Raw genomic sequence first — 72,089 nt, forward strand, 5'->3', positions numbered from 1 at the left:
TAAGGATCTCCACATCAAAGCAGATACACTCAAACTAATAGAAGTAAAAGTGGGGAAGAATCTTGAACACATGGGCACTGGAGAAAATTTCCTGAACAAAACACCAATGGCTTATGCTCTAAGATCAAGAATTGACAAATGTGACCTCATAAAGCTACAAAGTTTCTGTAAGGCAAAGGACACTGATGTTAGGGCAAAATGGCAACCAACAGATTCGGAAAAGATCTTGACCAATCTTTCAAATGATAAAGGGCTTATATCCAAAATATACAAAGAATTCACGAAGTTAGACTCTAGGGAGACAAATAACCATATTAAAAAATGGGGTTCAGAGGTAAACAAAGAATTCACAGCTGAGGAATAGCAAATGCTGAGAAGTACCTAAAGAAATGTCCAACATCTTTAGTTATAATGGAAATTCAAATAAAAACAACCCCGAGATTCCACCTCACGCCAGTCAGAATGACTAAGATAAAAATCTCTGACAACAGCAGATGCTGGTGTGGATGTGGAGAAAGAGGAACACTGCTCCATTGCTGGTGGGATTGCAGACTGGTACAACCACTTTTAAAATCAGTCTGCAGGTTCCTCAGAGAATTGGACATTACACTACCTGAGGATGCAGCTATACCTCTCTTAAGCATATGCCCAAAAAATGCTCCAACATACAACAAAGACACATGCTCCACTATATTCATAACACCCTTATTTATAATCGCCAGAAGCTGGTAAGACCCCATCTGCCCTTCAACAGAGGAATGGATACTGAATATGTGGTACATCTACACAATGGAATAGTACACAGCTATCAAAAACAATGACTTCATGAAATTCATAGCCAAATGGACAGAACTGAAAAATATAATCCTGAGTGAGGTAACCCAAACACATAAAACCACATATGGTATGCACTCATTGCTAAATGGATATTAGCCCAAATGCTCAAATTACTGAGGATTCACAGAACACATGAAGCTCAAGTAGGATGACCAAAATGTGGATGCTTCACTCCCCCTTTAAAAGGGGAACAAAATACTCTTAGCATAGGATACGGAGGCAAATTTTAGTACAGAGACTGAAGGTACGCCCATTCAGAGCTTGCCCCATATGTGGTCCTACATATACAACCACCAAACTAGATCAGATGGATAAAGCAAAGAGGTGCAGGCTGACAGGAACTGAATGTATATCTCTCCTGAGAGACACAGCCAGAATATAGCAAATACATAGGTGAATGCCAGCCGCAAACCATTGAACTGAGAACGGCCATCCTGTTCAAGGAATCAGAAAAAGGACTGAAAGAGCTTAATGGGCTCGAGACCCCATATGAACAACAATGCCAACCAACCAGATCTTCCAGGGATTAAGCCACTACCCAAAGACTATACATGGACTGACTCTGGGCTCTGAATTCATAGGTATCAAGGAATAGCCTAGTAGGGGCACCAGTGGAAGGGGAATTCCTTGGCCCTGACATGGCCAGACCCTCAGTGAAAGGGATTGTTGTGGGGATGGCGGTAGTGGGAGGATGATGGGGAGGGGAATGGTCACCTATACGGGGAGGGAAGGAGTGAGGGGAATGTTTGCTCATAAACAGGGAAAAGTAATATCTTTTGAAATGTAATTAAGAAATATCCAATTTAATGAAGATGTTGGAAAAACTTAAATTTCAATATTGTTTCATTTTATTAATCCCACACGAGAGATCTTTTTCCAGCACATTAATACATGAGTCATTTGGAGATGGAAATTTCTTCTTATCATGTGTCCCATCCCTAATTTGTGACAAATAAAGGAAACCTAATCCTCATAGGAATAAACAGTGGGGGACTTATTGACCACTATATACTTCCATTGATCTGAATCATGGAACCCAAATAGTCAGTATACTAGTATGGTATTTCATACTGATCCTGGAATTATAAAGGAACTTGAGTCAAGTATCTTTATATCAGAAAACATAATTGTGTTAGCACAAAGCATTTAGATAATGCATAACATACCTTTGAAAATATTTCTGGCCGTTGAATCATCTGTTCAGATAAAGAAAACTGTTGACCCTTGTGAGCATTTGCAAAAACGATCCCATTTTCACGTCTAGTCCAAGACCCTTTGGTAAATCCAAAGGTTAAGAATATCATATTCTGCATCTATTGTCTGTCTCCAATCTAAACTCCTATTGTCTCTTACCTTAAGGTCCTTAGGAAATAGTTAAGCTGAAGATAAACATAATTTTATGTTACATTGTGCCCAAGGGGCATCACAAGATGTGGGTTTTAGAATGTGCCTTACTGTTTTGAACTTCTGATGTGACCATCAACAATAATGAAGCTTCAAGTATTGTTGAGTAAGTGACAAGCTGAGTGTATAGAATATCACTTTGCTTCTTGATTATTGATCTTTAAGTGAAAATTTTGAACCAAGCTCAAGTAAGCAATTGGTGACAAATGACCCATGAAAAGCTCAAATTTCTTGAAACCTACCCTCAAACATTTGCTTTCAGAATACCTTCAGAGGTTCAGTGTCTAAAATGAGAGTGGTGATATTTAGAAATTAATTAAGGGCATCATTTAAGTATAAATCAACAATCAGTGTTTCACATAAATGTTTCTGTTTCTATTTTACTTGTAAGAAATATATAAAGTGTTATTTTTATTGTAACTATTATCATGATTAGATTATAGAGCTATAAATTGATGAAATGAACTTAAGGTTGAATAAGGAGATTTGCTTCTAGTAAATACACATCTTTTCACAGCAATGTATTATTGAATCTGCATTGATGTCTAAATAAGTTAGAAACACAAAATTTTCTGTAAGTGTGGACAACATAAACTGATTTTTTAAGACATAAGTTAGTGTCATTGAAAATCTCATATGTTAGTGTGGTGTCAATAAAATACATAGCAGTTATTACCTGCCATAGGGGAAAAACATCCCTTCTCCATTTTCATATAGTTGTATTTGAACTTGATGAAGTCTCATATAATGGAGGCTGTGCACTACAGCATACACACCATTGTAAATACTAATGCTCTCTTCACTCATGGTTACATCAAATATATGACCAGGTAACACACCCAAAGAAGTGTTGATTTGACAATTGTCCAAGAGATGAAAATTAATATCAGAAAATGAGCACTTGAAGAACAAATTCCACAACTTCAGAAGATAAATTTCTTCTGGGTATCTATTAAGATTAACTGTTTGAATGAATTTGGTAAACTCAAAATTTTCTCTATAATTGTGCTTAAAAATTAGGTTTCCATGGAATGAGTCAAACATGCAATAATCAGTAACTTCAGCAGCATGGTGATCAATGCTCATGTCCCAGACTTTCCATGTCAATAATTTTTGCCCAATATTTCTCATTAGACCTTCTAGAAAATCAATGTCACCATAAACAATTATTACATTTGTCTCATCCATATTTACCAGAATCTTGGAAAATATGAAGCCCATGTGGCTGTGATCATTTTTACAAAAGCAAAGCAGACTCTTTGTCTCTCTATCTCCTCTCTAAAATCTAATAGAATTTTATTTCCTTTGTGGTCATCAAGGAGGATGAGACCTACCCACGACCACCTAAAATGAACCATCAAAGAAACAATGGCAAGGGAAAGAGATGTGTCCTTGGGGGCCATTTGGTAGAGAGAAGAATATAGACCATGGTCATTCAAGGCAGGATCACAAAGTCCAAAAGTAATCTGAACCAAATTGGTGAAAAGAGGAAGAAGAATATTAATGTCAAATAAAAATTCATTCCTGAAGCAATAGACGAAAACAGGAGAAGATTTTAAAGTAACATTCCATTTACTAGATTTTACAGAAATTTCTGTTAAGTCTGTAATTTTTAAGGACTTACCTGGTTTCATTTACTACACCAACCTTTCTTTTACAAGCAAAATATATCTGGATTGAACTCTGGGTATGTTTTGATGTTTGGATAATTGATAAATTGCTCTTTCAGTTTAAAGACACCTATAATACGAACTAAGAAAATTGACTCTCAGTGTGCACATCCAAATTTTCTCACCTGGGGACATTTCAAGAGCTGAAGCAATGTCCCAATTTGGGCAGATGTTATCCATAATGTTCCTGTGAGTGCAGCAGAACATTTTTTCTTTTTACAATTGGAATTAGGCAAATCCTTTCTCTGCCTATGAGCAGTGAGCCCAACAAACAGTATTCATAAGTGTTTCCTTCTCAGTGAATCTGACATTGTAGAAATCAAATGCAAGAGATATGTTGGGTAAAAGATTGGGGTTCCCATTGACCTCCTCAATGGCAAGTAGCAGAGCAAGAATATACTGGTAGTTCTTAAAGTTATACCTCTGTAAGTGACATAAAAACATAATAATATAATCATATATACCATATATACCACACATTCACATATTTAGTACACTAAATGTTCTAGTTCAACTTTGATTCTATAAAACATGTAATTTAATGTCTTCATTATGAATTGATGAACTAAGTTAGGTAAATGTGTTAGGATTAGGTAATATCTCATTAGTTATAGATCCTCAAATCACATATTATTTATATTTTATAAGTTGATTCCTTACACATTCTATTTACAAATCAGGAATCGTATTTCTCCCAATAGCAGATTTGTTGATATCTAGACTTCTCAGGTTCCTTATAAAAATCCACTATTCTATTATCAACCCAACAACTTTTGAAAAACAATATCTTAATTAAATTGTATTTCAAAGATAATTTTATTTCATATGTAGCCATTGTGGTTATTTATCTGATATAATTTGTTTATTATGGCAGCATGGAATTACTAGTGTCATAAAACAATCATAGAAAATCCTGCTTCTGTATATGAATAAATAAGGTTAAAAAGAATGCAGCACCATACCCTTTATATTTTTATCATTATGAGTATTATGTTGTTTTTGTGTGTAACTGTGCGCATGTTCATCTCTTAATATATACTGTTCTATGGATTTCAGGATGTATGAATTCAAGATAAAACATACGCAGGTTGATTCAAAGCTATTCGCCTTATTTATAAAGAGTTCAATTTATTTATGTGTGTATACATATATTTAATTATGCATTCATGAATCTATGCATTTCATTCATTTAGTGCTCAGTTGCATGTTTGGTTTATTTAATAACACAGAGACACAACTTTACTGTATGTTGTTATGTACATCATATTGGTCTTGAACTCAGAAATACCCACCTGTCTCTTTCTGTAGACTATTGGGAATAAAGTCTTGCACCAGCATATCTGCCTGATGGGTTACTTTATTGTCTAATCACCTATACCTAGATTGCTATAGAGCAAACTTAGAGAGATTCTCTTTTTCTCTCTGGCTTTCCACATAATCACTAGATTACAAGTATATACTCATATTCTTTTGGGAGGTATGAAATCAGTTCCTCACAGTTATATTTCATTCTCAGCTTCTTACTTTTCATATATGTATTCATATGCATAAGCACTAATAACTGCAGACAATGGTCAATAAGAGGCTATGTTGACATTTCCTCCACAAAGGGAATAAATCTATAGCTCTACACTTTAGCTTCAGACACATATTTTAAACTACGTCAAAAATACAGCATCATTATTTTCCAAGATATCTAAGCAGCAATCTCTATGTAACATACTAATTGTAATTGCCTCTGTGTCCACTTGAGCCAGGAACTCAAAGATCAAATCATACTCAGCAACATTTTGTTTCATATCCTTCCTTGGATGGCTCATTAAGCAACATTTAAAAGATTTCACTGTTGTCCTAAAACAAAGTTCCAAAGTCAATATTCCTCCAAACATTTAAAAAGAACAAGCCTATCTTCCTTGGGTTTATTGAATGTGAAGACGCACAATGACAAGTAAGATTCTGGGATGGCCCCACTCTCAAAGTTATTAGAGCAAAACAATATGAACTTCATTGAGAACTGTATTAAATTTTGTTAGGAGCAATTTCCCTGAGTGGAGAGGTGATTTGATGATGTTGCAAGATTTTGCTAAGTTATTTTCCTAGCAAAAGCAACAATTTGTTGTGAATGAATTAAATTTTTCATTATCTTCATCCAAAGGATGAGAAACCAGAATAAACTCAAATATGTCCAATAGACAAAGGTAATTTCTAAACTGAACCAAGAATTGTAATTCTGAATATTGGGGCTAAACTTGTAAAATAGGTATAAAACAATGACATAGTTTTTTTTTAAAAAAAACAATGGGCTTGTCTGTACTATTTAAAAGACAATAAATATTGTCACTACATTTGTTTGTTATGCAAAGGTTTCTTGTGTGAGAAAAAAAATTTTTAGATGCTAATAATCGAAGTAAGCTGTTTGAGGAGGTCATGAGTAAATATTGTTGTTGAGGTTCAGTCCTGTACTGCCAGGTTTTGCCTGCAGGAGCTGTTAGATAGTTCTCCAAGGACAAACGGATTGGTTGCCTGAGGCTCTTGAATTGCTTCTATTGTTTGAGGGGCCTGAGGTAGGACCCTCACAAAGTTTTTCTGATTTAATAAGATAACTGTATTATTGGGGCTTACAGCACCAGATAGGGGAGTGCCTTTTTTTTTCAATCTCTTTTTTTATTGGATATTTCGAGTGTCATTTTTACGATAGATAGTGTGGAACTTTTTAAGCCAGTGGTACCCTTTCAGACAAGGAGGGTAACTAATTTGAGTTTCTGCTCTGATTAGAGCAAGAAGCATTAAAATTTATATTACCTCCTGACTTACTGGGATGATATGCCCAGTTTGGTTAATTGAATAATTTTTTGAGCAAACCCTAAATTAATAAATATTTTCTGCCCTTGATTAGTAAGATTTTATATGGTGTTCTAGCATTGTGTGGTTGTTGTTAGGGATACACACTAAAATTATGGAGTAACAACCTCAGCATATGTTTTAAATAAATTAACAGATTTTTAAATTGTCTTTAGGAGAGAGTAACAAGTGGGTATAGGCAAGATGTTTTAAAATAATATCTTCGGCTTTAAAACCTCTATCATCTGGGCAAAAGAGTTCTCAATTTTTTTTTCTGGTTTCTATATCATATTAACAAGCCTTTTGGTATTTGTATCTCTGTTAGGCAAGCATCTCCATGCTCTTAGAGCTGCAGCTACTATTTTTACTATAACTTCCTTTGTCATTTTTGGGGGAGTTGTTTCTTCAAACTTTTTCCCCATACCCATAAACATTTCATATGTTTATATTTTTCTTTTTTAATTTATTTTTCGTGAATAATTTATGGATTTATATTTCAAATTTTATCCCCTTTCTCCTCCTTTCCGATACTTCCCTGCTTTTATGAGGAGGCTCCCATTCCCATCCACCCATGCCCAGCTCAATGCCCTGGCTTTCCCCTTCATTGGGGAAATGTGCCTTCATGGGACCAAGGGCTTTTCCTCCTATTGAAGCTGGACAATGCCATCCTGTGTTACATATGTGGCTGGAGTCATGGGTCCTTCCATGTGTACTCATTGGTTGGTGATTTAAACCCTGGGAATTCAGGTTGGGTTCTTTTTGGTTGATGTTGTTCATCCTATGGTGTTGCAAACCCCTCCAGATCCTTCACTCTTTAGTCTAACTCCTCACTTGGTGTACCCTTGTTCAGTCCAATGATTAGCTGCAATCATCCTCGTCTGTATCAGTAGGCCTCTGGAAGAGCTTCTCAGGAGACACCTATATCTGGCTCCGGTTAGCAAGCACGTCTTGGCATCAGCAATAGTGACTGGCTTTGGTGGCTGTATATGGGATGAATCTCCAGGTGGGACATTCTTTGAATGACCTTTTTTTCAGTTCCTGCTCCACACATTGTCCCTGTATTTCCTCTCGTGAATATAGTGTTCCCACCAAAGAAGGAATGAAGCCTCCACATTTTGGTCTTCCTTAATCTTGGGCTTCATATGATCTGCGATTTTTTTAAGTATTCCAAGCTTTTGCGCTAATATCCACTTATCAGTGAGTGTATTCCATGTGTGTTCTGTGACTGGGTTACCTCACTCAAGATGATATTTTCTAGTTCTATCCATTGATGTGGAGAAATAGGAGCACTCCTCCATTGATGGTGGGATTGCAAGCTGGTAGAACCACTCTGGACATTGGTCTGGTAGTTGCTCAGAAAATTGGACATAGAACTACCTAAGGACCCAGCTATACCACTGCTTGGCATACACTCAAAATATCCTCCAACATATAACAAGGACACATACTCCACTATGTTCATAGCAGATTTATTTATAATAGCGAGAAGCTGGAAAGTACCCAGATGTCCTTCAACTGAAGAATGGATGCAGAAAATTTGGTACTCTTACAACATTGAGTACTACTCAGATATTAAAAACAAAGACTACATAAAATTCCTAGGCAAATGTTAACTCTTTCTTTCTCATCCTTATTTATCAAAGATCTTAGATGACTCTTTTTCAGCCAATTACACACACACACACACACACACACACACACACACACACACACATATATATATATATATATATATATATATATATATATATATATATATATATATGGTAAAAATTTATCTTTAGTTTGGTGGGCTCTGGCTACTTTAAATTGATCAAGAGGAGTTGTAGGGAATTTAAATGGCAATAATTCCCAAAAGGAATTTTTAACCTTTTTTATTCTCCATAATAACTGAACAACAGCCTAACAATTTCCCTGTTGTGGAGCAGAGAGTACACCAGCAGCTGATCACAACCTCTTTGGACTCTTTTTATATTTATCAGGGAGTCTTATAGAATGACTTATTTTTAAATGCTGCATGGTAGACCAGCTATGTTTATGATATTTTGTTAATTTCTTTTTTGAGTTAGCTTGCTTCTCAGCGGTTGATGTTTTCTTTTTTGACTTATCACTACCTTCTTCTGAGCTACTTTTCTTAGACTTTTCTGTTGAAGAATAAACATAGTACTTAGATCCTAAGTGACACAGTAGGAAAGGAGTTTCCTCACAAGGAGGTGAATCTATAGTCTCCTGAACATATGTGGCTATTTTTTTTTTCTTTGCTTATCAGCCAATGCCTTCCTAAGCACATTCCAAATAGCAAATGCTATAGGGGACACACCTAATCCTCTGTTCTCTTTAAACCAGTTTTCAGTCCCTAACCGTGTTTTCTCCCATGTACCCATATCTAAATTTCTCCTTCCTGGAAACTGAGGACTGACCATTTATACAAACTGAAGAAAGTCAATCAGCTGGCTAGAGCTAACCCTAATCCCTTTTTTCTTTAAGGGTATGCTTAATAACATCTGTAAAGAACTCTATGTCAAGGGTTCACGTTGTTCCATCCTGAGAGATAAAAGAAATGCACATAAACTGAAACTGATGGTTCCAGACCTAATATTAGTGCTGATAGCTCCCAAAAGAAATGCTTTGAGAACTGCCTGGTATAGCAGGCAATGAAAACCAAAGCTGATGATTCCTGATGTACCCTTGGCATTGATGGTACTCAACCAACCCAACCTGGTTGTGATGGCACCTACAATCCTGTCTCTGCAGATGGCAGCAGCCAATTTACAGCAAGAGATGATGGCTCCTGGCACAACCCTTATGGTACCTAATTTCAAACTTTGCTGACGGCAGTTGGCAATATCAACTCCTATTTCTCACCCTCTATAAACAGGTCTGAAAGGTCCAATTGAGAGTCCAATCTGTGTAGACTTACCTTCGTCAAATTCCCTGCCTCATTCAAGGTGCCAATTTAGATGACAGGAGCCTCCTGGCATGGAGAAGTTAGAGACAGGGCACAGAATAAGACTCTAGTGTGGCTTTGAAGTCTGAGGGTTTCCAGACCTTCTAGTTCTCTAATTATACTGAAATGCTGACAATAACTTTGAAAAAGTCTTAAAAGTTTCTTGTACTTTCTCTTGCAAAAAGGTGATGCTGTAGGAGATTGGCATCTGTAGCCTGGCAGCAAGGAATTTAGTAATGTGGCCTTTGATCTATCTCACCAGGAACTGCATAGCTCTAACTTTTAGTCTGCTTGTTGGAAGTCACAGGAAGAAAAAAAAGGAAGAAATGGATACAGAAAATGTGGTACTTGTACACAATGGAGTACTACCCAGCTTTTAAAGCCAATGACTTCATGAAACTCTTAGGGAAATAGATGGAACTAGAAAATATCAACCTGAGTCAAATAATCCAATCACAAAAGAACATACATGATATGCACTCACTGATGACTGGATATTAGACCAAAAGCTCAGAATACCCAAGGTTTACCTTTTGTGAATTGTAATTCACAAACTACATGAAGTTCAAGAAGAAGGAAGACCAAAGCGTGGATATTTCAGTCCTTCTTAGAAGGGGGAGCAAAACACTCACAAGAGAAATACACAAAATATAGAGCAGAGACAGAAGAAAAGGCCATCCAGAGACTGCCCCACCTGCAAATCCATCCCACATCCAAACACCAAACCCATACAACATTGATGATGCCAAGAAGTGAAGGCTTACAGGGGCCTGATATAACTGTCTCCTGAGAGGCTCTGCCAGAGCACAAGAAAAACAAAGGTGGATGCTCATAGCAAACTATTTGACTGAGCACTGGGACCCAAATGGAGTAGTTAGAGAAAGGACTGAAGAAGCTGAAGGAATATACAAACCTATAGGAAGAAAAGCAATATCATCTAACCAGACTCATCAGAGATCTCAGGGTTTAAACAGCAACCAAAGAGTACACATGGAGGGATCTATATCTGCAGCTGCATATGCATCAGTGGATGGCCTTATCTGGAATTAACAGGAAAAGAGGCCCTTGGTTCTGTGAAGGCTCAATGCTCCACTGTAGGCAAATGCCTGGGAATGGGGGAGGGAGGTAGGGAGTGGTTGAGTGGATAAACACACTCAGAGAAGCAAGGCATGGGAGGAAGGGACACAAGGTTGTAGAAGCTGAAACCAGTAGCAAGAATAACATTTGAAATGTAAGTAAAGAAAATATCCAATAAAGTAAAATAAAAAAGATAATTGTAAACTTTATTTCTAAGTTGTAAAAAGTTTCAAATGATATCTATCTAAGAAAGCAGCAAAAGCAGAACGATCCAAAGCGAGTCAAGGACATTTTTTCTGACTTTTTCTCCTTGTCTAAGCCCTCTTTCTCTTTGTCCTTAGTACTTACACATTTTTCAGAATACATGATCATATGTTAAAACGTTTCTCATATGTTCACACATATAATCAAATCATAAATTGAAATAGAAGTTTAAAACAAAAAATGTTTACATGCATATTCATTAGGAGTAATTATATGGCAAAACATTCTTCATCAGTCACAGTTTCACAGGTTCCTTGAAAGATGAAACCTATAGCTAAGTTATTTATGAAGTTTTGTATGAACTCAGTCTTCTGTCTTATCATCTGTAGTAAATTGTAGTTCCCTTTTTATGACCTTTGCTTAATTGTTTTACAACCTCTTGGAATGTTCTCTGAGTGCTAGAAAGTCTGGCTAGTATCTAGAAACAATTAACAGGTAAAACATGGAAGACTGCCAGATTTCTCAATGCTGGGTTTTTTTGTTTTGTTTTGTTTTGTTTTGTTTTGTTTTGTTTTGTTTTGTTTTTGTGAGTTTGGATTATATGCTTTCAGTTATACTAGTAAAAACAAAAACAGAACAAAAAAATTAAAAAACCTAAAAGCATGGTAAGTATAATTTATATACTTTTCTTTTTTATTGAATATCTTTATTTCAAATATTAATCCCTTTCCTGGTTTCCCAAACATAAGCCTCCTCTCCCATACCCCTCCCCTTCTATAATGTTGTTCCTTTGCCCAACCAGCACAACTGTGGACATTCCCCTACACTGGGGGGGTCCAGCCTTGGCAGTACAAAGATCTCATTGCAGTTTTAGTTATAAGAAAAGGCCCTAAAAGGAGTCTCACCATTGTTGTAAATAAATAAATAAATAAATAAATAAATAAATAAATAAATAAATAAATTTAACTTAAAAAAACTTAATAAACACCAACATAATTTTAGGGATTCTTATAGACTCAACATTAAGAATTAAGAAGTCATCTATTTATTTATATAGAATCCCTACAAGACAGTACATATTCCTGTGTTTTCAGAGCTCTGCTTAAAGAGGTGAGGAAATAGCTAATGATTGTTACATATGTTTAATAATTACAGAAAAATCATATTAAGAGCAGAAATCTTTCCTAAAATGATTTATTACTAGGCCTTGCTAATCAGAGTTTCATCACAGATAGTATCTAAAGCAAAGTCATTTGAGGAAGTCACACGCTAGATACTAGCTTGTCTAATGATGGCTCATAGCTAAATTTAAAGTTGGGAATGAGAGATATGGACAAAGAGGATAGGCACTGTACTACATAGGGGTTTTGGAGAATATTATCAATGCACTGAACTGCTTATAAGTATAAATATATTATTATTAAGATTTCCAATGACAATTTTTATGGTGGGGAGGAGGACTTGCTCAGCAATTCAGGGTGTCATTATTCCAGAGAATCCAAGTTTGATTCCCAAAAATCATACCCAAATCTTGATGCTCCAATACAAGTACTGGACTTAATTGGTACAAATACTAAAGGCTCATATATTCACGCAAAACACAGATACAAACACACACAGAAAGAAAAGAAAAGGTAATCGTAATAATAGCAATATGATAACAAGCAGTACAGGTATAAAAACATCAAAGGCAAGACCAACCACCTAGCAGCCTATAGGAAAATCTGTTAGTCTATCTACTTGAACTTATGTTTGAAATCAATTATAATGCTCTTTTTGTGGATGCATGCATGTGTTATGAAATTAACTTTATTTTTATTTGAATGATTAATATAGTTCTTTGAGATCACAAACAGAAATAATAAAAAATAGCAAATATTAATTTTATATTAAAGCAGACAGATAAAAATATAAATGAAGTAATATAGTCCAAAGTAAAAGAATTGATAAGTAAGATGTTGAATTTGAGAAATAATATCAATGACATTTTCTCATGTGTAAAAATTATATATTCAAATAATATATATATATATAATTTAAAGATATGTATGAATTTTGAGAAGTCCATGATTAATTAAGTAATAAAAACTACTACTAGATCAGAGGAACTAAAAATCTATAGTCAAAGAACAATGATCAGAGGCAACTTTAATAAAACAGATTTGATAACTTTTTGCACACCTAATTTTAAATTACATGCTTTATAATACATGTTTTGCAAATGAAAACCATTTTTATCATTTCTGTTCTTGAGATTATACAATGATTGCATCATTTCTCCCATCCATTCTCTTTACAAAAATTCTCTTATTATTTTAAGTTTATGGACTTTACTTTCATTAATCGTCCAGGAGGACTTAAACTGACACAACACACACACACACACACACACACACACACACACACACACACACACACACACACAATTACAAGTAACTAAAGAATGCTTGAAAATAGTTTACCTGAGTTGTAATATTCTTCCACAGGAAAGATTATAATTTTCCCCAGGAAAAATTTTACATAACATCAGTCTATATTTGTTTTATTAGTTATGGAATATGAATGTTTCAGTTGGATGCCCACATCTACCCGTATAAGATAGATGGTAAAATAACCCTTACATTGCTGATAGAAAGGGCCATCAATTCTTACCACAGTGAGAACTTGCCAAAGCCTGCACTATATACTCTGAGCTGCTTTTTTTTTTGTACATTTAAATTTGATCAAATATAACTCTGCAGATTATATCTTTCTTAGAATACAAACAGAGAATAGGAGAGCTCACAAACAAGATCTCACTGCCAATGAAAAGTGCAAATGGAACAAGTAACGGTCAGTGGTTACAACGGGGTAGATACCAAGGAAGAACTTTTGTAGTTATTATTAATACATGTAAAAATAAGGTCATGTTAGGCTGGTATTTACATCCAAGATCCAGTCATTGTTTTTTTTACTGAAAAACTGCATTGCTGAAATTCCAAGAAAGAATGAGGTCAATTTTAAAGCCAACTCAGAATAACAATATATTTAGGAATGGAACCATATTCACTATTAATATAAATGAGGGAAGACATGCTACAAAGAATCCAAAATGGCATTATGTACATGAAAAATGCTCTAGAAAATTGGCTTCTCTTTTAATATAGAAAATTGCACACATGGTGCATAATTCTAGTAAAATAATAGTCTATTAAAAACAAAATTGACTAGAATTGAAATATTGTGATACATCAATTTTATCAAACTATGAAGAGTAAAAGTGAATATGTATTTGATGAAATTAAATTTGATAAATATGCTCAATCCCATATTTTACTTGATGTGAAGGAAAATAATTCACTTTCAGAAACCAATAAAGAAAATTCTCAGTTTGACTTGGGAAAAATCAAGATATGACAATCAAAGGATTGAACAATAGGTCAACAATATAATTTATATATGGTAGGGTCATAGTGCTTGCCCTGAAGACCAGAGCTCGATCTTAACTCATACATTGTAGGATGACAACCTTCGTTCAAACAGTTTTGCCTTCACCTAAAAATATGGGCTATATCAGAAGAATATAATACATACAAATAAAGAATATGATAACAAGTTTGAAAAGATTGTACTGTTAATATGACCTGGAAACCGGGAAAGGGCAAAACATTCAAAATGTAAATAAGAAATACTCAAGTTAATAAAAAATTAAAAAAAAACATTCATTCTAGGATTTAACAACGTTTTCCCCAATTTACTTCAGTACATAATCTCTATTCTTTTCCTTTTAATTTTTACACTTATGTCTACATATTGGACATAGTTGTCTCCTGATAGTAATTCCAACATTCAGTACTTTTACCCATGGACCATTTTTCTTGCTATATTGATAATAGAGTGTATATAAAACTGAATAGATTAGGTGTACATTAAATGAAAAAATATGACAATAAAAGAAGCCACTTTTCTTTTACTCATATGTAACATTATATCCAAAAATATTGTTAATACATTATAGTAAAAGTGACTGAATTTTGTCATATATTTAGCTTATTTTCTTCTGATTTTATGCAAGTTTAATGTTCTTTACAAAAATAAATCCTTTTATTCATAATGACTAAACCAGACATTAATTGCTCACATATCTGTAAATAGAGTCTTTGAAGTGAAGAGCTTACTCCTGCACATAATAAGTAGAAACACATACTCATACATATTGGTACCTCAACTGCTGAGAGGACAGGGAACCAGAAAAGAGGATTTGTAAGGAATATTGATAATAATGAAATAGAAGAGTCTCCACAAAAAAAAAAAAACAAATTTACCACATCTATTATCATATGACAAATTATTATGATCTACTTTGGGTCAAAATATGATTCCCAAAAAAATGGAATACCATAAAATATTTTATTCAAATAAATTTTATATACCCATATTTGATGTTTTAAAAATTCAAAATAAAGTTGCCAAATAAATATTACATTTTCATTTATATCTAAACATATTTCTCCTCCACTGTCATGATTTAATGCCTTAATACTTCAAAAGATTTTACCAAGCACAGAATATTATCTCATAGAGCATAATTCACCATCATACCTTCTTTGCTTTTTTTTAAAAATTATTATTTTGATAAATTCACTCTCAGAGGTTCTAAAATCTTTCATGTATTTGTTTTGGTCATTTTCAACTTGCTGGTTTCCAACACATCTCTTCATGTATTCACAGGAATCTAGAAGTGGTGGTCTGTTTAGGATAAAAGCATCTTATTTACTTTATCAAGAAATATACATGAATATTTCTGTACAACTCAGCAATACCTGTCTGAGACTATCAATTAATCTGGAAATTTAACATACGCTAAGATACAGCACCATGATGAAACTCTCATAGTCAATATGTTTTGGTCTATATGTATATAAAAACAAGAATAAATACTGCAAACAAATGAAGTAAACAGGAAAACACAGGAGAGTTGTCTGAGAATAAAAATTAAATTATCAAACAAACACTTATAATAAAACATGAGATATGTGAAATATTGCTGAAGCACAGAAGTATTCACAACTTCTTCTTCTTCTTCTTCTTCTTCTTCTTCTTCTTCTTCTTCTTCTTCTTCTTCTTCTTCTTCTTCTTCTTCTTCTTCTTCTTCTTCCTCTTCTTCTTCTGCTTCTGCTTCTTTGAAAGAACAAGGATGGCAAACTGGTACAATCATTCTGGAAATCAGTCTAAAGTTTCCTCAGAAAATTGGACATTCCATTACCTGAGGACTCAGCTATACCTCTCCTGCTCAAATACCCACAAGATGCTCCAACATACAACAAAGACATATCCTCCACTATATTCAGGGCAGTCTTATTTATAAAAGCCAGAAGCTGGAAAGAATTCAGATGCCCTTCAAAAGAGAAATGCATGCAGAAATGTGGTACATCTACACCATGGAGTATTACTCAACTATCAAAAACAATGACTTCATGAAATTAATAGGCAAATGGAATGAACTAGAAAGTATCATCATGAAAAACACACACACACACACACGCAAAACAAACATACTTGGGATGCACTCATTGATAAGTGGCTATTAGCTCTAAAGCTCGAATTACCCAAAATAAAATCCACAGACCACATGACGCTCAAGAAGAAGGCCAACAAAGGGGGCAAATGCTTCACTCTTTCTTAAAACAGGGAACAAAAATATTCATGAGAGGGGATAAGCAGACAAAGTTTGTAGCAAAGACTGAAGGACCAGCTGCTCAGAGCCTGCCCCACATGGGTATACAGCCATAGATAGATAGATAGATAGATAGATAGATAGATAGATAGATAGATAGATAGATAGAGATACAGATGCAGATACAGATACAGATATAGATAGATATAGATGAAGATTAATGAGGCTAAGAAGTGCTGACAGGAGCCTGATATAGTTATCTCTTGAAGTCACAGCCAGAGAATGTCAAATACAGAGGCAAACGCTAGCAGCAAACCATTGCAGTGAGAATGGGATCTGTGTTGGAGTAATTAAAGAACAGATTGAAAGAGCTGAAAGGGGTTGCAACCCAGAAGAACAAAAATGCCAACCAACCAGAGCTTCCAAGGACTAAACTAATACCCAAATACTATATACATGTACTTACGCATGTCTCCAGCTGCATAGGTAGCACAGGAAAGACTTGTTGGGCAAAAATGGAAGGAGAATCCTTTGGAATCCCCAGTGTAGAGGTATGTGGGAAAGGGGGTTGATTGAAAAGGGGAAAACCCTTATAGAAAAAGGGGAGAGGGTGGGAAAACTGGGAAAGGGAATAACATTTGAAATGAAAATTTTAAAAATCCAATAAGAGAAATAAGAAAGAAAGAACAGGGAAACGAGTGGTTTATTCAACAGATATGTTTTGTAGGTGTTTTTTTAGTCATATGTAACCATTGAACACACAGCTCAGTTTGCCATCTTATAACTCTTTGTCAATAAAATATGTTGAAATGTATTACTTCAAGTTCAAAGACAAACTGCAGCCTCACTGGTAGCATTTTTTCCCTAATGACCACATGTTCTTCACATCAGCTTAGACCCTCCCTATCGTCGTCATATGGGAAGCTTTTTATTCAACCTGTTCTATCTTCAGCTTCCAGCAGTTGAATGTTCAAATGGCTATACTTTATTGGTTTTGTTATAGTTGTACATAGTTTATTCATTTTTTTACTTTTTCTTTTATTGGATATTTTTATTTGCATTTCAAATGTTATCCCTTTCTGGGTATCCCTTCAATAAATCAGCTATCTCCCCCTGCTTCTATGTGGGTGCTCCCTCACCTATCCACCCACTCTTTCCCACCTCCCCACCCTTACATTCCCAAACACTGTGGCATCTAGCCTTCATAGGACCAAGGGCCTCTCCTCCCATTGATGCTTGAAAAGGCCTTCCTCTGCTACATATACTGCTGGAGCTATAGGTCCATCCCTGTGTACTCTGGGAATGGTGATTTACTCCCTGAGAGACCTGAGGGGTCTTGTTGGTTGATATTGTTGTTATTCTTTTGAGGTTACAAACCACTTCAGCTCCTTCAGTCCATTCTCTCTCTCACCTCTATATTCACAACTTCTGATTGTGACATTCTTAACTCTAGAGTCAGTTACAAATAACATATATATTCCCTTTGCTCAAGCATCACAACACTCAGCACTTATTACATTTAATAACATTATCTAATATCACAGGTAAAATCATGACTAAATGCTATGAAGAACATGGTCAGGTTTAGAATAAACCTTTAAATCATAACATGGAAACCTATTCAATCATTGTACCATAGCAAGAATGGTAAATAAGAGGTTATGGTTATCAATAAAATGGGAAACTAACATGAATACAGTCAAAGTTACCATTTAATTCCACCCTGATGAGGAAAATAATCCAAAAGAAAATATAGTTAGCAAAAAGATTTTAGAATCTCTAAGAATGAATTTGTAAAATTTGAAAGATAAACAATAAATAAAATTTAATGGTTATACCCAATAAATAATAAGAATTCTGAACTTGAAAAATACATAATTGTACTTACTGTATTTACTTGTCCCAATATTGATATGGTACTGCTGAATATGGCATTTTCTTCCCAGTGTAGAAAGTATGAAGAGGAAAAAAATGCAACAATGACAACATCATTTCATAGTGAAATTCTTCAGTGATTATGTAATAACATCTACTGATATTAAAAACAAAAGCAGAGACAAATTTGAGAATCTGCAAGATCCAGAAGATAAAAATCCAGGTGAAAATCCTATTATTACATGAGTCTGCTTGATGCAGAACACACAGTATGCAGTACATATTTGCTTGGTTCATATTTTTGTGACCATGTATGTTTTGAATTTGTTGATGATTCAATCTGTCACAATAAACATTCCAAAGAATTGGGAATCCCATTTTGAATTTTGAAACTCTCCCTTCCCTTGAACTCTGCTGCTGAAGCCCTCTATTCACATGAAAAACAAGTTGACAAATATGTTTGTTCATATTCTTCACTAGCCAAATGCAATATGACTTCAGCAAAGATTACAAACAACAAGAACTCAGGGTTGTTTTCTCCTGGGATGAATTGGCTAAACATATGAAGCAAGAAACTTTTAATATGAAAAACAATTTAATCAGTTCCCTACAGTTTAAATTAGAGGAGAGCAACTCAGTGAAAAAGGAAAAGGCTAAAAAGAAATCATTGGAGGTACAAACTCTCAAATTAATGTTTTCGAGAGCTTTTGGTGGCAACTAACAAGTGTTAACTATGGGAAAAACTTTCAAGACATTTAGAGAATATGGATTTGTATAGTTTATCCCAACATTATCTTCTTATAGTCTAATAAAGGGGCTTTATCTCTAATATCTGTAAATTTTACACAATAAAAATTATGACTTGGTCCTTCAAAGACTGAACCCCCAGTGAACGTGATTGTTGGGGGGAGGGCAGCAATGGGGGGAGGATGGGGAGGGGAACACCCATTAAGAAGGGGAGGGGGAGGGATTAGGGGGATGTTTGCCTGGAAACTGGGAAAGGGAATAACATTTGAAATGTAAATAAGGAATACTCAAGTTAATAAAAAAATAAAAAATAAATAAAAAAAACCCTCCCATTTGCCTGGTTCTTCAGATGATATGGGTATGGGAGCTCAAGAAGAACATTTTTAGCAAGTTCCCATATTGTGTTTTATAATGTCAATTAATATTTGATTACCTGAGCTAACGATATACATCATGACACAAGTTAGCATATGATACAGGAATTATAATCACTTAAACTGACAATAAAAAATGAAATAGAAATGTTATTTTCAAAATTCTGCTTCTTGTTCAAAAAGTCCTTATTGCTTCCTAAGAGAGTAACTATTTCACTGATGTGAAACACTGGTGAATAGTCTATAAAAACAAACTATGAGAACTCTCAAGGTAATAATCATTATTACAATGTCCAGTTCCTTTGAATTTAACAACTTTAAACAAAGTATTTCGGTACTCTTCCCTATCTTGTTGAGTCCAAAGTTCTGTAGGGGGTTTGTGTCAAATGAACATGATGAAAAGTGGATTTAAAGTTTATACTTACAAGGAAACCAAAGAAAATTTATTTGTGGGGTTTGAGACTATGATTTTATTATCAGAACTTCACTGATTAATATTAAGCTCTGGACTTATGAAGTTTACTGTTAATCTAGATTTCAAACCCATCAAAGACCTGAGAGGTATACATTTAACCTGAGTAAGCATGGTGTGCAGACCAAGGAGCTTCTGTGTTAAATAAAATGACAGAGATTTATTGGCTTCTTAGAAGAGTCAACCAAAGTTTATCCATAAAAGTGGGGACATCCATCTTTAACACCCAAGCCCAGAAGTTCTGAGAGACCTAACCTTGAAGCAGAAAGTTTGGAAGTACATCCTATATTGTCTAGGAAACACCAGGCAATGACTATCCAGTATGGGACATAGTGCATAAGAAGAGAGGCCACTTAACTGACAATGAGAATAGACACAATGAAGAAACCAATACCATCACTCTATAGGTTAAAGGAAAAAGACTCATTCAAATTTGATAAAGCTCTCTTCTAGAAAGTAGTTAAGAAGTTCTAGTAGTCAGTATTAACCTTCACATGACAATACATACCAGTCTTATATTACTGGAAGGCACACAAGTTTCTCTTCCCAGAGATGAGGAAAATTACTCCCTATTTAGCAAGCAGGTACCTTATTCAAACTTCCGATGGATTGGGGCTTTTGTCTAAATCACTGTCCTTGTGAAAGGAATGTCTTGGGAACCAAAAAACTTATGTTGTTACCTATCTCAATTATTTAACAGCTTGGTAATATGCACTTAGCAAATCCATAAGTAGTTAGACATATATCTTAAGTTAATTATTGTTAATCAAATTAGATCTTTATAACATTAAATTTTCAATTTTCTTCAAAAAAATCCTTACCAATCTAAGATATTCCAGACTTTTCTCACTTTTTTTATTCTAAAAGGAGATACAATATTCTTCACTGCTTTTCCTTTTCCCAAATCCCCAGTCTTGTGACCTAACACTAGGCAGAAGAGAAAGAAGAGAGGATACAGAGAAAGAGATCCCTGAATATATTTTTTCTTTCATCCCTAAGCATTAACAACCTGCAATTAACCTTCCTATATGACCAAAAACTGACAACAGCAACCTTCCACCCCACCTCTCAAAGGAAAGAGAGAATTGTTCTCTATAGAAAGTTTCATTTGTGTGGCAGCAACAACATGTTTGGAGATTGTACTGGCTTGTTTAGTGTGTCAACTTGACACAAGCTGGAGTTATCGCAGAGAAAGGAGCTTCAATTGAGAAAATGGTTCCATAAGTCCCAGCATTAATGCATTTTCTCAACTAGTATTCTTGGGGGGAGGACCCATCCCATTGTGGGTGGTGCAGTCCCTGGGTTCATAGTCTATAAGAGAGCAAGCTGAGCAAGCCAGGGAAAGCAACCCAGCAACTAGCATCTCTCCATGGCCTCTGCAAAACCTCCTGCCTCCTACCCTATGTGACTTCTAGTCCTGACTTCATATGTTAATTAACAGCAATGTGGAAGTGTGAGCAGAATAAACCCAATCCGCCCCAACTTGCTTCTTGCTTGTGATGTTTGTGCAGGAATAGAAACCTGGATTAAGAGAAATTGGTCCAGAAATGGGGTTTTCCTGTGACTGGAAGGACTTTGGAATGTTGAGCTAACGAGCCACTGGGATGTTCTGTAGGAGCTTGAAAGAATGTGAATTTTGGAAGTTTTGGAAAGAAATGGAATGCTTTAAATGGGGTTTAATGGGCTATCCTAGTAGGATTACAGAAGTCTATGTTACTGAGAGGTTTGAACTGTACAGACCTGGCCCAGGAGGTTTCAGTGAAAAAGAATTTAAATATGAGGCCTACAAACAGTTTTATGGTATTTTGGGGGAAAATGTGGCTGCTTTACACCATTGTCCAAACAGTGTGCCTAGGTTAAGGTGAAGAGATTTAGATTAATTGCTTTGAAAAGAGAAGTCTCAAAACAGCCTGGTGCAAATTCTGATGTGTGGTTACTAAAATTCACTCTTTTTCTTGAGTTAGAAAGGGTTCTTATTTCGAATTATTGAATTTATGTACTGATATAATTAAATGTATATAATTTTTATGAGTAGATTTGATAGAAATTTATTTGATGGGATATTCATTATAGGCCTTTTGGCTTTTTTATTTTTCTATTTTTATTTTTTATTAGATATATTTCTTTACTTACAATTCTAAATTTATCAACTTTCCCAGTTTCCATTCCATTATTCCCCATTCAGTCCCCCTAACCCATACAGGTATTCTACCTGTCCACCACCTTAATGCACCCACCCCCAAATTCCACTACCCTGGGTGTACAACCTTGGCAGGACCAAGGGCTTCCCTATCAACTGGTGCCCCAACAAGGCTATTCTCTGCAACATATGAAATTGGAGCCCTGAGTCAGTCCATGTATAACCTTCAGTAGGGGTTTAGTCCCTTAAGCCCTGGTTGGTTGACATTAATGTACTTTTTTTTCTTTTATCGTTATTGAATTGACTATTTCTTATTTACATTTCGATTGTTATTCCTTTTCCCAGTTTCCAGACCAACATCACCCTAACCCCTGCCTCTCCCCTTCTATGTAGGTGTTCCCCTCCCCATCCTCACACCATTATGCCCTTGCCCCAACAATCACGTTCACTGTGGGTACAGTCTTGGAAGGACCAAGGGCTTCCCCTTCCACTGGTGCTCTTACTAGGCTATTCATTGCTACCCAGGGGGTTGGAGCCCAGGGTCAGTCCATGAACAGTCTTTGGGTAGTGGATTAGTCCCTGGAAGATCTGGTTGGTTGGCATTGTTGTTCATATGGTGTCTCGAGCCCCTTCAAGCTCGTCCAGTCCTTTCTCTGATTCCTTCAACAGGGGTCCCATTCTCAGTTCAGTGGGTTGCTGCTGGCGTTTGCCTCTGTATTTGCTATATTCTGGCTGTGTCTCTCAGGAGAGACCTACATCCAGTTCCTGTCAGCCTGCACTTCTTTGCTACATCCATCTTACCTAATTGGGTGGCTGAATATATATGGGCCACATGTGGGGCAGGCTCTGAATGGGTGTTCCTTCTACCTCTGTTCTAAACTTTGCCTTCCCTATTCCTATCCCTTCCCTTCCTTCCTATTGTTCCCCTTTTAAAGAAGGAGTGAAGCATTCACATTTTGGTCATCCCTCTTGAGTTTCATGAGTTCTGTGTATCTAGGGCAATTCAAGCATTTGGGCTAATAGCCACTTATCAATGAGTGCATACCATGTGTGTTTTTCTGTGATTGGGTTACCTCACTCATGATGCTATTTTCCAGTTCCATCCATTTGCCTATGAATTTCATAAATTCATTGTTTTTGATAGCTGAGTAATATTCCATTGTGTAGATGTACCACATTTTATGTATCCATTACTTTGTTGAAGGGCATCTGGGTTCTTTCCAGGTTCTGGCTATTATAAATAAGGATATTATGAACATAGTGGACCATGTGTCTTTTTTATATGTTGGGGCATCCTTTGGGTACATGCCCAAGAAAGGTATACCTGGGTCCTCAGGTAGTTCAAAGTCCAACTTTCTGAAGAACCTCCGGACTGATATCCAAAATGGTTATACCAGTCTGTAATCCCACCAACAATGGAGGAGAATTCCTCTTTCTCCACATCCTCACCAGCATCTGCTATCCCTTGAGTTTTTTTTTTTTTATTATTAACTTGAGTATTTCTTTTTTTTTTTTTTATTAACTTGAGTATTTCTTATATACATTTCGAGTGTTATTCCCTTTCCCGGTTTCCGGGCAAACATCCCCCTCCCCCCTCCTCTTCCTTATGGGTGTTCCCCTCCCAACCCTCCCCCCATTGCCGCCCTCCCCCCATAGACTAGTTCACTGTGGGTTCAGTCTTAGCAGGACCCAGGGCTTCCCCTTCCACTGGTGCTCTTACTAGGATATTCATTGCTACCTATGGGGTCAGAGTCCAGGGTCAGTCCATGTATAGTCTTTAGGTAGTGGCTTAGTCCCTGGAAGCTCTGGTTGCTTGGCATTGTTGTACTTTTGGGGTCTCGAGCCCCTTCAAGCTCTTCCAGTTCTTTCTCTGATTCCTTCAATAGGGGACCTATTCTCAGTTCAGTGGTTTGCTGCTGGCATTCGCCTCTATATTTGCTGTATTCTGGCTGTGTCTCTCAGGAGCGATCTACATCCGGCTCCTGTCGGTCTGCACTTCTTTGCTTCATCCATCTTGTCTAATTGGGTGGCTGTATATGTATGGGCCACATGTGGGGCAGGCTCTGAATGGGTGTTCCTTCAGTCTCTGTTTTAATCTTTGCCTCTCCCTTCCCTGCCAAGGGTATTCTTTTTCCTCATTTAAAGAAGGAGTGAAGCATTTCTTATATACATTTCGAGTGTTATTCCCTTTCCCGGTTTCCGGGCAAACATCCCCCTCCCCCCTCCCTTTCCTTATGGGTGTTCCCTTCCCAACCCTCCCCGCATTGCCGCCCTCCCCCCATAGACTAGTTCACTGGGGGTTCAGTCTTAGCAGGACCCAGGGCTTCCACTTCCACTGGTGCTCTTACTAGGATATTCATTGCTACCTATGGGGTCAGAGTCCAGGGTCAGTCCATGTATAGTATTTAGGTAGTGGCTTAGTCCCTGGAAGCTCTGGTTGCTTGGCATTGTTGTACTTTTGGGGTCTCGAGCCCCTTCAAGCTCTTCCAGTTCTTTCTCTGATTCCTTCAACGGGGGACCTATTCTCAGTTCAGTGGTTTGCTGCTGGCATTCGCCTCTGTATTTGCTGTATTCTGGCTGTGTCTCTCAGGAGCGATCTACATCCGGCTCCTGTCGGTCTGCACTTCTTTGCTTCATCCATCTTGTCTAATTGGGTGGCTGTATATGTATGGGCCACATGTGGGGCAGGCTCTGAATGGGTGTTCCTTCAGTCTCTGTTTTAATCTTTGCCTCTCCCTTCCCTGCCAAGGGTAGTCTTTTTCCTCATTTAAAGAAGGAGTGAAGCATTCAGATTTTGATCATCCGTCTTGAGTTTCGTTTGTTCTAGGGATCTAGGGTAATTCAAGCTTTTGGGATAATAGCCACTTATCAATGAGTGCATACCATGTATGTCTTTCTGTGATTGGGTTAGCTCACTCAGGATGATACTTTCCAGTTCCAACCATTTGCCTACAAATTTCATAAAGTCGTTGTTTTTGATAGCTGAGTAATATTCCATTGTGTAGATGTACCACATTTTCTGTATCCATTCCTCTGTTGAAGGGCATCTGGGTTCTTTCCAGCTTCTGGCTATTATAAATAAGGCTGCGATGAACATAGTGGAGCACGTGTCTTTTTTATATGTTGGGGCATCTTTTGGGTATATGCCCAAGAGAGGTATAGCTGGATCCTCAGGCAGTTCAATGTCCAATTTTCTGAGGAACCTCCAGACTGATTTCCAAAATGGTTATACCAGTCTGCAATCCCACCAACAATGGAGGAGTGTTCCTCTTTCTCCACATCCTCGCCAGCATCTGCTGTCACCTGAGTTTTTGATCTTAGCCATTCTCACTGGTGTGACGTGAAATCTCATGGTTGTTTTGATTTGCATTTCCCTTATGACTAAAGATGTTGAACATTTCTTTAGGTGTTTCTCAGCCATTCGGCATTCCTCAGCTGTGAATTGTTTGTTTAGCTCTGAACCCCATTTTTTAATAGGGTTATTTGTTTCCCTGCGGTCTAACTTCTTGAGTTCTTTGTATATTTTGGATATAAGGCCTCTATCTGTTGTAGGATTGGTAAAGATCTTTTCCCAATCTGTTGGTTGCTGTTTTGTCCTAACCACAGTGTCCTTTGCCTTACAGAAGCTTTGCAGTTTTATGAGATCCCATTTGTCGATTCTTGATCTTAGAGCATAAGCCATTGGTGTTTTGTTCAGGAAATTTTTTCCAGTGCCTATGTGTTCCAGATGTTTCCCTAGTTTTTCTTCTATTAGTTTGAGTGTGTCTGGTTTGATGTGGAGGTCCTTGATCCACTTGGACTTAAGCTTTGTACAGGGTGATAAGCATGGATCGATCTGCATTCTTCTACATGTTGCCCTCCAGTTGAACCAGCACCATTTGCTGAAAATGCTATCTTTTTTCCATTGGATGGTTTTGGCTCCTTTGTCAAAAATCAAGTGACCATAGGTGTGTGGGTTCATTTCTGGGTTCAATTCTATTCCATTGGTCTATCTGTCTGTCTCTGTACCAATACCATGCAGTTTTTATCACTATTGCTCTGTAATACTGCTTGAGTTCAGGGATAGTGATTCCCCCTGAAGTCCTTTTATTGTTGAGGATAGCTTTAGCTATCCTGGGTTTTTTGTTATTCCAGATGAATTTGCAAATTGTTCTGTCTAACTCTTTGAAGAATTGGATTGGTATTTTGATGGGGATTGCATTGAATCTGTAGATTGCTTTTGGTAAAATGGCCATTTTTACTATATTAATCCTGCCAATCCATGAGCATGGGAGATCTTTCCATCTTCTGAGGTCTTCTTCAATTTCTTTCCTCAGTGTCTTGAAGTTCTTATTGTACAGATCTTTTACTTGCTTGGTTAATGTCACACCGAGGTACTTTATATTATTTGGGTCTATTATGAAGGGTGTCGTTTCCCTAATTTCATTCTCGGCTTGTTTCTCTTTTGTGTAGAGGAAGGCAACTGATTTATTTGAGTTAATTTTATACCCAGCCACTTTGCTGAAGTTGTTTATCAGCTTTAGTAGTTCTCTGGTGGAACTTTTGGGATCACTTAAATATACTATCATGTCATCTGCAAATAGTGATATTTTGACCTCTTCTTTTCCGATCTGTATCCTTTGATCTCCTTTTGTTGTCTGATTGCTCTGGCTAGAACTTCAAGAACTATATTGAATAAGTAGGGAGAGAGTGGGCAGCCTTGTCTACTCCCTGATTTTAGTGGGATTGCTTCAAGTTTCTCTCCATTTAGTTTAATGTTAGCAACTGGTTTGCTGTATATGGCTTTTACTATGTTTAGGTATGGGCCTTGAATTCCTATTCTTTCCAGGACTTTTATCATGAAGGGGTGTTGAATTTTGTCAAATGCTTTCTCAGCATCTAATGAAATGATCATGTGGTTCTGTTCTTTCAGTTTGTTTATATAATGGATCACGTTGATGGTTTTCCGTATATTAAACCATCCCTGCATGCCTGGGATGAAGCCTACTTGATCATGGTGGATGATTGTTTTGATGTGCTCTTGGATACTTTTTGCCAGAATTTTATTGAGTATTTTTGCGTCGATATTCATAAGGGAAATTGGTCTGAAGTTCTCTTTCTTTGTTGGGTCTTTCTGTGGTTTATGTATAAGAGTAATTGTGGCTTCGTAGAAGGAATTCGGTAGTGCTCCATCTGTTTCAATTTTGTGGAATAGTTTGAATAATATTGGTATGAGGTCTTCTATGAAGGTTTGATAGAATTCTGCACTAAACCCGACTGGACCTGGGCTCTTTTTGGTTGGGAGACCTTTAATGACTGCTTCTATTTCCTTAGGAGTTATGGGGTTGTTTAACTGGTTTATCTGTTCCTGATTTAACTTCGATACCTGGTATCTGTCTAGGAAATTGTCCATTTCCTGAAGATTTTCAAATTTTGTTGAATATAGGTTTTTATAGTAAGATCTGATGATTTTTTGAATTTCCTCTGAATCTGTAGTTATGTCTCCCTTTTCATTTCTGATTTCGTTAATTTGGACACACTCTCTGTGTCCTCTCATTAGTCTGGCTAAGGGTTTATCTATCTTGTTGATTTTCTCAAAGAACCAACTTTTGGTTCTGTTGATTCTTACTATGGTCCTTTTTGTTTCTACTTGGTTGATTTCAGCTCTGAGTTTGATTATTTCCTGCCTTCTACTCCTCCTGGGTGTATTTGCTTCCTTTTGTTCTAGAGCTTTTAGGTGTGCTGTCAAGCTGCTGACATATGCTCTTTCCTGTTTCTATCTGCAGGCACTCAGCGCTATGAATTTTCCTCTTAGCACAGCTTTCATTGTGTCCCATAATTTTGGGTATGTTGTATCTTCATTTTCATTAAATTCTAAAAAGTTTTTAATTTCTTTCTTTATTTCTTCCTTGACCAGGTTATCATTGAGTAGAGCATTGTTCAATTTTCACGTATATGTGGGCATTCTTCCCTTATTGTTATTGAAGACCAGTTTTAGTCCGTGATGGTCCGATAGCACGCATGGGATTATTTCTATCTTTCTGTACCTGTTGAGGCCCCTTTTTTGACCAATTATATGGTCAATTTTGGAGAAAGTACCATGAGGAGCTGAGAAGAAGGTATATCCTTTTGCTTTAGGATAGAATGTTCTATAAATATCCGTTAAGTCCATTTGGCTCATGACTTCTCTTAGTCTGTCGACATCACTGTTTAATTTCTGTTTCCATGATCTGTCCATTGATGAGAGTGGGGTGTTGAAATCTCCCACTATTATTGTGTGAGGTGCAATGTGTGTTTTGAGCTTTAGTAAGGTTTCTTTTACGTATGTAGGTGCCCTTGTATTTGGGGCATAGATATTTAGGATTGAGAGTTCATCTTGGTGGATTTTTCCTTTGATGAATATGAAGTGTCCTTCCTTATCTTTTTTGATGACTTTTAGTTGGAAATTGATTTTATTTGATATTAGAATGGCTACTCCAGCTTGCTTCTTCTGACCATTTGCTTGGAAAGTTGTTTTCCAGCCTTTCACTCTGAGGTAGTGTCTGTCTTTGTCTCTGAGGTGTGTTTCCTGTAGGCAGCAGAATGCAGGGTCCTCGTTGCGTATCCAGTTTGTTAATCTATGTCTTTTTATTGGGGAGTTGAGGCCATTGATATTGAGAGATATTAAGGAATAGTGATTATTGTTTCCCTTTATATTCATATTTGGATGTGAGGTTATGTTTGTGTGCTTTCATTCTCTTTGTTTTGTTGCCAAGAAGATTAGTTTCTTGTTTCTTCTAGGGTATAGCTTGCCTCCTTATGTTTGGCTTTACCATTTATTATCCTTTGTAGTGCTGGATTTGTAGAAAGATATTGTGTAAATTTGGTTTTGTCATGGAATATCTTGGTTTCTCCATCAATGTTAATTGAGAGTTTTGCTGGATACAGTAACCTGGGCTGGCATTTGTGTTCTCTTAGGGTCTGTATGACATCAGTCCAGGATCTTCTGGCCTTCATAGTTTCTGGCGAGAAGTCTGGTGTGATTCTGATAGGTCTCCCTTTATATGTTACTTGACCTTTTTCCCTTACTGCTTTTAATATTCTTTCTTTATATTGTTCATTTGGTGTTTTGACTATTATGTGACGGGAGGTGTTTCTTTTCTGGTCCAATCTATTTGGAGTTCTGTAGGCTTCTTGTATGTCTATGGGTATCTCTTTTTTTAGGTTAGGGAAGTTTTCTTCTATGATTTTGTTGAAGATATTTACTGGTCCTTTGAGCTGGGAGTCTTCACTGTCTTCTATACCTATTATCCTTAGGTTTGATCTTCTCATTGAGTCCTGGATTTCCTGTATATTTTGGACCAGTAGCTTTTTCCGCTTTACATTATCTTTGACAGTTGAGTCAATGAATTCTATGGAATCTTCTGCTCCTGAGATTCTCTCTTCCATCTCTTGTATTCTGTTGGTGAAGCTTGTATCTACAGCTCCTTGTCTCTTCTTTTTGTTTTCTATATCCAGGGTTTTTTCCATGTGTTCTTTCTTGATTGCTTCTATTTCCATTTTTAATTCCTTCAACTGTTTGATTGTGTTTTCCTGGAATTCTTTCAGTGATTTTTGTGTCTCCTCTCTATGGGCTTCTACTTGTTTATTTATGTTTTCCTGGAATTCTTTCAGGGATTTTTGCGATTCTTTCAGGCATTTTTGCGATTCCTGTCTGTAGGCTTCTACTTGTTCTCTAAGGGAGTTCTTCATGTCTTTCTTGAAGTCCTCCAGCATCATGATCAAAAATGATTTTGGAACTAGATCTTGCTTTTCTGGTGTGTTTGGATATTCCATGTTTGTTTTGATGGGAGAATTGTGCTCCGATGGTGCCATGTAGTCTTGGTTTCTGTTGCTTGGGTTCCTGCGCTTGCATCTCGCCATCAGATTATCTCTAGTGTTACTTTGTTCTGCTATTTCTGACAGTGGCTAGACTGTCCTATAAGCCTGTGTGTCAGGAGTGCTGTAGACCTGTTTTCCTCTCTTTCAGTCAGTTATGGGGACAGAGTGTTCTGCTTTCGGGCTTGTAGTTTTTCCTCTCTACAGGTCTTCAGCTGTTCCTGTGGGCCTGTGTCTTGAGTTCACCATGCAGCTTTCTTGCAGCAGAAAATTTGGTCTTACCTGTGGTCCTGAGGCTCAAGTTCGCTGGTGGGGTGCTGCCCACGGGCTCTCTGCTGCGGCAGCAACCAGGAAGACCTGTGCTGCCCCTTCCGGGAGCTTCAGTGCACCAGGGTTCCAGATGGTCTTTGGCTTTTTCCTCTGGCATCCGAGATGTGTCTGCAGGGAGCAGTCTCTTCTGGTTTCCCAGGCTTGTCTGCCTCTCTGAAGGTTTAGCTCTCCCTCCCACGGGATTTGGGTGCAGAGAACTGTTTATCTGGTCTGTTTCTTTCAGGTTCTGGCGGTGTCTCAGACAGGGGTCCTGCCGCTCCTGGGCCCTCCCCCACGGGAGCCCAGAGGCCTTATACAGTTTCCTCTTGGGCCAGGGATGTGGGCAGGGGTGAGCAGTGTTGGTGGTCTCTTCCGCTCTGCAGCCTCAGGAGTGCCCACCTGACCAGGCGGTTGGGTCTCTCTCTCACCGGGTCTGGGAGCAGAGAGCTGCTGCGTGCCGGGATCCGCGGGTGTGGGACTTCCGGTAAACACAGAACGTGCCCGGTCCTACAGAAATTCTGCTTCCTTGTGTCCCAAGCTCACCAGGCAGCTTTCTTGCAGCAGAAAATTTGGTCTTACCTGTGGTCCCGAGGCTCAGGTTCGCTCGTGGGGTGCTGCCCAGGGGCTCTCTGCAGCGGCAGCAACCAGGAAGACCTGTCCCCCCTGAGTTTTTTATCTTAGCCATCCTCACAGGTGTGAGGTGAAAGTTTAGCGTTGTTTTGATTTGCATTTCCCTTATGACTAAAGATGTTGAACATTTCTTTAGGTGTTTCTCAGCCATTCGGCATTCCTCAGCTATGAATTCTTTGTTTAGTTCTGAAACCAATTTTTTAAAAGGGTTATTTGTCCCCCTGTGGTCTAACTTCTTGTGTTCTTTGTATATTTTGGATATAACCCCTCTCTATGTTGTAGGATTGGTACAGATCCTTTCCCAATCTGTTGGTTGCCATTTTGTACTAATAAGAGTGTGCTTTGCCTTAAAGAAGCTTTGCAGTTTTATGAGATCCCATTTGTGATTCTTGATCTTAGAGCATAAGCCATTAAGGTTTTGTTCAGAAAATTTTCCAGTGCCCATGTGTTTAAGATTCTTCCCTACTTTTTTTTTCTATTAGATTGAGTATGTGTCGTTTAATGTGGAGGTCCTTGATCCACTTGGACTTAAGCGTTGTACAGAGTGATCAGCATGGATCAATCTGCATTCTTCTACAGATTGACCTCCAGTTGAAGCAAGACCTTTTGCTGAAAATGTTATCTTTTTTCCATTGGATGGTTTTGGCACCTTTATCAAAAATCAAGTGACTGTAGGTATGTGGGTTCATTTCTGGTTCTTCAATTCTATTCCACTGGTCTATCTGTCTGTCTCTGCACGAATACCATGCAGTTTTTATCACTATTGCTCTGTAAAACTGCTTGAGTTCAGGGATCGTGATTCCCCCAGAAGTCTTTTATTGTTGAGGAGAGTTTTAGCTATCCTGGGTTTTCTGTTATCCCAGATGAATTTGCAAATTGTTCTGTCTAGCTCGCTGAAGAATTGGATTCATATTTTGATGGGGATTGCATTGAATCTCTGGATCGCTTTTGGTAAAATGGCCATTTTTACTATATTAATCCTGCCAATCCATGAGCATGGGAGATCTTTCCATCTTCTGAGGTCTTCTTCAATTTCTTTCTTCAGAGGCTTCAATTTCTTATTGTACAGATCTTTTACTTGCTTGGTTAAAGTCACACCGAGGTATTTTATATTATTTGGGACTTTTATGAAGGGTGTCGTTTCCCTAGTTTCTTTTTCAGATTGTTCTCTTCTGTGTAGAGGAAGGCTACTGATTTATTTGAGTAAATTTTATACCCAACTACTTTGCTGAAGTTGTTTATCAGGTTCAGTAGTTCTCTAGTGGAACTTTTGGGATCACGTAAATATACTATAATATCTTCTGCAAATAGTGATATTTTGACTTCTTCTTTTCCAATTTGTATCCCCTTGATCTCCTTTTGTTTTTCTCTGGCTAGAAATTCAAGAACTATATTGAATAAGTAGGGAGAGAGTGGACAGTCTTGTATATTCCTTGATTTTAGTGCTTCAAGTTTCTCTCCATTTAGTTGAATGTTAGCAACTAGTTTGTTGTATGTGGCTTTTACTATGTTTAGGCATGAGCCTTGAATTCCTGTTTTCTCCAGGACTTTTATCATGAAGTAGTGTCGAATTTTCTCAAATGTTTCTCAGCATCTAATGAAATGATCATGTTGTTTTGTTCTTTCAGTTTGTTTATATACTGGATCACGTTGATAGTTTTCTGTATATTAAACCATCCCGGCATGCCTGGAAGGAAGCCTACTTGATCATGATGGATAATTGTCTTGATGTGCTCTTGGATACTTTTTGCCAGAATTTTATTGAGTATTTTTGTGTCGATATTCATAATGGAAATTGATCTGAAGTTCTCTTTCTTTGTTGGGTCTCTGTTTGATTTAGGTATAAGAGTAACTGTGGCTTAACAGAAGGAATTCGGCAGTGCTCCACCTGTTTCAATTTTGTGGAATAGTTTGGATAGTATTGGTATGAGATCTTCTATAAAGGTCTAATAGAATTGTGCACTAAACCCGTCTGGACCTGGGCTCCTTTTGGTTGGGAGACCTTTAATGACTACTGCTATTTTGTTAGGAGTTATGGGACTGTTTAAATGGTTTATCTGTTCCTGATTTAACTTTGGTACCTGGTATCAGTCTAGGAAATTCTGTTTCCTGAAGATCTTAAAGTTTTGATGTATGTTGTTTTTTGTAGTACTATCTGAAGATTTTTTGAATTTCCTCTGATTCTGTAGTTATGTCTCCCTTTTCATTTCTGATTTTGTTAATTTGTACACACTCTCTGTGTCTTCTCGTTAGTCTGGCTAAGGACTTATCTATATTGTTAATTTTGTGAAAGAACCAACTTTTGGTTTTGTTTCTTCTTTGTATGCTCCTTTTTGTTTCGGCTTGGTTGATTTCAGCTCTGAGTTTCATTATATCCTGCCTTCTACTCCTCCTGGGTGTATTTGTTTCTTTTTGTTCCAGAGCATCTATGTGTGCTATCAAAATGCTGACATATGCTCTCTCCTGTTTCTTTCTGCAGGCACTCAGACCTATGAGTTTTCCTCTTAGCACATCTTTCATTGTGTCCCATAAGTTTGGGTGTATTGTACCTTCATTTCATTAAATTCTAAGAAGTCTTTAATTTCTTTCTTTATTTCTTCCTTGACCAGGTTATCATTGAGTGGAGCATTGTTCAACTTCCATGTATATGTGGACATTCTTTCCTTATTGTTATTGAAGACCAGCTTTATACCGTGGTGGTTTGATAAGACACATGGGATTATTGTTATCTTTCTGTATCTGTTGAGGCCAGATTTAAGACCAATTACATGGTCAATTTTGCAGAAAGTACCATGAGGTGGTGAGAAGAAAGTATATCCTTTTGCTATAGGCTAGAATGTTGTATAAATATCTGTTAAGTCCATTTGGTTCATGACTTCTCTTAGTCTGTCTATGTCTCTGTTTAATTTCTGTTTCCATGATCTGTCCATTGATAAGAGTGGGGTTTTGAAATCTCCTACTACTTGTGTGAGTTGCAATATGTGTTTTGAGCTTTAGTAAGTTTTCTTTCATGTATGTAGGTGCCCTTGTATTTGGAGCATAGATATTTAGGATTGAGAGTTCATCTTGGTGGATTTTTCCTTTGTTGAATATGAAGTGTCCTTCCTTATCTTTTTTGATGACTTTTAGTTGAAAATCGATTTTATTCGATATTAAAAGGACTAATACAGCTTGCTTCTTCTGACCATTTGCTTGGAAAGTTGTTTTCCAGCCTTTCACTCTGAGGTATTGTTTGTCTTTGTCTCTGACATGTGTTTCCTGTAGGCAGCAGAATGAAGGGTCCTCATTGTGTATCCAATTTGTTAATCTATGTCTTTTTATTGGGGAGTTGAGGTAATTGATGTTGAGAGATATTAAGGAATAGTGATTATTGCTTCCTGTTATATTCATATTTGGATGTGAGATTATGAGTGTTTGCTTTTCTTCTCTTTGTTTTGTTGCCAAGACGATTAGTTTCTTGCTTTTTCTAGGGTGTAGCTTGCCTCATTATGTTGCGCTCTACCATTTATTATCCTTTGTAGTGCTGGATTTGTAGAAAGATATTGTGTAACTTTGGTTTTGTCATGGAATATCTTGGTTTCTCCATCTATGTTAATTGAGAGTTTTGCAGGATACAGTAACCTGGGCTGGCATTTGTGTTCTCTTATTGTCTGTATGACACCTTTCCAGGATCTTCTGGCTTTCATAGTTTCTGGTGAAAAGTCTGGTGTGATTCTGATAGGTCTGCCTTTATATGTTACTTGACTTTTTCCTTACTTCTTTTAATATTCTTCCTTTATTTTGTGTGTTTGGTGTTTTACTATTATGTGACAGGAGGTGTTTCTTTTCTGATCCAATCTATTTGGAGTTCTGTAGGCTTCTTGTATGTTTATGGTCATCTCTTGCTTTAGATTAGGGAAGTTTTCTTCTATGATTTTGTTGAAGATATTTACAGGTCCTTTGAGCTGGCCGTCTTCACTCTCTTCCAAAGCTTTTATCCTTAGGTTTGATCTTCTCATTGAGTCCTGAATTTCCTTTATGTTTTGGACCAGTAGCTTTTTCCGATTTACATTATCTTTGACAGTTGTGTCGATGATTTCTATGGAATCTTCTGCTCCTGAGATTCTCTCTACCACCTCTTGTATTCTGATGGTGAAGCTTGTATCTACAGCTCCTTGTCTCTTCTTTTGGTTTTCTATATCCAGGGTTGTTTCCATGTGTTCTTTCTTGATTGCTTCTATTTCCATTTTTAATTCCTTCAACTGTTGATTGTGTTTTCCTGGAATTCTCTCAGTGATTTTTGTGATTCCTCTCTGTAGGCTTCTACCTGTTTATTTATGTTTTCCTGTGTTTCTCTAAGGGAGTTCTTCACGTCTTTCTTGAAGTCCTCCAGCATCCTTATCAAATGTGATTTTAAATCTAGATCTTGCTTTTCTGGTGTGTTCGGATATTCAGTGTTTGCTTTGGTGGGAGAATTGGGCTCAGATGATGCCAGGTAGTCTTGGTTTCTCTTGCTTGGGGTCCTGCGCTTTTCTCTCGCTGTCAGATTTTCTCTGGTGTTACTTTGTTCTGCTATTTCTGACAGTGGCTAGACCTCCTAAAAGTCTGTGTGTCAGGAGTGCTGAAGACCTTCGTTCCTGTTTTCTTTCAGTCAGTTATTTGAACAGTGTTCTGCTTTCGGGCGTGTAGTCTTTCCTGTCTACTTGTCTTCAGCTGTTCCTGTGGGCCTGTGCCCTGATTCCACGAGGCATGTTCCTTGGAACAAAAAAGTTGGTCTTACCTGTGGGCCGACTGCTCAAGTTGCTCATGGGGGGCTGCTTTTTATCTCACCGTGAGGGCAGCAACCAGCAGGGCCTGCACCACCTTTTCCGGGAGCCCCTGTGCACTGAGGTCCCAGATGGTGTTAGGTGTTTTCCTCTGGAGTCAGAAATGTGGTCAGAGTATAGTCTCTTCTGGCTTCCCAGGCGTGTCTGCCCTTCTGAAGATTTAGCTCTCCCTCCCATGGGATTTGGGTGCAGAGAACTGTAGATCCAGTCCCTTCAGGTCTGGGTGGTTTCTGTATCATGGGGGACTTTCAGCTCCAAATGACATTATTGTTCTTATAGTGTTGCAAGCTCCTTCAATTCTTTCAATACTTCCTCTAATTCCTCCCAACAGGAGTTGAACTCAGTTCAATGGTTTGCTGCTAGCATTGACCTCTGTATTAGACATGCTCTGTGTGTGTCTTTGAGGAGAGATCTATATTCGGTCCCTTTCAGCACTTATTTTTTAGCTTTATCGATCTTATCTAATTTTGGTATATATGGGCCACATGAGGGTCAGGCTCTGAAAAGCAACTCCTTCAGTCACTCCTCTACGCCTTGCTTCTATATCCCCTCCTATGGATATTTTCCCCTTTTAAGGAGTGGGAGCATCCACATTTTGGTCATCCTTCTTCATCTTCCTGTGGTCTGTGGATTGCGTCTTGGGAAGTTTCAGCTTTTGGGCTACTATCCACATATCAATGACTGCATACCAAGTGTATTTACCTGTGATTGGGTGACCTCACTCCGGATGATATTTTCTAGTTCATTCCACTTGCCTTTGAGTTTCAAAATGTCATTGTTTTTGATAGCTGAGCAGCACTCCATTGTGTAGATGTACCACATTTTTTAATCCATTCCTCTGTTGAAGGGCATAGGGTTCTTTCCAGCTTCTGTCTATTATAAATAAGGCTACTATGAACATAGAATAGCATGTATCTTTGTTGTATGTTGGAGCATCTTTTGGGTATATGCTGGGTCCTAAGGTAGTGCAATGTCCAATTTTCTGAGGAACCTCCAGACTGATTTCCAGAATGGTTGTACTAACGTGCAATCCCACCAACAATGGAGAAGTGTTCCTCTTTTCCACATCTTTGTCAGCATCTGCAGTCACTGGAGTTTTTCATCTTAGCCATTCTGACTTGTGTGAGGTGGAATCTCAAGGTTGTTTTGATTTGCATTTCCCTTATGACTAAAGATGTTGAACATTTCTTTAGGTGCTTCTCAGCCATTCAGTATTCTTCAGCTGTGAATTCTTTGTTTAGCTCTGAACCCCATTTTAACAAGGTTATTTTAAGTTTGAATCATTTGATTTTGATATATTTGTGTTTTAATCAGTACACACACACACACACACACACACACACACACACACAGTTCAAGGTTTTTGGCATAGTAGAAAGACACCCCTAGCTGTTTTGAGACAGGGTGTCTCAATGCTATGACAAGACACCTGACAACTGGAGTTTAAGGAAGGAAGGAAGGGTTATTCTAAGAATTTTGCAACTCAGGTTTAAGTTCAGTTTACATACCTCAACTAATCCTAGCTAGAAATTACAACATAGTGTGCCAAGGTATTTGCTTACAAGGTGATTATAGATCCCATCATATTAATGGTCATATTAAAAATCACACAGTGTCTCACTTTGGAGTCATTGCAGAATAATCTAGAGCTATCATCTGTCTATGCGACTTAATTTTTAATAATGTCCAAGCATATCAACAGGCTTACAAATTCTGGCTGCCCTCAAATGCTTTATGTAAACTAGATTGCCTAGAACTCAAGAATACTATTTTGTCTCTGCTTTCTAAGTGCTGAGACTAAAGGTTTACACCACCCCATCCAGTGCTGAAATTTTTCTAGCCAGCTGTAAAGAGAGTACTTGAGGACACTGTAAAAAACATCATGGAGCTGAGCTGAACTGGCAATCATTTTATTGTACCCATTATCAGCATTTTGTCCTCCAATCTGAGCAAACTTGAAGAACAAAAATAGCATAGGCCCTACTCACCCTTAGTCATTCTCTCAGGGGCATTGCCTGAGGTCCTCATGTCTATTGCTTATATTACAGATGTCCACAAAATTCTTCTGAGAGCTGCTGTATTAAACAATAACATGGGAGAAACAGCATAATGCTTAAGAGTATGTACTAATCTTGCTGAGGACCTGAGGTCTGTTCCTAACACCTGTGTCAGATGTTTCATAACTACCTTTGATTCCTATTCCAGGGGACTCTGACACCTTAGGCCTCCACAAGCTCCTAGCATACATGTATACATACATATATACATGAATATATACATGAATACATACATACATACACGCATACATACATACATACATACAGATAATTTTAATAAGGCTTTTTAAAAAAGGTTATTTAAATAGAGCAAATAAATCTAGGCATTTAGAGCTGGAAAATGGTTTAAACAAAAAAAGTGTTGCATGGCACAAATGCATGAGGTCATAATGGTTACCTATACTCAAACTCCAAAACATCCAAGATATTGGAAAACATGGTGAGATGAGCTTATTATCAGCACTGGAGAAGTGAAAACAAGACCATCCATAAGGTTTTCTGACCAATTAACCTATCTTAAACAATTTACATCCAAATAAAAGTGAGACCTTATCTCAAAACTCAAGGTAGACCCAGAAGGAATGACTGTGACTGTCCTCTGTCTTACACATGCATGATTATATGCCAACACGGACATGCTCAGTTATGCATGCACACACATTTAAAGGGCTAGAAACTGCAACTTCAACACCATGCAAATAAGTAACCTAACAGAAATATAGCCCACATGTGTTACGGCATCACTGGTGATGATGTCAAAGCCTTAAGCTCTGTACTTCCCCTTTCAAGAAATAGGTCTTGAAGGCTTCAGTTGTAGATCAATGGTGCAGCAGTGGTTTGGCATGCCTAAGGTTCTTGGTTCAGCACTGTTAAAAAATTGTAAGACGAGAAGTAAGAGAAGTCACGGATAAATAAAGCAGAAAAGTGGAAAACTGAGGAGGAGAAAGAGAAGAAGGAAAAGGAGATAGGGAGAAAAAGATGACCTTGAACTGAAAATGAGTAGGGAAGTACTTGCCTTCCACAGACTGTTTCTAAATCTCTGAGTTTCATCCCATACATTAAAGATTATGCCCTTGAGAACATATCTTAAGGTTGTATTTCTGTGTAAAGACACCATGACCATGGCACCTTTTATAAAGAGAAACATTTAACTGGGATGGCTTATAGTTTAAGAGATTAGTCCATTATTATTACAGCAGGTCACATGTGAGAGCTCCAGGATAACATGAGAGTTTTATATCTTGATCCTCAGGCAGCAGAAAGAGACTGTGAGCTTAGGAATCCTCAAAGCCTGCTCTCAGAGTGACAGTCTCCCTCCAAAGGGAGGGCCAAACACACTCCAAGAAGGCTGCATCTCCTAAAAGTGCTACTCAGTATGCATCAAACACCCAAATACATGAGTCTATGTGTGCCATAGGTATTTAAACAACCAAAGAGCATTTCCTTTTAAAACAGATCCTCCATTGCATTGAAAACTGATCTACACTACATCTGCTTTACCCAACTTTTTTTTTTAATTTGATGGAAGTTGCCTTCTTTTTTTCTTCAGTTTATAACTAGAGTAGAGCAGTTGATATGTGGAGAGTATGCTCCTGAAGCTATCAAATATTCTCAATACTGTGAGAAAACACACAAGCGCAACACAATGTGACCCATCTCTACCACTCCTGAGGATACCTGAAGGAAAGTTTGTTAGTAGATACTTGTATACCCACAAACATTTCTGTAGTTTTCAAAATTGCCATGTACAGAATCCATCTGTACAATTCCTCATTGATGAGCAAATCATCAAATCCTCAAACTGAACCTACACTACTTTTCTTTGCATTGCTTGAAAATTAGTGACCAAAGGTAGCTTAAGAAGTTATGGGCTTATTTCAGCTAACAGCTTATAGTTTATTTTTGAGTGAAGTCAGGGCAAGAAATCAAAGCATAAACCTCAAGGCATAAAGGGGAGTTGTGAACATAGAGATATGTTGCTTACTGACTGGTTGCCATGACCTTCTCAGTTTGATTTTTATACAGCCAAGAACCACTTTTTAAGAGGTGGCATCACTCACAGTGGACTGGACCATCTTACAAAAATAATTACCACATAGCCTTTCCTACAGGTCACTCTGATAGTCATCCTCTATTTGTCATTGCTTTTTGTTGTTGTTGTTTTTAAGACAGTGTCTCATTATATTGTTTTGGCTCTCCTAGAACTCACTATGTCGGCCAGCATGGACTGAAGATCACAAAGATCCTCATGCCATTGCCTCCCAAGTGCTAGATTAAAGGCTTGTGCCAACACAACCAGTTAGATGAATCCTCTTAAAATTGAGACCCCTTCTTCCCAGATGACTCTTGTTTTTATTAAGTTGATAAAATCTATCAAACATGGATCACTTTTCCTCCTAAAGATTTTAATGTCAAACTCTTTCCTCTTCATCATGGTAGATAACTATTTTCCAGGCATAGCTCCTACCCTGTTCATCAGATCAGCTTTGCCTGCCTTCTTAGAAATCATCAGAGCCTGTGGATTGTTGACATTCTCGTGAGGAGAGTGAGAGAATCATTCCTGTCAGAGTCTAGGCTGTAAAGCAAAATTACTGTGGAAGGTTGTTCATGAGAAATCAATCTATTACTTTGGGTGAGCCACTGTGAAGACATTCCAAAGCAGCTGGTTTCTCATTCCCTCACACTCTTACCAGTAATTCTTTACCCATGTTCTATAAACTCAGTGATTGCCGTGCCCAACCTCGACCAGCAAGTAAGACACGACCAGAGGAAATCTTCTTCAAGCAGTTTACTCAGGAACATTGATACAACCTTCTGACCCGGTGGAACCACTGCGCTGGTCAATCCTAGCAAGCCACATGGGTCATGCACATAGGCTGTCACTATGGGGAAGCTAGCAGTCCAGGCAGGCATAGCCAAATAAGGACTTCTTTACTACAAGGAGTGCTCACCATTGGGAGAATGGAAGGCAGAAAGCAGCACCATCTTTAAGGCACGGCACGGCATGTCGCAGCTCCCTACAAGTGATCTCACTGGTTCCTCAGTAAGGACTCTATTGGATTCACATCATGCTTTTTCATTAGGACTTTAAAGGGAAGTCATCTGCCCCAAGGTAATAAATTCATACATTAGTCCGAATGTATGTTCTTCCCCTTCAATCTATGCCTGGAATGAGCATTGGCTGAGATCAGGGTCTAGAGAAGGGTAAATACAAGAGCAGTTAAGGGCAAAAAGGATCACAAGTAGGATATCATTTGTTACATAGGAGAAAAGACAGAGAGGAAGCACATTTTGATATGGCTTTTCTTACTCTGACAACTTCTGTTTCTTTTAAGATTTATTTACACATATAACTTTCTCAGAAATGTTATGCATTGATTACACAGCTTTTCAAAATACATTTTCTTGTTAAGTCTTCCTTGATTACCTAAGAATATTGAAAGAACAACAAGTCAAGCAAATAGCAATTTTAAGAAGTAAAAATTAACATTACTATAAAATCAATTTTCTTCCAACTCAATATCTTCTTCTTTACGGGGGTATGATACAGCCTTGCAGCTTCAAATGGATTAACGAGGATGACTCTATTTGAATTTTATTGTGTTTCAATTGGACATAAAGTGAATAGACTAAATGTTACTTCCTATTAACTATTATACCGATCCTGACTATCTACAGAATTTGAAACATTAATCCTTATTTATTTCTCCCTTTTCTTCCTCTATAGTTATTTTATGTCTGACATAAGACCACTGTCCTTTTCTGTTGATTCTTAAAATATGTTCAGACCCTTTGCTTAAGCAAGGGTCATGTACAAGTAAAGTTTTGAATTGACAAATTTATTCAGAAATATAGGAAGTTTACTGAGCCAGGATGTTCCTCTGTGTCTCTGTTTCGAACACATTTTTCAAAATAATTCCTTTCTTCACTACAATTCTGTAAAGAATAGAAGAACATCAGGGTTTCTAAAACTGCTGACTTTGGCTTTTAGGAAGGTACTAAGACTTGTCATAAACTTCATGATCCAAATCTCTTCCTATACATACAAGTACCTTATTTATAAAGTTGTATGTTAAAAACCTAGGATTTCAGTTATAACTTGTCAGCTTCTAAATTTCCACTAAGTTTTGATCCTTTAATAACTCTTCTAAAGTTTTCGTTATCATGATTACTAACAGCACTCATTAGTGTTTTGAATGCTAATTTAAGTAATAAGTTCTTAGGATAGACTGAAATTTGTGCATAATTCATTTTTCCATGGAATTGTCATTAATTACATTCTTTTTTAGCAGGTAGAGAGAGGACTTTAACAGGAAGAAGCATAAGGTGTGCAGCAAATATCCATCAAGGGCAATGAAGTGTCAGTCCAGATTGTCCAAGCACCAAAACTTGTTAAACAGTGCCTTCAGGAAACTTGGAATCACCACAACAGCTTCAAGACTCAACTCTAAGAAAGAAACATCTGGAGAAGGAGTGAAGGGATTAAAGTAGCAAAAAAATATTCCTTTTTGTTTTTCAGTTAACTTTCCCTCAGAGACGCATTACCCTGACTGTTGGGTTTTGTTAAAGAAGCAAAATGTGCTGGCAATTGGATAATAGACACAGCTGCATCTAGTCGATAATAACAGGGTAGTCTAAGAAAACATGTCATTCCCAGGTCAAGATATTTCTTTTAAACATATGAACCCTCTCTGTGGTTTGACCAGATGTGGTTGAACATTCCTTTACCCTTTTTAGCAATCATGTAATGCCAAGGTTTGAAAATTCCTTTGTGACAATTTTCCCTTTATAAACCACTTTCCCCTGGACCTTGGGGTTATTCATCTATCCTGCTAACTTGGGGCAGTTTGCCGGCTGAGCTGGAACTTAAATAAAGACTTTGGTATGCTTGCATTGGAGTGATGGTTCCTCATGGTCTCTGGGGCTTTCGTTATCAGGGCATAACATTTGGTACATTTTCTGGGAAACTCCAAAACACAAGACTCAGGCCAAGAGAGTATGGCACTGGCAGGTAGTAAATGTCTAATATCTTTGGGTATTGTCTGTGTCTGTTCTTACTCTTGTTTTTGAAAAAAAAAAGCCTTGAATTTTTGATATGCACAGCTTGGCACCAAGTGACAAAGAGTGAAAACACTGGAGGGTCACAGTTCCAGGGGTCAGTGAAATGATCCTGAACCCATGACCACCTTTCAACTGGAGGAATTTTAGGTGGAAGTTTTAGATTCCCAGGATGAGTTGCTTTCCTCTCCATGCTGCTTTTGCTTTCCAAAGAGGGAATCTGTGAGTGCAAGTCTTAGGATTCATTTTTTTATTTCGATCTTGGAGTTGTTATGTGGTGCTATGTCTATGCCGGTATTTTTGTTCTTGTTATTGGGTTTTGTTGTCATTTTTTCGGTCTATGGACTGGAATCTAAAATGAAGTAGTCTTTACATAGAAAGGCCCAACCCTTATTAAGCAAGACTTCTTTTAGGGATGAACATTTTTCATGAGGAATGTATCCCTGCATCTGCTTGGCATAAAGATAGAAGTATGTTTAGAATAAAAGAGGTGGAACAATATTTACCAAGAGAGAGCTACATAGAGGAGAGTGAGAAAATATCTCTCACAGGCATCTCAGTGTCTTGCCTTTTTGTGATTCTATATCACCTCAAGTTGACAATTGATATTAGCCTGTACGCTCATAATCATAAGTATTATGAATAAACAGAGACTTCTCCCTCTACAGTTCACATATCTGAAATGAAACACTACAGTATAGCATAATATACAACAGTAACCACCCCAGTTGTCAAACAGAGTACAGCAGACATCACACGAGCAGGGCTGTCAACAGAGATGCTGGTACTATCTTGTATATTCTATTAACTGGTTCCCATTAGCTCAGAGTTCCCTCCTTGACCAATCTTCAGTCAAGATCCTCTAAGTATTCTCCTGTACTGCTGGATCTAATTTTAGATTTTTCTGAACAAATTTATGAAGAATTTTCCACATAAGACGTGAATATAAACTCCTCATTCTCCATGCTACATAAGCATACCTGTCTCAGCCATTTTTCCACTTATTTCCTGATGTCCCGCATTTGCCAAGGCAACCCTATGACTGTTTAGAATTTCAAACCACCCATAAAACTTTTGGCCAAAAATTAGTGCTGTCTACCAAAAATGCAGGGGCAAAGATGTAGCAGAGACTACTGGAATGGCCAACCAATACCCAGCCCAACTTGAAATTCATTCAATGTGCAAGGATCAGGCCCTGAAACAAATACTTATACTCTCTTATGCTTAGAGACAGGAGCCTAGCATAACCATCCATTGACAGGCTCTATTAAGCACCTCATTGAAACAGACGCAACAATACATGGCTGTTTATCCATTCAATGTTTATTGAATAGAGCACAGGGACTCTTATCAAAGAGTTAAGGCAAGGATTCTGGGAACAAAGGGGATAGAAACGCCATGAGTGTACAGAGTCAAATAACATGAGGTGTTGGGGGTCGTCAGAGACGAAGACACGACACAAATAGCATACAGGAACTGGACTTAGGCTCCACACATATATGTAACAGATATGCAGATTGATCTTCATGTGAGTTCCTTAACAAATAGAGCAGGGTTTATCCCTAAACTTGTTGCCTGTATGTGGAACTCAGTCCCCTAACTGACCTGCCTCTTCTGTCCTCTGTAGGACAGGAGGTACCAAGCCCAAAAGCCACTTGATGTGCCTGTATAGGGGAATACCCACATGAGGCCTCCACCATCTCAAAGGGGAACATGAGAGGTATTGGGCGAATGAGCTATATGATGGGAGTATCAGTGGGGACCATGATAAGGGACCATCATAGGGGATGTTGAGTCAAAAATACATTATTAGAAAGACTATGAATGCTGTCAGCATCAATAATGGATCAGAGAGGGATTCATGGGGTCTTATACTTCCTGCTGAACTATTGACATCCAATAGATTCTAGAGTAGACATTTAGTGAGCTGAACAGTGACCCTTGCAGGCACTATGGGATAATTCCAAACTTGCAGCTATAAGTACAATCCTGGTTAAAATCTGTAGGTCAAAGACAAAAACAGAATGAAACAAACAGAAAGAAAAACAATCTATTAGCCACAGGGAGATTCCTAAGGTCTGTTCTGCAGAGAAGAGTAGACAGTGTGAACATCTTCTTTCTTTCCCCAAAGTTGTCAATAAATGTTTAATAAAGGGAAAGTAGGAGAATGTATGAATGCCATGACTGAGGAAGATGAGGTTGGGTGGGATAAAAAAAATCCCACATACTTGACACATGTATTAAGTCATCAAAGGACAGATAAGATACAGAAATTGAAAGAATTTTCTTGTAGAAATACCAGGTAATCTAAGAAAAATAGATAGTATACCAAGAAAAGAACATGATCTGTCTGTATAGCTCCATCATTATTCTTTATAAACATCAGGTACCTACATGTAAGAATGCCTGGGAATTTTGCTGAGTTTACAATTAAAAAAAATGGAGGCAGAGGCAGATGGCTCTATGAGTTAAAGGCCAGGTTTTATAGATAAGATTTCCAAGCCATACAGGGATGCAAATTATGACCTTGTTTGAAAGAAAATAAGGAATGTAGGAAAGAAGGAAGAAAGAAAAGAATAATGGAAAGAAGGAAGAAAGGAAGGAAGGAAGGAAGGAAGGAAGGAAGGAAGGAAGGAAGGAAGGAGAGTAGGTACAGGGAAGGCAATCAACTTGCAACTATCACTCCAGGCGATTCAATATACTCTTCCGGGCCCATGTACACATGGGCATATGCACTTGCCTGCATACATGTAGACATATAACACACATGTACACACAAATATAAATAAATAAATACAAATAAATATTTTAAAAGAGAATACCAAGAAATTCTAGATATCTACAGGGCACACTCTTCAATTATGATGTTCTACAGAAGTGAATGGTACCTCCTAAATCTTAGAAAACTCACACTTTTATTGTAACAACTTGGACAAGATGATGGGGAATTGGTAAGCCCTATGAGAATTGGGGCTTGAGACTTTCACAGAGTTAAATCTAAACTAAAATTTATGTACTTGGAAAGAAAAATCTCTCACTAAATAGTAGATTATTTTTTTTTAAAAAAAAGCGAAATTCACTTTATATAAGAAATACACAACAGTACAACTCATAAATATGCAAACACATTCCTGGGAATTCAAAACCACAAACCTACCTTCATACCGATTTTTGTCTCAACTTTATATAAGTTGGTCTGGAAATCCCCAAACTAAAAATAAACATGCAAATTGATTCTCAACTAATGATGACTTAGGTGATATGACCAAAGCTGACACTCTAAAGCTGGCTACATTATAGAAAGTCATAATATTACAGACATATTTTTTTTCTCTATAGATTTATTGAGTCAACAAAACCATCAAAATCCTAAAACACGTTTTTATGGAAATTCAGGCCTAAAGACCTGAAACCCTTGTCCCAATTCCACAAGATTATAGGAGAGAAGTGACTCCCCAGAGTGATATTGTAACCTACACACATACATGTGCCATACATTAGTATAAAAAATAATATAAATGCAAAAAAGTGGCTAAAGGTATGGTTCAGTGATAAAATGCATTCAGTTCTTTTACAAAGCACCAAGATCCAATTCCCAGAACACACATGGTGGCACAGGACTGTAAGTAACTCTTATTTCAAAAGATACAACATCTTCTTCTGTCCTCCTTGGCCACCAGTCACACAGGTGCTATACATATATACATAAGCACCTATACACATAAAATAGAATACATATATGTATAAATAAAAATATTTTAATACAAATGTAAGAGTCAGAAGCAATCAAACCCTAAATACAAAATGCAAGCATAATTAATAAGAAGTTCCCAGGTAAAGAAAAGCAAGTATACTCCTATACTTCCAGGGTGACCAAGGAATAACAAAGTAACCTAAACAGAGCACAGAAGTGTAGGCTGACAGCACAGACGGAACACAGCCCACTGGCAACTGTGACTCTGCTAGTCTGTCATTTGTTCCAGAGAAAAATTAAACAGGAGAGTCCTAGAGGAATTGATCACTACAAACAATAGCATTGCTCAATCACCACAGGGTAAGAAAGCAGTTCTAGCAACAGCCTTGAGCTCAAAAAATAGTTTCTTTTCAGAAAATGAGGAGTGAATGTCACTTATTTTTCCCCTAGACTACAGGCTGGTATAGCACAGTGATGTCCTGATAAAGAATCTACTATTGGAAATAGCACTGTCCCAGAGGACAACAGCTTCTATATATCCTGTCTCTTGGACACAGGTATCTCACTATACTATGAACCTTTTTCCCAGTTAGGTACCCGGGAGATGGAATAGTTTATATAGTACTTGCCATTCTCTGATGGTCCAAATTCATATTCTTAACACCCAAGAAAACCTAAAAAAAGTAAATAAATGAATAAAACTTGAACTGACAGATACTGGGGATCCTAGTAGCTCATGGATCACCCAGTCTAGACAACCAGATCCTCATGAAATATAGCCATATTGAAAATTAAATAAATATGGAAAAGTAGAAGGGAAAATTTGCAGAGGAAGGAAGAAGTTCAAAGAGGGTGGAGAGTAATAAAAGGTAGTAAAGAGGATTAGGATTTTCTTGCTGAGAAAAGAAAAAATGACTAAGGCAACTCTCATCAAAGAAAATATTTAATTGCGGCTGGCTGCAGTTTCTCAGGTTCCATCCATTATCGCAGCAGGAAACATGGCATCATACAGGGCTGACATGGTGATGAAGAAACAGCTGAGGGTTCTATATCTTGATGATAAGACAACATGAAAGATTGTTGTCAACAGGAACCAAGGAGTTGTAGGTCGCCCTCCAGTGGTGAACAACGGTACTGCACATGTGCGGTTTTTGCACCTGGTGTCAGTTGGCTGTTAATATGCTAATGAGGAGCTGTACCATGCTAGTGAGGTGATTCATTCTCCGACAATCCCTGGAGGACAAGTAGTGGGGTGATAGTGGGATGACAGTGGGGTGATAGTGGGGTGACCCGTGCCCCGCCAATCCTTGAAGGATTATTAGCATACTGTTGTTTATATAAGGTGAGCGCTCTTGCTGTTTGTGGTCCCCTGTCCCTGTTCAAGAGAGCTGTACAGTAAAGGCTTGTTCGCAGAAGAATCCTGTTGCCGCGTGTCGTTCTTACTGGCGAGACATTGGGTGAGCGATATGTGGTGCCGAAACCCGGGAACCAACATCGCCAGTGCCGAGGGGACCCTTCAGTCAGAACTGCGAGAAGGTAAATTAAAAGGTAAGCTTCGAGAGGCATGCCACTTTTTGGAAGAGAGCATGTCAGAAACGGAGCAGAGTGAGAAATTAGGCTTCGAGAGGCATGCCCCTTTTTCGATTTAAGAGAGCATGTCAGAAACAGAGCGGAGTGAGAAATTAGGAGCGCGCAAAAAGAAAAAGGATACTAAAACAAAAGTGAAAGAGATACAAAAGGCGGAAGAAATGCCGCCGGAGGAAAAAATAGGTGTGCCCCGGAGGACAAAGTACAAGTCATCTGGAGAGGATACTTTGTATTCATTAAAAGAATTAGAAGCCTTAGAACTGGCTGGCATTGACTCTGAGCAAGAGTTGTCAGAGTCGGAGGAGGAGGAATTAGAGGAAGAGGCAGCCATATATGAGGAAAAAAGATATGGGCCTAGGTGGAGAGCCACTGTGAAGAAACTGAAAGTTATGGATCCTTTGTGGGCAAGGCTGGTAATTTTTTTTTCTTTGTGTGGGATAGAGAAGCCACAGACAGCAAGCTTAAGCCCGGACCAAAACCACTTTGGCTAATGGTCCCTGCCTGCTTAGAGGATAAACGATGTGAGGAAGCTGTTAGAGCCATTAGGACAGGTCAGAGGGTCCTTGCAGAGCAACAAGAATGTATGTCAGAGGGAGAAAAGGTCTCAAAAGAAAAAAAGAAAATAAAAGGAGATAAAAGGAACAGAGAGAAGGCAGAGATAAAAAATAAAAGAAGATAATCAGGACCAGGGAACAAATAAGATATATTCTTCTTTGAAAGCCTTGACCTTAGAAATGTCAGACAATCTAGGAAGTATCACCGACAGCCTAGAGAAAGTGAAACTAAAGGTAGAACCATGGGGTCCTGGGCCTCCCGCAGAGCAACAAAAGGAAGCGCAGGACTCGACCTCAGTTCCACCACCAGACTCGTATTGACGCCTCAAATGGGAGCTCAGGTAGTGGATACAGATTTTAAAGGCCCCAGTAAGCAGAATTCAGAAGGATCGCAGAAATTGAAAGCATGTGCAAAGATAAAGATTTGGGGTAGTGGTAGTGGTCAAAAGGGGACAAGGTAATGGTAAAATGTTTTTGTGTATGTGTTCTTTTAGAGTTATGTTAAAATCTAGAGAAGCAAAGTTGATTCTCATAGATGCTTTTAGTCTGTGGACCCTGACTAGAGACAGTTTACACCCTAGACAAGAGAGAGAATGGGGTTGAGAAAAACAGTCCTCCCCAACTTTCCACAGATGCTTTGGCAAAAGAAGGAAATGAGCTTAAACTTTTTGGAGCTCTCCTGGGAACAGAAGGAGGTGGGAGATGTCTTGCCTCCTTGCTGGCTCCTATTGGAGAAGTGCTTATTTCTGGTTCTGGATTCTTTAGGTAGGATGTCTGGGTCCTTTTGGTGGAACACCATCTAGTTCTTTTCCTCTGTGTCTATTGTCTGTCCTTGGTGCACCAAGCTGTCCATGTATGTCAATTTATGTCTGGGTTTTGCTTCTCATTGCTTGAATGTTCTATGTTTCATGTTTAAAAGAAACGGTTAAAATTTTAAATGCTGGTTGATTCACCCATTGATGTAGCTTTAACTCCTTTCAAGAAAGGAACAAATAAATAAAAAGTTTCAATTGGCTTTTGGAGCCTGCATCTGTAGCTAGAAGCCTAAGTTGGCTGGGCAAGCTCCCCAGGGGGCTGGCTAAATGTTTATACTAGCCAATCCTAAAGACACCAGGAGCTTCACAGCTTCTAAGGAAATGGAACTAATGGCTGTCTCTCTTAGAAAAATCTTTGACTGTGATTATTGGACTCAACAGGTAACAAGGTGTTTCTCTTAAAACTACAGCTAGAAAAAGTAAAAATGGTGATTGATTTAAATATTAAAGGTAAGTGTAGCCACTTCATTTTTGTTTCTGATTGGTTTTAAATGTATAAATATTCTCTACATGCCTTGGTTATGGACTATTGTCTTTTAAGTTATTGGATATGGTTAAAAAATGTGACATTGGTAACAGAAAGTTGACATAAAACTGGTAAATTTGGATAGAGTCATTCTAGACAACGTGTGGCATGAGCCAATCTAGGGAAACATGTCTAAATTGGGATGATATTTTTATGGAAATCTTATCCTAGAAACCAGGCTTCTAAAAGATTTTAAGGCAATGTCTCTTTATTTAAGTATTGGAGACCATCATGTGTTCATATGTAGGAATTGGCAGTCAAACCTTGTAGCATGAAGGATAGACTCAGTGTTTTGGAAACTGGATTTTGGGATGATGAGGCTGATCTCGAGGAAGAGGCTGCTCAGTGTGAGAGGGAGAAATATGAAGATTGTAGCACCCTAGAAGTGGCCTATGCAAAAGTGGTTAAGGTGCTTGGAAAAAATCAATTGTTCATAGCACCTGAAAAGGTTCAAATGGGCCAAATGGGGGAATAGCTAGGAACTAAAATTACTCCTCATAGTATTTCCCCTCAGAAAATTGAATTACAAAAAGATCATTTAAAAACATTAAATGACTTTCAGAAATTACTAGGAAGCATAAATGGGATTTGACCCTATATTAAAATGCCCAATGTAGATTTACAACCACTTTATGAGATCCTGAAAGGGGATTCTCAGCTTACTTCACCCCGTGTTTTAACCAAGGAAGCACGATTATCCTTGAGGAAAGTAGAAAAAAGACTGGAAAAGGCAATGCTAAGAAGGTACAAAGACTTTCTTTTAGCTCTTTTTACTCTAAATTTCTTAATTTTGCATGCACATGGTCGCTCTACTGCGGATCGCCATGCTACTACTACACCGGTGAGTAATGCAGAAGTAAAGTGGAAGGATGTCTTAACTGATGAATGGCATGGCCCAGATCCCATGATTTCGAGATCTAGGGGAGCGATTTGTGTTTTTCTGCAGAATCAAGAAAATCCAATATGGGTACCTGAGCGCTTGACTCGAAGATTGCCTCCTGCTCTTCATGAAGATGAGACTACGAACCCTAGTATTACTGGGAATGGTAATCCAGGTTGATTCACTCATCTTGTGGGCTAATGCCAGATCCTGACCAGTACCCTTGCCAATTCATAGCAACTCTACTGTTTTGCCAACCTTTTTCTCTACTTCCTGTTTGCGTGATGTTGCCTGTATAGTGCCAAATGGAGAAATGCCCCAACAGTATGCCGCCACTAACTTTTCTCTGTCGCATACCTTATGTTTTACTGTTAAGACCTCTTCCCTGCTCTGTGTTTGGTTGTGTAGAGCCACATTTCAGTATTCAATATAATATAAGCTCTAATGTGAGCAATGTACCCATTTGGCATCTGGCTTTTTATTAGCTAATCAAAGGATAGATTTAGTTCAAGAACAAATTGAAGCACTGTATCATATGACACAGCTGTCTTGCGTTTCCTCCCTTAGAGGTTTATGCATTACTCCTTTGCGAGCTAATTTTTCTCAGCATTCTCAACAGAGCAAAGAAATCTCGAATTATCTGAAAGGAAACTGGTCCATGAAAGCAGAGCAACTATCAAGACAATTGCTGATGCAGATTGCTGTCCGCAACAGCACTAGGCTGGACCCCATCACAGTTGAAGACTTTACCTCATGGATTACCAATGCTTTCTCCCTTGTTAAGGAGTGGGCGGCATGTTTGCCTGGGGAGCTATTGTCCTCCTGGGATGCAGAGTATGTCTCTGGCTTATTGGCCGTTTAATAAGAGAACATGCCAGACACAAAGTGGTTGTTTACCAGGCTATGACCGCCATCAAAAAGGGTGTTTCTCCCAACATATGACTGGCCTCTTTGAAAGATTAAGAGTTCGCCCTAGATCATTTTTGTCACTGTCATATGGCGTCATTGTATCCAGAGACGGGCAACTTTCCTTGAGCTCGGACCAACCTAAGACATGGGGCCCAGTGGCGATAGGGAAACTCTATGACAGGTAAGGCCGAGTTTGGATGAGAAGGACCTAAGACAGGAGCAATGACAAGATTGACGTGACACCCAGATCTAGACCAGTCATTTTATTAAACAAAAAAGGGGAGATGTAGGGCGCCCTCCAGTGGTGAACAACGGTACTCCACATGTGCGGTTTTTCTACCTGGTGTCAGTTGGCTGTTAATATGCTAATGAGGGGTGGTACCACGCTAGTGAGGTGATTCATTCTCCGACAGTCCCTGGAGGACAAGTAGTGGGGTGATAGTGGGGTGATAGTGGGGTGACCCGTGCCCCACCAATCCCTGAAGGATTATTAGCATACTGTTGTGTATATAAGGTGAGCGCTCTTGCTGTTTGTGGTCCCCTGTCCCTGTTCAAGAGAGCTGTACAGTAAAGGCTTGTTCGCAGGAGAATCCTGTTGCCGCGCATCATTCTTCCTGGCGAGACATTGGGCGTCCGACAAGAAGTCAAGTCTCATTCCCTACAGGGTAAAGCCTGAGCATAGAAAACCTAAAAACCCACCTCACAGTATCACTCCTCTTCCACTAAGGCACAACTACTCCAACAAGGCTATGCCACTAATACAGCCATGACATGTGGGCCAAGCACTCAAACACATGCACCAAGAGAGGCTATGTCTAATCAAAACAGTACCTTGTGGAGAAAACAGAAAAGTACTTGAAGCAAAATGCAACAAATACTTGGGTTTTTCTCTTTAACAAAGGAGGTATTGTAGGTAGAGAGAGAGAGCAAAGAAATGCAAATACAAGAGTTCACTGAGGAAGATTACAAACAAATATATAGCAGCAAGCTAGAAAGCCAAGGAGAAAATAGACCAAATCCTGGACATTTGTGATCTACCAAAACTGAAACAAAAAGAAAAGCAAGTTTCCAGTTTCTGCCTACATTCAGAACTGACCTTGTGCCACAGCTCACTGTACCCAGCTGCTACTGGGAGAAAGCCTGTCCCCAGGAGTGCTGACAAATCTGAGAGCACAGGTAAGACTACCACTTCTGCCCCAAGAGATCCACCAAGAGCCCTCAGGAAACAAGTAACTAGGAGTAATCTGGGAAAGGAAGTTTGTGGTTTCCGCCTGCACCCGGGCTGACACTTTGCCACAGTTCTCTATATACAGATCCCATGGGGAGAGAGCTGGAATATCAGACATGTGGACAATCCTAAGAGCACAGGGAACACCACCAACACTGTTTCTATTTCTGGCCCAGGAAGAACCTGTCTGGAGTCATCTGGACATGGGAAACAAGGAACAATTTGGGAAAGGATCATTTCTGTTTCCACGTGCACTCTAAGCTTATCCTTTGCAACAGCTGTCTGTACCCAGATCACACTGGAAGAAAGACTGACTCCAGAAGTGCTGACACAAATACTTATAGGAGGGGCAGCCTGTGTCAGAGACAGCAAGACTAGCTAACACAAGAGATAAGCAGATAGCCAGAGGAAAGGGCAAGACCTAAGCAACAAAAATCAAGGCCCTTTGGAATCATAAGGACCCAGTTTCCCTACCATAGCAAGCCCTGGGTGCCAAAACACACTGGCAAAGAAAGATTTTGATTTTAAAATCACAACTCATGATGATGTTAGAGAACTTTGAGGAGGATATAAATAGCCCCATTAAAGAAATACAGGAAAGCAGGTAGAATCCCTTAAAGAGGAAACACAAAAATCCTTTAAAGAATTATAGAAAATCACAATCTAACAGATGAAAGAATTGAACAAAACCATCCAGGATAAAAAGGAAAAATAGAAACGTTAAAGAAATCACAACTGGAGACAACCCTGGAGATAGAAAACCTACGAAAGAGATCAGGAGACAGACACTAGCATAACCGACAGAACTCAAGAGATAGAAGAGAGTAGCTAAGAGGCAGAATATTCTATAGAAAACATTGACATAACCTTCAAAGAAAATGCAAAGATTTAGGGATGTTTCAATATACAGAAATCCATAAGCATAATCCACTCTATAAATAAACACAAAGAAAAAACACATGATCATCTCATTAGATGCTGAGAGAGCAATTGAAAAATTCACCACCCTTTTAGTTTAAAAATTGTAGAAATATCAGGAACTCAAGGTCTATACCTAAACATAGTAAAAACAACATACAGCAAATGAGTAGCCAATATCAAACTAAGTGGAGAAAAATTTGAAGCAATCCCACTATAATCAGGGACTGAACAAAGCTGCCTACCCTCTCACTACCTATAGCATATAGTACTCAAAGTCGTAGCTAGAGCAATCAGAAAACAAAAGGAAGACAAAGTGATACATATTAGAAAAGAAGAAATCAAAATATCACTATTTGCAGATAATATGATAGTATTCTTAAGTGACCCCAAAAGTTCCACAAGAGAACTATTAAACCTGATAAACAACTTCAGCAAAGTGGCTGGATATAAAATTAACTCAAACAAATCAGTAGCCTTCCTCTACTCGAAGGATAAGGAGGCAGAGAAAGAAATTAGGGAAACTATAACTTTCACAATAGTCACAAATAATATGAAATACCTTGGTGTTACTCTAACCAAGCAAATGAAAGATCTGTTTGACAAGAACTTTAAGTCTCTGAAGAAAGAAATCGAAAAGATCTCGGAAGATGGAAAGATTTCCATTGCTCTTGGATTGCTCATATTATAAAATGGCCACCTTGCCAAAAGTGATAAACAGATTCAATACAATCCCCATCAAAATTTTAACTCAATTCTTTATAGAGTTTGAAAGAGAAATTTTCAAATTTATTTGGAATAATAAATAAAACCCAGGATAGTGAAAACTATTCTCAACAATAAAAGAACTTCTGTGGGAATCACCATCCCTGACATCAAGTTGTATTACAAAACAATAGTGATAATGGTCTTGGGACAGAGATAGCAGGTAAGTCAATGCAATAGAATTGAAGAATCAGGAATGAACCCCCAAAATTAGTTCGCTTGGTCTTTGACAAAGAAACTAAAACCATCCAGGAGAAAAAGATAGCAACAAACAGCATGTAGAAGAATGCAAATCAGTCCTTTCTTATATCCCAGTACAAAGTTCAAGTCCAAGTGGCACAAAGACACCTACTCGCGCGCACACACACACACACACACACACACACACACACACACAATCTCACACAGACACACACACACACATGCACACTAGAAAAAAAGGAAACCAGCTACACTCAAAAAATGAGAAAAAAGAAGGGAAAAGCCTTGAATATATGGCACTATGGAAATTTTCTGAACAGAACACTAATGGCGTATGCTGTAAGACATTGAATAGAAAAATGGGACCTCATAAAATTGCAAAGCTTCTACAAGGTGAAGGACACTGTCATTAGGACAAAATGACAAACAATATATTGGGAAAAGATCTTTACATATCCTACATTTGATAGAGGGCTAATATCCAAAATATACAAAGAACTCAAGAAGTTAGACTCCAGAGAGCCAAATAACTCTATTAAAAAAATGGGTACAGAGCTAAACAAAGAAATCTAAGGTGAGGAATATCGAATGGCTAAGAAACACCTAAAGAAATGTTCAACAAGCTTAATCATCAGGGAAATGCAAATCAAAAGAATCCTGAGATTCCACCTCACAACAGTCAGAATGACTAACATAAAAAAAAAAAAACCCTTAGGTGACAGCAGATGCTGCCAAGGATATAGAGAAAAAGGAACAATCTTCAGTTGTTGATAGTATTGCAAGCTAGTACAGCCACTCTAGAAATCAGTCTGCAGATTTTTCAGATAATTGGACATTGCTGTACATGAGGACCCAGGTGTATCACTCCTGGGCATATACAGAAAGGATGCTTCAACATACAACAAAGACACATGCTTCACTGTGTTTAGAGCAGCCTTATTAATAATAGCCAGAAGATAGAAAGAACCCAGATGCCCTTCAACAGAGGAATGGATACAGAAAATGTGGTACATCTACAAAATGGCATACTACCCAGCTATCAAAAACAATGACTTCATAAAATTCATAGGCAAATTGATGCTACCTGGAAATATCATCCTGAGTGAGTCTGTCCTGAAAAAAAGAAAACACACACACACACACACACACACACACACACACACACACACACACCCCACACGGTATGGACTCACTTATGAGTGGATATTACCCCAAAAGCTCAAATTATGCAAGATACAGTCCACAGACTATATGAAGGTCAAGAAAAAGGATGACCAAAGTGTTGATGCTTCATTCCTTCTTCAGTGGGGAACAAAAATATTCATAGGAGGTGTATAGAGACAACATTTGGAGCAGAGGCTGAAGGAATGTCCTCTCAGAGCCTGCCCAACCAGGGGACCCAGCATATCTATATCTATATCTATATCTATATCTATATCTATATCTATATCTATATCTATATCTATATCTATATCTATATCTATATCTATATCTATATCTATATCTATATCTATATCTATATCTATATCTATATCTATATCTATATCATCTATATCTATATCTATATCTATATCTTTATCTATATCTTTATCTATATCTTTATCTATATCTTTATCTATATCTATATCTATATCTATATCTATATCTATATCTATATCTATATCTATATCTATATCTATATCATCTATATCTATATCTTTATCTATATCTTTATCTACATCTTTATCTATATCTATATCTATATCTATATCTATATCTATATCTATATCTATATCTATATCTATATCTATATCTATATCTATATCTATATCTATATCATCTATATCTATATCTATATCTATATCTATATCTTTATCTATATCTTTATCTATATCTATATCTATATCTATATCTATATCTATATCTATATCTATATCTATATCTATATCTATATCTATATCTATATCATCTATATCTATATCTATATCTATATCTTTATCTATATCTTTATCTACATCTTTATCTATATCTATATCTATATCTATATCTATATCTATATCTATATCTATCTATCTATACATATATATATATATACATATATATATATCTCCACCAAAACTAGACAATATTGATGAAACCAAGAAGTACATGCTAACAGGAGCCTGATAGAATTGTCTCTGAGAGGCTCAGCCAAAGTACAACAAATACAGAGCCAAATGCTAGCAGCAAACCATTGAACTGAGAAGGGAGTCTCCATTGGAGGAATTAGAGAAAGGGTCGAAGGAGCTGAAGGGGCTGAATGGGCTTGCAGCCCCATAATATCAACATTACCCACCGATTAGAGCTCCCAGGGACTAAACCACTACCCAAAGAGTACACATGGACAGACTTATGACTCCAGCTACATATGTAGCAGAGGATGGCCTTGTTAGACACTAGTGGGAGGAGAAGCCCTTTGTCCTGCCAAGGCTGGACACCCACATTGTAGGGAAATATCAAGGCGCGGAGGCAGAAATGTAGGGTGGTTGGGGAGGGGGAACACCCTTATAGAAGAAGGGGATGGAGAAAGGATAGGAGAGTTATGGCTGAAAAACCGAGAAAGGGAAAGCATTTGGTGTATAAATAAAAAATATCCAATAAACAAATGAAAGAGAAATGTGGGTATGAAGATGATTACAATAAAATAAAATATGAACAATATTGTCCAACTAGAAAAAGTTTTTAAAACTATTATAGACATGTTCGCTCAGGCAAAATAAAAAAGAAAAGTTAAGAAATAATAAAAGGAATACAGGACAACAAAGGTAAACAGGAAGAAGCCTTTAAAGAGGAAACACAAAAATCCCTAAATGAATTATAGGAAAATAAAACCAAGCAGGTGAAAGAATTGAACAAAATCATACAGAATCTAAAAATGGAAATATAAACAATAAAGAAATCACAAAAGAAGACAACCCTGGAGATATAAAACCTAGGAAAGAGAGTCATAGAAGCAATCATTACCAACAGAGTACAAGAGATAGAGGAGAGAATCTAAGGGGCAAAATATACCATAGAAGACATTGTGACAACCATCAAAGAAAGTGGAAAATGTGAAAAACTCCTAACCCAAAATATCCAGGATATCTGAACAACATGATTAGATCAAACCTAAGGATATTAGGTATAAAAGGGAGCAAATATTCTGAACTTAAAAGGCCAGCAAGTATCATCAACAAAGTTATAGAAGAAAACTTCTGCAACCTAAAGAAACTGATGCCCATAATTATACAAGAAGACTACAGAACTCCAAATAGATTGGACCAGAAAACCGTTTTCTCTCTACATAGTAATAAAAACACCAAATGCACAAAACAGAAATATGAAGATTAAAAGCAGTAAGAGATAAAGTTCAAGTAACATATAAAAGCAAACCTACCAGAATTTTATCAGACTCCTCACCAGAATGGATGAAAGCCAAACAATCCTGGGAAGATTTACTACAGACCCTAAGAGAACACAAATACAGCCCAGGCTACTATATCCAGTAAATCTTTCAATTAACATAGATGGAGAAACCAAGATATCCCATGACAAACCAAAGTTACACAATATCATTCTGCAAATTTAGCCCTACATAGGTCCTGCCAAGGCTTGACCCTTCCCTAACCAATGTAGAAGAATGTCTGTGTGGGGATCTGGGAAAGAATGGGTAGGTGGGTAGGGGAACACCTTAATAGAAGAAGAGGGAGAGGAATAGTATAGGGGGTTTATGGATGGGGAACCATAAAAGGGGATAGCATTTGAAATGTAAATTTAAAAATCCAACAAAAAAGAAGAAAAACAAAAGTCTGGAAAATATGAATATTGAATATCTCAACTGAGTGAGTAAAAAATTATATCAGCAAAGAACAGCCTAAGGCCAGATGGCTTAACTGCTGTACTCTACAAAACATCTGAAGAAGTAACAATGTCATTTCTGTAACAATTTTTAAATTTAAAAAGGGGTGGGAGTACTGCCCAAATTTTCTGACAAGGCTAACATTACTATGATTACATAGCTAGAGAATGGCATAACAAAGTGGGAAATGTGGGCCTGGAAATCTGGCTCTGCAGTTACAAGGCACTTGATATTTCAGAGGACCTGTTTTGAATTCAGCACCCGTTTTGGCCAGCTCATAATCACCTGTAACTCAAGTGACAAAGAATTTACCCCACTTTTCTGGCGTCTACATGCAAAAATACACTTATGTATACACACACACACACACACACACACACACACACACACACACACACACACCACCATCGTCGTCATCATCGTCATCATCACTGTCGTCAAACTTTAAAGTAAACCTTTACAAAATGAAAATGATCAATAAATTCCCTGGTAAAAATAGTTGTAAAATTTCGTAAGATTAAATTAAGAAAAAACAAATTAAAGCCAATCATAGTGGAATACTCCTTTAATTCCAGAATTCAGGAGACAAAGGCATGGGCATCTCTTTGAATTTCTGGCCAGGCTGAGATACATAGTGAATTCTAGGACAGGCAGAGCTATGTATTTTTCCTCTTTCTTGGAAGAGAGAGAGGGGGGAGAAATAGAATACTTATATATGTTTATCTGTGTGTGTGTGTGTGTGTGTGTGTGTGTGTGTGTGTGTGTGTGTGTGTGAGTGCTCATTTATGTATGTAGATTTATGTACTATATATTAAAAATATTTAGAAGGGTTAAATACACAGGTCAAGTGAATATTATTAACAAACATTAAATACAAAAGCATTATATGAGTTAGAGTTCATGAAATGTTCAAAGACAAAATAATATGGTCATCTTATAGAAGAAAAATCTGGCAAAACTCAATAAATGGGTGTAATATACCTAAGCATAAGAAAGAGTATATAAAAAAACATTGCCAAGAAGACTCAAGAAAGTAAATTAAGAATCGGCACTAATATCACGAACAGACACAAAGATATCCACTTTTATCACTCCTACTCAAGAAATACTGAACATTTTATACAATATATATAGGCAATAGACAAAAAGGATATTCAAATTCAGAAAGAAATTGTAGGCTGAAGGATAACTCATGGTGCATCATGCTTGGCATGAGTACACGGACAAGTATAAATGTTACTCTTATTTCTTTGACTAGGTATTGAGTTGAAAGTCATACATAAGCTGTGGCTTGGGCAGAAATTGGAGAGTTTCCATCTCTGTTAGACCTATCCATAGGCCTAGACATGAAGCCTCTAGAGGCCATACAATCTAATCTTCAAAACTGACTGCTTCAGTCTGGACTCTCTTGGTTTCTGACAGAATTGCTCAGTCTGTCCTCATATTAACTTTGGCAATATGTTCTAATTTTCTGATTCCTTCTCATTTTCTTGCTCATTCTATATTTGTTTAGAATGCTCTTTCTGTAATCATCTTTGGAACACACACACACACACACACACACATACACACACACACACACACACATACACACACACACACACACACACACACACACACACACACACCACACACCTTTCTTTTCTCTTGCTGCTCTTAAATATCCTCCCTTACACTGCTGTTCTATTAGTTTCACTTATCCTGTCTGGCTCTATCAAAGCTTTCTCTGATCCAACACATTCCTCTTGAATTAGACATCACTTTCAAACATATCATTTTCTTCTATAAACAAACCTTACCTTCACTGTTAGAGATTAAAGGTGTGAATTAAGGGCATATCTATATTAGAGAGAGATCATACTGTAATTCAAGGCATGCTAGGATTTCAGTTGGATTATAACTTTGGATATCATCCCTTGCTAGAGGATCCATGTTGCTGGCTCCATATGCACCTAAGTTTAAACATCCAGAACCCAGGGAAAGCAAGATTTGGTATCAAGATCTGTGCCCTAATTTGCTTGCTTTTCTGCAATAAAACACTGATAAAAATCATTTGAGGGGGGGCAAGTTGTCCTGGCTAGTTTATTTTAGTAAACTTGACACAGTCTGAAAAGTGAAAAACCTCAATGTGAAAATAGCTGTAAGCAAGCCTATATGTGTTTTCTTTGTGACTGATGATGAACAAGGGCTATCAATTCTGAGTGGAACCACATTTAGACTGGTAGTCTTGGTTTCTTTGAGAATGCAAATTAAACATGCTATCAACCAGCCCTCTACTGTAGCCTCTTCAGCAGTTCTGGTTCTTCCTGTGCTTGAGTCTCTATTCTGACCACTTTCAAAATGAACACTTTCCTCCTCAAATTAGTTTTGATTATGCTATTATATCACATCAATAACAATATTAACTGGGAAAGGATTTAGTTGACTAATAGATTAGAGTCTATCATCAGGTAAGTGCAACAGAAATTCAAAATAGGAATCTGGTGACAGGAATTTGAAGCAGAAATCACGGAGGAGTACTGCTGTGTGACTGGCTCCCCCTGTCTTGGTAATTGTTTTTTGATAGCTCAGGCTCACATGCCAAATGATGGTACTTCTCAGAGAAGGCTAGCCCTTCTACATCAATCAGCAATAAAGAAAATGCTCCCCACAGACCTGACTACAACCAATTTGTTAGAAGAAAAAAAATTCACTCTAGTCAGGAATGTCTAGGTGTTTATCAATTTCACCAAAAAACAAACCAACAAACAAACAACAACAACAACAACAACAACAACAACAAAAACAGACATCTATGACACAAGTGCTCTTATGAGGAGAATCACACAGATGTTTTCTCCTTGGGAACGTCAGGTAAAATCAAGGAAGCCAGTAGCAAACAAGCTGAGGGATTGGAACCAATGTTGTCATCTTATGTCAGTGCACCTTCAATGGCATGCGTGGACCTGGACTCATATACCATGTCTTGTACTCTCACATAATGTGGTGCACTTGCACAGCATTGGCAAACATGCACACACACACACACACACACACACACACACACACAATGAATGACAAAGTATTTTCCCAGCATCCTCAGTTCCCCAGTTCCAAGCAGAGTTAGCATAGAGAATAAGAGAAACAGAAATATAAAGAGATAGAGAGACAAGCAAACAGGGGCACAGAGAAAGATGGAAAAAGAGATGGAGAGAGAGAAAAATCACCTCACCAGTTGTTTCTCTTTTCCTTCTGGCACCCTAGACCATCTCTATATAGGATGTCATCACTAGCTGGAGACCATGCACTGATATCCATCAAGGTTCAATCCTCTGGAAAGACACCAAGCCAATGGCATTGAGCCATGTTGGTATTTGGTGGCACTTAGAGAGTTCATTGATAGCTAACTAAGTGCTTCTCTTGAACAATAATTCCTCCACTGGTGGTGAGAATGATACAGACTATGGCTCTCTGTCCTTCACTTAGAGATTGAATGTATAAGACACTGTGACCAAACTTTTTTTCTTAAATTGTCTTGATTAGAAGTTGATGAACCTTCCTAGATATACCTAGAAATATATTTTAAATATTCTATGTATATAGGCATTTGTTTGTTTGTTTATTTACATCTCAAACACTAATCCTCCCTCCAAGTTCCAATCCCACAGAGTCTCTACCCCTCTCCTTTTCCTCAGAGAAGTTGATACCTCGTGGGTATCCCCAAACCCTGGCACATCAAGTCTCTGTATCATTAGACCCATCATCCCCTTGTGAGACCAGACAAGATGGCTCTGTTGGGGAGTAGATACCATAGTCTGGCTACAGCTTTGGTAATACCTTTGACTGCTGTTGTTGGGGACCCAAAAGGAAATTAAATCATCCACTTGCTATATATGTGCTATTATATGATTTTTTGGTGTCTCAGTCCCTGAGAGTTCCCACAGGGTACATGTTACTTGACACAGGTTGTCTTCCTGGGGAGTTCCTATTCCATTTATGGCACTCAATTGTTTCTTCAACACTTGTATAGGAGTTCATGACCTCCAGTCAATGTTTGTCTGTGCGTATCTGTATCTGTTTCAGTCATCTACTGCTTAGATCCTCATATTGTATAGTTATGATAGGATCCTGTCTGCAAGTGCAACAGTATATCAGAGATTGGTACTTGCCCATGGAATGGGTGTCAAACTGGGCTTCTAATTTTTTGTCCATTCCTTTACTCTCTGGTTCTTCTTTGTCCCTTCATTTCATTTAGACAGGGCAAAGTTTACATCAAAGGTTTGGTGGTGTGTTGCTTTCCTTATCCCTCCATTGAAAATCTTGTCTGGCTTTCTATTGAGTGGCCACTTCAGTTCTGTGTCACCAAAGTTAGGCATCTCAGCTAAGATCATGCACTTTGACATCTGGGAGTCACCCCAACCCCAGATCCCTGGACTTCAAGAGATTTCCTCAAAATTCTGACACCCAGCAGATGCAAATGTATGTTCATTGTCCTGGCCCCCCGGATTTCTCTCTTTTTTGCCCCCATACCTGATCACGTCACCCCTTTTACCTTCCCCCTCTCCTCTTCTACCAACTTTGCTTACATCCTTTGCCTCTTATGAATATTTTATCCCCCCTTCTAAATGTGATTTACACGTCCATAATAGAATGAATTATCTGTGTCTCTGGGGTGTATCATTGATATACTGTACTTTGTGGTTATTATCCACTTACCAGTGATTATATACTGTACATTTCCGTTCGTGACTAGGTTAGCTCACTTAATATGATATTTTCTAATTCTATCCAATTGCCTACAAAATTCATAGTATCCTTTTTTATAATAGCTATATAGCATCAAATTGTGTAAATGAACCATATTTTCTGTATTCACTCATCAGGTAAGAGACATCTGTATTGTTTCAAGGTTTGGCTATTACAAAGAAAAGTGTCATGAACATAGTGTAGCATGTTCTTTTGGTATAGCATAAAATTTCTGGGTATATGCCCAGAAGCAAGATAGCTGGGTCTTTTTTTTTTTTTTTTGGTTCTTTTTTTCGGAGCTGGGGACCGAACCCAGGGCCTTGCGCTTCCTAGGCAAGCGCTCTACCACTGAGCTAAATCCTCAACCCCAAGATAGCTGGGTCTTCAAGTAGAACTATTTTAAATTATCTAAGAAACTGACAGACTGATTTCCAGAATGATTATACAAATTTTAACTTCAACCAGCAAAAGAGAGCATTCACCTTTCCCAGCAATGTCCTTGCATTTTTGATCATCTCCTTTCTGACTGGCGTAAGGTGAAATCTCAGTGTTGTTTTGATTTGCATTTCCCTAATGATTAATGATATTGAACATTTCTGTAAGTGCTTCTCTGCCCTTCAAGATTCTTTTGTTGAGAATTCTCTGTTTATTTGGTTTGATGGAATTTATATTCTTGTGTTCAAGTTTCTCTCCATTTAAGTCGATAGTGGTTATTGGCTTGATGTATATTGTTTTTATTATGTGTTATTCACCTTGACAACCTAATCTCATCAAGATCTTTAACATTAAACAGTGTTGGATTTTGTAGAAGTCTTTTCTAGCATCTTATGAAATCATATTTTTTTCTGTCAATTTGTTTATATAGTGGATTATGTTGATATATTTTAATATATGAAACTATGCCTATATTTACAGGATTAAGCATACTATATTGTGCTGAATGATGTTTCTGATATTTTCTTGGATTTGGGTTGCAAGAATTTTAAAGGATATGTTCATGTCTATGTTCATAAATGAAATTTGTCTGAGGTTTTCTGTGTTTATTTTTTTCTGTGGAGTAGCTATCAGGGTAATAGTGGCCACACAAAATGAATTAAATTGTTTTACCATCTGTGTCTGTGTCTTTTTTGACGACTATCGGTATGTCTTATTAAAAAGTCTTTTAGAATTTTACACTAAAAGCATAATGTGCAAGAATTTTTTTCTTGGTTAGGAGATTTTAATGACTATTTCTATTTCCTTTGTGGTTATAGGACTGTTGGAATAGTTTCTCTGATCTTAATTCAAGTATAGTAAGTAGTACCTGTCTAGAAAATCATCCATATGTTTTGCAGTTCTGTGGAAAAAAAGTCTATTAGTTTCATTTTTCTCTGAATAGTTTCAATTTTGATTACCTATCCATTGGTGAGAGTAGAGCTTTGATCTTCCCACTATTATTTTGTGAAGTTCACTGTGTGATTTGAGCTTTTAAATTTCCTCAGGTTTTAATATTATGCTTTCTTTTTAACTTCTGATATTGTTAATTTAGATACCATCTCTGTGCCTCTTAGTTTCATTATGAGTTTTTCTATCCTATTGATTTTCTCAATAAAACAGGTCTTGGTATTGTTGATTCTTTGTATTGTTCTCTTTGCTTTATATTGAATGACTTCAGCCCTCAGTTTTACCATTTCCAGCCATCTTCTCTTTTGCTCGTATTGTGTCATTTATTCTAGAGCTTTCATGCATGCTGTTAAGTTGGTAACATGAGATCTTTACAATTTCTTGAGGAACTTAGTGCTATTAATTTCCTCCTATATAGTTTCAATTTTGATTACCTGTCCATTGGTGAGAGTGGGGCTATGAACTTCCCACTAGTATTGTGTAAGGTTCACTGTGGTTGAGCTTTAGTGAAATTTCTTTGAAGAATGTGGATGCTCTTACATTTGTGTCCTAGATGTTCAGAGGATCTTTCCCTTTATTATGATGAAAGATCATTCTCCATCTCCTTTGATTAAGTTTGATTGCTAGTCTGTTTTATTAAGTATTAGAATGGCTACTCCAGCACGTTTTTTGAGTCCCTTTGCAGGGAAAAAAATTTCCAGGTCTTTACACTGAGATACTATCTATTTTTGTTCCTGAGGTGTGATCCTGGTATGCAGCATAAGATAGATATTGTTGGGGTTGGGGATTTAGCTCAGTGGTAGAGCACTTGCCTAGCAAGTGCAAGGCCCTGGGTTTGGTCCCCAGCTCCAAAAAAAAGAAAAAAAAAGAAAGATATTGTTTATGTAACCTGTCTGTTACCCTGTGCCTTTTTATTGGTGAATTGGGTACACTGATATTAATATAAATAATGATATTAATGAATATTAGTTCCTGTTATTTTGATGTGGGAGGAATTGTGTGTATGATTCTTCCTTTTTTATTTTACAGTGAGGTGATTAATTTCTTATGTTCTCTTGGGTATAGTTATCCTCCTTGTATTAGAGTTATCCTTTCAGTATCCTCAGTAGGATTTGTTTAGCAGATAGATATTGTTTCGATGTGCTTTTGCTATATTATATCATGGTTTCTCTGTCTAATGTGATTGGAGTTTTGCTAGCTATAGTAGTCTGGCCTGTCAACTTTGGTCCCTTAGGGTCTGTAAAACATACTTTAGGATCTTCTCGCTTTTAGTGTCTCTGTTGAGAACTCAGATATAATTCTGATAACGCTACCTTTTTACGTTACTTGGCCATTTTACCCGCAGCTTTTAATATCTTTTCTTTTTTCGGTACATTTAGTGTTTTCATTATTATGTGGTGGAATGATTTTCTTTTCTGATTCTATTTGATGTTTAATAAGGTTCTTGCACATTTATGGCTATCTCTATCGTTAATAATGATTTCTTCTATGATTTTTTTGAAGGCATTTTTTCACCCTTCGAACTGGGTATGTTTATCCTCTTTTATTATTTTTCAGTTTGGCCTTTCAATAGGGTTGCACATTTCCTGGATGCTTTGAGTTTGGAAGCTTTTACATTTGACATATTCTTTTATTCATATATCCATGCCATCTATGGTGTGCACTATTCCTGATATTCTTCTCTTTCTTCTATTGTGTTGGTGGTAATTGCATCTGTGTTTCCTGTTATCTTTTTTGGGTTTTCCATCACCTGCGTTGCCAACATTTGTGATTTCATTATCTGTTTTCTTTCCTTTTTTAAATTATAGAATGTTTTATTCATTCCCATTACCTGTTTGATTATATTGTTGTTATTTCCTCAGTTAAAGTATCTATTTGTTTCCTTTTTAAGTGTTTCTACCTCTTTGTACTTTAATACATTTATTTAAAAGAATTCGTTTTATACACATTAAAAGTCTTTATCATCTTTGCGTGATAATATATAGGGTAAAAAACTTATTCTTTATATGTGTAAAGATATCCAGGTCTTGCTGTAGTAGGACCAATAGGTTTTTATGGTGCCATATTGCATTGGCCTCTGTTGATTATGTTCTTGTGCTTAAATTTTTCCATCTGGTTGTTTCTGGTATTGGCTGGTCTGAGTGTCTTGATTAGTGCAGGCCTCAAGGAGACAGATAGGGATGTGGGTCCAGGTTTTGAGCTGGAATCCTGACAGTCAGAGCTGTAAAGTGACACCCACATTGTGCTGATCTATGACTGCTGCAGGTGTAGGTACAGAACAGAAGGAAGATTTAACTTTTTTTTGAGAATAATTTTCCTAATAGTTCTCGGTGAGACCTGGGGCCTAGGAACACTGTGTGTGTGTGTGTGTGTGTGTGTGTGTGTGTATGTGTGTGTGTGCCTGCATGAATGTACACATGTGTGTTTTTGTACTGATGTCTCATATATAGCTGAGAACTCATCTTATTTTCAGTAATGGAACCAGTTGTGCATCTTTCTTTTGACTGCTGCCCATTGTGTAAAGAAGCTTCTCTCATAAAGTCTGAGAAACTCTAAATGGATGTGGGTATAATTATAAATATTAAGAGGGCAATTTATACTGTGACCACCTAGCAAAATAACAATAGTAGCTTATACACTGCGGCCTCTGACCTCCAATGGATGGGGGCAACCCATGCAATGAAAATGTTAGTTACTTAACTGTCAAGATGATGGTCAATTGTTGTGCTAATTTCTGTGTCTTCATCTCTTCCTTTAGAGTCACATGAATGTTGAGAGCTGGATTCTGCTGTCTCCTAGGCCAAGAGACTCCAAAGATCTTTGAAATCTGTGATTGTTTTAGGGTTTGTACTGCTGTGATCAAACCCAATAACCAAAGCTAACTTGGATAGAGGAGTGTTTATTTCAAGTTACAGGTCACAGTCTATCAATAGAAGCCAGGACAGCAACTCAAAGCAGGAAGTGAAGCAGAGGATGTAGAGTAGTATTAGTGTTTAGAGATTTGTTCTGTATGTCTTATTCAGCTTGTTCTCTTACAGTAACTAGAACCAACATCTCAGGGATGTCTCCACCTACATGAACTGGGCTTTTCTACATCACTTACCAATCATTAAACTTCAGCACTAATTGCATATGGGCTAGTCTCATGGGAAACTCTCTCTCTCTCTCTCTCTCTCTCTCTCTCTCTCTCTCTCTCTCTCTCCATCCCTCCCTCCTACTCCCATCCTCTTATTCCTTCACTTTCCACCACTTTCTTTGTTCATTTTTGTTTTTTCTATAGCTGAGGATCTTGTGAAATTTACTCTGTAAATAAGGCTGGCTTTCAATTCTGAGATCAACCTGCTTCTGCCAACTAACCCCTGGGATTAAAGGGAAGCACCACCACTGCCTGTTGGTGGTGAGAATATTGTTAATTGAGATTCCCTCTACTCGATTGACTCTAGCTCGCATCAAATTAGCATAAAATAGTCAACTCAATAATCTTCTAGAAGATTCCATAGTGATCTGAAAATCCATGTATCCTTATTTATTAGGGAAAAAGTCTAGAAAAATAGTTTCACCTCTACAAACTGTTCTCTCTGTTTTCTCTTCACTCTCTTCCTGATAAACTAGCCAATCTTCCTGGAATAGAGGTATGGCCAAATTTATAAGTGCAATTTGATGGATAAACATACTTTGGCAGACAGGAGGAGTCACCTACTACAATCCTTTGGTGTGGGGCAAGTAAACTATGCTACCAGACAAAAGAACTGGTAAGGCTGAGAAGCTATGTTTTCTGGGTAATCACAGGATTGATAATGACAGTTGTGGGTCCAGCTGCTTGCTAACCTCTATCGTCTTGTACAAATAATTGCAACATCGCATTAAAGGGTCATGGCAATCAGGTAGGGACCATTCATGGAGCCCATTTTCATGGAAATACAGCGTCCCTATCATCTCAGACTGAGCCAAAGGGAAACACTTACCTCTGGATTCCACTCTACTCTTACTTATTTTAATTTTTATTAGATATATTTCTTTACTTACGTTTCAAACGTTATTCCCCTTCCTGGTTTCTTATCCATAAGCCCCAATCCCTCCCCACTCCATCCCCAATACCGGTATTTCCCCTATAGATCCCCCTTATTGCCTCACCCCATATTCCCTCGCAGCAGATTCCAACCTTGGCAGGACAAGGGCTTCCCCTTCCACTGGTGCCCCACAAAGAATATTCTCTGCTACATTCGCAGTTGGAGCCCTGGGTCAGTGCATGTACAATCTTTTGGCAGTGGTTTAGTCCCAGGAAACTCTGGATGATTGGCATTGTTTTGATTTTTTTAACGAGTTGCAAACTCCTTCAACTCTTTCAATACTTCCTCTAATTCACCAAAGGGGGTCCTCTACTCAGCTCGGTAGTTGGCTGGTAACATTGACCTATGTATTGGACATGCTCTGGATGTTTCTCTCAGGAGAGATCTATATCTGATGCCTTTCAGAATGCATTTTTCAGCTTCATCAATCTTATCTAGTTTTGGTGATTGTATATATGTATATATGGGACACAAGTGGGGCAGACTGTAAATGACCGTTCCATGACTCACTGCTCTAAACTTTTCTGCCATATACACACCTATGGATTTTTCCCCCTTTTAAGAAGGAGTGGGAGCATCCACATTTTCGTCATCCTTTTTTTTTTTTTTTTTTTTTGAGCTTCCTGTGATCTATGGATTGCATCTTGGATAATTTGAGCTTCTTAGCTAATATCCATTTATCATTGAGTACATACCAAGTGTGTTTTTCTGTGATTGAGTAACCTCACTAAGGATGATATTTTCTAGTTCATTCCATTTGCATATGAATTTCATGAAGTCATTGCTTTTGTAGATGTACCACATTTTTTTTAATCCATTTAATCCATTTAAACTCTGTTGAAGGACATCTGGTGTCTTTCCTGCTTCTGGATTTCATAAATAAAGGCTGCTATGAACATAGTGGAGCATATGTCTTTGTTGTATGTTGGAGCACCTCGTGGGTGTATTCCCAAGAGAGGTACAGCTGTTCCTCAGCTAGTGGAATGTCCAATTTTCTGAGGAACCTCCAGACTGATTTCCAGAATGGTTGTACCAGTTTGCAATTCCACCAACAGTGGAGGAGTGTTCCTCTTTCTCCACAACCTTGCCAGCATCTACAGTCACTTAAGTTTTTCATCTTAGTCATTCTGACAGATGTGAGGTGGAATCTCAGGGTTGTTTTCATTTGCATTTCACTGATGATTAGGAATATTGAACATTTCTTAATGTGCTTATTGGCCATTTGATAATCCTCAGCTGAGAATATTTTGTTTAGCTCTGTAGCCCATTTTTAATAGGGTTATTTGGCTCTCTGAAGTCTAACTCTTGAATTCTTTGTCTATTTTGGATATATACCCTCTATCAGATGTTTGATTGGTAAAGATCCTTTCCTAATCTGTTGGTTGAAATTTTGTCCTAATGACAGTGTCTTTTGCTTTACAAAACATTGCAGTTTTATGAGGTCCCATTTGTTGATTCTTGATCTTGGAGCAATTGCCATTGGTGTTTGTTCAGGAAATTTCCCCCAATGCCCATGTGTTTGAGACTCTTTCCTACTTTTTCTTCTATTAGTTTGATTGTATCTGGTTTGATGTGGAGTTACTCGATCCTCTTGGACATAAGCTTTGTACAAGGTGATAAGAATGGGAATATTTGCATTCTTCTACATGCCGACCTCTATTTGAAGCAGCACCATTTGTTGATAATACTATCTTTATTCCACTGGGTGGTTTTAGCTCCTTTCAAAATGGTCAAGTGACTATAGGCGGTGGGTTAATTTCTGGGTCTTAAGTTCTGTTCCACTGATTTATGTGCCTGCCTCTGTACCACTATCACACAGTTTTTATGATTATTGCTCTGTAATACTGCTTTAAGTCAGGGAAGGTGATTCCCCCAGAAGTTCTTTTATTGTTGAGTATAGTTTTCACTATCTTGGGATTTTTGTTATTCAAAATGATTTTGCCAGTTGTTCTTTCTATCTCTATAAAGAATTGAATAAGAATTTTGATGGCGAATGCATTGAATCTGTAGATTGCTTGTGAAAAATATGGTCATCTTTACTATATTAATCCTGCCAAACCATGAGCATGAATGATCTTTCCATATTCTGAGATCTTCCTCAATTTCTTTCTTGAGAGATTTGAAGTTCTTGTCACACAGGTCTTTCACTTGCTTGATTAAAGTCACACCAACATATTTTCTATTATTTGTGACTATTGTGAGGGGTGTCACTTCCTTATTTTCTTTCTCAGCCTGTTTATCCTTTGAGTGGAGGAAGGCTACTGATTTGTTTGAGTTAATTTTATACTCCAACACTTTACTGAAGGTGTTTATCAGCTTAAGTAGTTCTCAGGTGGAACTTATGGGGTCACTTAAGTACACTATGATATCATCTGCAAATAGTGATATTTTGATTTCTTCCCTGCAAATTTGTAACCCTTTGACCTCCTTTCACTGTCTGATTGCTGTGTCTAGGCCTTCAAGTATTATACTGAATAAGTAGGGAGCAAGTGGGCAGCACTGTCTAGTTCCTGATTTTAGGAGAATTGCTTCAAGTTTCTCTGGATTTAGCTTGATGTTAGCTACTGGTTTGGTGTATATTGCTTTTACTAAGGTTAGATATGAGCCTTGAATTACTTATCTATCCAGGACTTTTATCAGGAAGGGGTGTTGAATATTGTCAAATGCTTTCTCAGCATCTAATGAAATAACGATGTAATTCTTACTTTGAGTGTCTTTATGTAGTGGATTACATTGATGGATTTTCATATATGCAACCATCCCAGCATCCCTGGGGTGAAGCCTACTTGATCATGTTGGATGAACGTTTTGATATGTTCTTGGGTTCAGTTTGGAAGAATTTTACTGAGTATTTTTGTGATGATATTCACAAGGAAAATTGGTCTGAAGTTCTCTTTCTTTGTTGGGTCTTTGTGTGGTTTCAGTATAAAAGTAATTGTGGCTTCGTAGAAAAGTTTGTTAGTGCTCTGTCTGCTGCAATTTTGTGGAATAGTTTGGACAGTATTTGTATGAGGTCTTCTATGAAAGTCTGATATA

Source organism: Rattus norvegicus, chromosome 4, assembly GCF_036323735.1.
Source record: "Rattus norvegicus strain BN/NHsdMcwi chromosome 4, GRCr8, whole genome shotgun sequence".
NCBI classification, from domain to species: domain Eukaryota; kingdom Metazoa; phylum Chordata; class Mammalia; order Rodentia; family Muridae; genus Rattus; species Rattus norvegicus.